General features: G+C 33.3%; 5 protein-coding genes and 2 non-coding genes across 8 annotated transcripts; 3 read left to right on the top strand and 4 right to left on the bottom strand.

The window, feature by feature from the left end:
- Positions 1–9,477: 9,477 nt before the first annotated feature.
- Positions 9,478–13,310, bottom strand: LOC146956828 (uncharacterized). Its single transcript, XM_085731762.1, has 2 exons — positions 13,202–13,310; positions 9,478–11,647 (listed from the first exon to the last, which is right to left on the bottom strand). The coding sequence occupies exon 2, from the start codon at positions 11,619–11,621 to the stop codon at positions 9,669–9,671; it is 1,953 nt and encodes a 650-aa protein (XP_085587888.1). The 5' UTR covers positions 11,622–11,647; positions 13,202–13,310; the 3' UTR covers positions 9,478–9,668.
- Positions 13,311–16,804: 3,494 nt separating this feature from the next.
- On the top strand, positions 16,805–16,890 carry LOC146956827 (small nucleolar RNA Z221/R21b). The gene has a single exon (XR_015025290.1). It is a non-coding gene; the product is annotated as a small nucleolar RNA Z221/R21b (small nucleolar RNA).
- A 4,620-nt stretch (positions 16,891–21,510) lies between these two features.
- Positions 21,511–24,488, bottom strand: LOC146956826 (guanine nucleotide-binding protein subunit gamma 2-like). 2 transcript variants are annotated; one of them, XM_085731713.1, is made up of 4 exons: positions 24,107–24,488; positions 22,027–22,079; positions 21,893–21,937; positions 21,511–21,783 (listed from the first exon to the last, which is right to left on the bottom strand). In XM_085731713.1, exons 1-4 carry the CDS (start codon positions 24,239–24,241, stop codon positions 21,696–21,698), a joined length of 321 nt encoding a protein of 106 aa, XP_085587839.1. In that variant the 5' UTR covers positions 24,242–24,488; the 3' UTR covers positions 21,511–21,695. The 2 variants fall into 2 exon arrangements, with proteins under 2 accessions (XP_085587839.1, XP_085587844.1); XM_085731718.1 differs by having other exon boundaries at positions 21,511–21,778.
- Positions 24,489–32,628: 8,140 nt separating this feature from the next.
- On the top strand, positions 32,629–35,223 carry LOC146956825 (2-methyl-6-phytyl-1,4-hydroquinone methyltransferase, chloroplastic-like). Its single transcript, XM_085731741.1, has 3 exons — positions 32,629–33,323; positions 34,253–34,559; positions 34,647–35,223. Exons 1-3 carry the CDS (start codon positions 32,764–32,766, stop codon positions 34,800–34,802), a joined length of 1,023 nt encoding a protein of 340 aa, XP_085587867.1. The 5' UTR covers positions 32,629–32,763; the 3' UTR covers positions 34,803–35,223.
- Positions 35,224–35,510: 287 nt separating this feature from the next.
- ARFC1 (ADP-ribosylation factor C1) lies at positions 35,511–40,658 on the bottom strand. The gene is made up of 3 exons (XM_085731753.1): positions 40,558–40,658; positions 40,162–40,420; positions 35,511–36,086 (listed from the first exon to the last, which is right to left on the bottom strand). The coding sequence occupies exons 2-3, from the start codon at positions 40,351–40,353 to the stop codon at positions 35,733–35,735; spliced, it is 546 nt and encodes a 181-aa protein (XP_085587879.1). The 5' UTR covers positions 40,354–40,420; positions 40,558–40,658; the 3' UTR covers positions 35,511–35,732.
- A 2,490-nt stretch (positions 40,659–43,148) lies between these two features.
- On the top strand, positions 43,149–51,232 carry PKP-ALPHA (Pyruvate kinase family protein). Its single transcript, XM_085731729.1, has 6 exons — positions 43,149–43,778; positions 43,879–43,975; positions 44,805–44,998; positions 46,803–46,924; positions 49,582–50,060; positions 50,544–51,232. Exons 1-6 carry the CDS (start codon positions 43,269–43,271, stop codon positions 50,843–50,845), a joined length of 1,704 nt encoding a protein of 567 aa, XP_085587855.1. The 5' UTR covers positions 43,149–43,268; the 3' UTR covers positions 50,846–51,232.
- Positions 51,233–59,089: 7,857 nt separating this feature from the next.
- On the bottom strand, positions 59,090–59,197 carry LOC146956822 (small nucleolar RNA R71). The gene has a single exon (XR_015025189.1). It is a non-coding gene; the product is annotated as a small nucleolar RNA R71 (small nucleolar RNA).
- Positions 59,198–72,089: the final 12,892 nt, after the last annotated feature.

Below are 72,089 nucleotides of genomic sequence, written 5' to 3'. Positions count from 1 at the left end.
TTTTAATTCATGTTGTGTTGAAAAATTCTAATTTTTTTGGGAGAGGTTTTTACAATATTCTACACAATTTTGTTAAAAAATACAAATGCTACACATGAATTGACTTAAAAATAGAGACTAAAAGTGGGACTGAGATTCCCTGCTGTAAAAAAACACGTTGTTTTGTATCTCAGCCGTTAATTATAGATCGTATGGTTTAAGTTAACTTAGTTATCAAATCATTCTAAACAATCTTGACCACACGATTTAGATCGGACGGTCCTGAACTGATACAACGTCCTGCTGTAAATACAGGAAATCCAGATCCCTAAAAGTCGAAAGAAATTTTTTAGAAAGACTTAAATGAAAAAGTTAGTATATTTATAGGTACCAAAACATGTTTAACCAAAAAAAAAACATAATGAAAAAAACACGTTAAAAAAACATTTTTAACGTGTAACCAAAAAAAAAAAACATGTTTAACCCTTGAAACTTTTGTTTTAGCATACTAGAAAACACAATTTTAAAATATAAATCTTGCTGCAAAATAAAACAAAGGTTGCTACATCATGAATAACAATATTTTTATTTGATAGTTTCTCAAAAAAATATTTTTTTATTTGTTAATTTAATTTTTTAGAAATTGAGAAAATTTGTTATTTCCTATAAAATTACATGGACATTTACATAATAGAAAACATTGACTTAACATAAGACTTAAACATATCAAGTCATCGTGAGATTAGCTCAGTTGATAGAGACAATACATAATATATGCAAGGTCCGGGGTTCAAACCCCGGCCACCACTGAGAATTTGACTACTGATTTGACTACAACATCAAATAACTTTGTCGTTCTTCATCTTATCAAGTGTCCCAAAATTTCTTCTCAGTTTCAAATCAATACTCATCAATCTAAACAAAAAAAAAAGGTGAGATGTAATATCTCAGTGAGTTCTGAGTTCTTCAACAAACCTTTAGCATACTAACTTCCACTTTCTATATCAATTTCACAATCTCAATATAAAATTCAATCTCAATATAAATAAAATTCACTTGAAGGTCATGACAGTTCAGTTTGAATGTTTTTTTGTGTTCCAATTGTTATTCAACCAAGTATTTATATCATCGTGTTTGACTATCACCAATTCACCATGATAGACATAATTAAAAATGCACTTCAACATCCATGATATTCTCTTTGCTTTCAATTGTTGTTGAATCATAAATCTATACTGTCAGGCTAATAAATCATTGGATCGATGCTATGTAGTGTCCCAACTAACATATCTACACAACACATATGTTTATGCAGGATAACAATGATATGTTCACACAAAATATGTACAATGCATAAAGACATAATTATAATGCGAACAATAGTAGAGAAAAATAAAGACCAACTCGTTTAATATCATAAATTGGATTATTACATTTTTGGAATAGTCTTCCTTCAAATCCAAATGGGTTGTTGTTGTTGTTGTTATTATTATTATTATTATTATTATTATTATTATTATTATTATTATTATTATTATCATCGTAGGAAAACTACAAATTTCTAAGGCCTATACGACAACAGAGGGGCTCTATATTGCAACATCCAAATTTTTGTACATTAAAATCATTAGGATTTGAAGATGGATATTCTGTCCCATCCTTAATCTCTTGCGGGGCTTCAATTCCTTTAGTGTTTCCACCCAAAGCACTCACGATAACAATAAGCAACAATGCCATTTTCAACACCATCTTCAAGGAAGTTGCCATTACAAACCACTTTTTATTTTCAGAGAAAACCTAAGTTGTTAATTTTTATTGTGTATGCATCTATACATGTTTATATATATTGAATAAGATTTACTTTGGTGGTGTATAAAGTTTTATATATTTGTTTGACTGGTCAAACATTAAATTATATTCAACATTAATATTAATTACATTATACTAATTAGTTAATTTTAATATCTTAAAAATTTTAAAAAGTTTATTTGACAAAAAGTTAAAAAAAAATGCTATTTTATCACAATTTAGTCAATATATATAATTACTGGGTAGACCAAACTACATGGATATAAAATAGGCTTTGAATTTTTTTCCTTTATTATATAGTCTATATTTGCTTATAAAAAAAATAAATGAAACGTCACTCCAACTTTAAAATTTATGTTGAATTATTTTCCTTTATTAGTAGAGTATGTAAGACTTGTATATTTTAATGGATGCACGAGAGTGTAATTTACACTAACACTATCGATAAGTACTCCATCTGAACTTAATTATAAGAAGAGAAAAATTTGATTGTTTAATATTTTTTACATAATTAAAAAAAGGGTTAAATATGTTTTTGATCCTTATAAAATTGGGACCTTTTAAGTTTAGTCTTTACTTAATTTTAATAGTTCTTTTTGTCCCTAAAAAAAAATTGCACTCAATATTAGTCCTTACTCAATTCAAATTTGTTTAATTTATGTTTAAACTCTTAAGTTTTGAACTATTTTTTGCAAACGTGTTAAGAACATTACTAAAAGTTCATCCACAAAAAATTATCGCAAAATTTGATTTCTATGTTTAGATTTTGTTACTTTTATCTTTAACTTTTGACGTTTTAAAAAAATCATATTTAATTCGTTTCGCGTTAAAAAATTCTAAATTTTAGTAAATGAACCTTTCATAGTGTTCTAAACTTGTCTCAAAAAAATCGTTCAAAAATTTAAGAGTTTGAGGATAATTAAACAAACATTGTCTTAGCAGGGACTAAAATTATAAGTAACTTTTTTTTGTAAGGACTAAAAAGACTATTAAAATTAAGTAAGGACTAAACTTAGAAGTTCCAAATTTTATAGGGACCAAAAACATATTTAACCCTTAAAAAAATAATTGGAAATCTATCTTAGAATCAACAATAGATTTTGGTAAAAGTGGTAAGGGATTTAGACCCTTTACGCAAGGGTCACGAGTTCAGCATATAACTCTTGAATATGAAAAATAAAATCGATTGAAAGGGGAACATCCATCTTGTATGACCCACATATTCCACCTTCTATTATTTATTTTCACCATAATTTTGTTTCGGTCAAAAAAAAAATTATTTATTTTCACCACCTTTATTTATTGTCTCTTAATTTATTTAAATTTATTTCTAAACACTTTATTTAATTTGATTAATTTTTTAAGTGTTTATTTCATCAAATTTTAAAGAACACATATTCACCTCCCCTTTTATGTTTGGAGTCACTTGTTCAACATGAATAAGTTTTTGTCATCCATAGAGTTTACTTACATCAATAGTTTTCACTCTAGTATTACAATGACACCATATGAAGCTATGTCTGCTAGGAGAAATAAAATTGCTCAATGTTGGTTTTAAATCAGAAATAGTCTTGTATTAAAGATGAATGTGGTTCAACGGATCATTGAGAAAGTTAAGATGATTCAATAAAATATAAAAGCATCTCATAGTAAGAATAAAAGCAACTGTCCATGACCAGAGGAGAAAATACTTGAAATTTGTAAAGGGTGATCATGTGTTTCTAAGAGTCAATTCAACGACTTAGGTTGGGAGAGCATTGAAAATGGGAAACTTAACTCTCATTTTATTGGACCTTTTCAAATCCTAAAACATACCGGTGGTGTAGGCAACCAAGTAATGTTACCACTTTCACTTTCCAACCTTCACAGTGGTTTCCATGTCTCACAAGTTTGGCAAATATGTTCTTGACCCATCGCATGTAGTTGAATTGGATGATGTTTAAGTACATAAAAAATTTACTTTTGAGACTTTGCATGTTTGGATTGAGATATAATTATCAAGAAACTAAATGAAAAAGTCATTACATTGGTAAAAGTTGTATGGAGTGGAGCAGCCGGTGAATATATACAACTTGGGATAGTGAGAGTAAGGCATAATTTGTACTCATAATTGTTTGCTTAGATAGATTGTAGATAAAAAGCTAGAATTTGTGTTTTGAAGAACCTAAAATGAAATATATATTAATTGAAAAAAGAAGCAGTTACATTATGTTGGAACAAAATGAGTTTAAATAATATCTTTTAAGTTTTGATGATAACAAGGTATTAAAAATTCAATTGGATATGTTAATATTTGTTCAAGTGCGCAGGACCATAGACTAAAATTTATTATGTCTTAATCAAAGTATTGGTTCTGAAAGAACAAATTGAAGAGCAAGGATTTTCATGAGAAGCTATGTTGCAAGTCAGAATTTGAAGGAGTCAGACTCTGAAGGTCATTCAGACTTTGGAAGCAGTCAAACTCTGAAGATCTTTCAGACTCTGAAGGTCGGGATCTGGACAAGCTAAAGGACAAAGGAGCTGAAGCTTTGAAGATCAAGTCTGAATTAATCTGGAGATCAAGCACAATGATTCTGAAGATATCAGAAAGTCAATGGATGTCATTTTCAGTGAAGGTACAAAGAAGGCCAACAATGTACGACCACTACTCCACTACGTACCTCCAACACTCCCATGTGCATTATACGAAGTTGTAGTTGTGTCTCCTTTGGAAAATAACGGTTAATTCCTTATGAAGGAAAAGATTCAAATTCATTCCTTCATAGGACATTAATCAAATCAAGCAACAAATCAATGATGAATGATCAAGCTTCTCAAATGACTCTTTGATGCGCTGACACTCTTCAACGTCTCTTTTCAACCTCTATATAAAGGATTGAAGACGTGAAGATATCACAAGACTCTACAATATTTTACAAGTGCTAAAACTCTATCAAATTCATTAACCATCAAACACTTAGATTTTCTTATAAACTTTCATATCTTAGAAATTCTTAAGTCTAGAGTCTTAACTGTTTTGTATTTGTGAACAACTCTGATTGTATATCAAGTGTTCAACCAAACAATATTTCTTTGTAATTTTTGTTTGTTAGAAGTCTCGTGCTTGTGTGCTTGAGCGTAGGAAGTCTCTTGCTAGTGTGCTTGAGCAATTGTAATTTTGTGTGGTTATAGTGAAAAATCTCTTGTAAGTGACAAGGGGACTGTACTATCCCCAGATTGTGGAATGAACCAGGATAAATTGTTTGTGTCTCTTTCTTCTCTATCTCTATCTCTTTTATATATGTGCACTTAACTCTGAACATTGCTTCAGGTTCTGAACTCTCTCTGAAGCTAAACACTGAACTTAGTTGAAAAAAAATTATCACAATTCAACCCCCCATGTGTTTTTCTCACCTTCACATTAAAGGTCCATAAGTTTACACCAAAAAGAACCAAAATACAATCTCTTTAAAAGAACACAACAAAAGAAACTAAATAGTAACACTCAAACACGAAAGAGGGGTAAGTCATCACAAATTGATAGTTAAAAGCAAAATTTGGATGATTTACATTTAGCCATCAGAAAGATTGGAACTTAATTTTCTCAAGAAGATGTCGAAGAGAATCCCCTTTTTGATTAAAAGCTCTTGAATTGCTTTTGAGTCAAATTATCGAGACACTTGAAAGGTAACTTAAAGTAAGACCACATCAAATACTTTTTGAGAAACCACCAATTGATTCAAATTGAAGTAAATGGTCCGAGACATGAGCTAGGTAGATTCTGATTCGTTACTTTTATCTTAAGTTTTTGATATTTAAAAAATTCAGATTTAATTCATCTCATATTAGAAAAAAATATAGAGAAACTTTTTGTAACGTTTTAAACATGTTTGAAAAAAATTCAAATATATATGTCAACTTATTTTTAACAACATAGACAAATTCCATGCAAAATAATTTTGGAGCGACTAAAACCGGTGATTTTTTTAATTGGAACGGCAAATAAAAGAAAATCAGTTTTATAGAAACTAAAAATATGATTTTTCTTTGCTAAAAATTTGATTTTTCTATCTCTCTTTTGTCACACAAGTGTATTATTTTAAATAGAAACTAGGTTGCAAATTTTTTTCCATGTAAATGTTATTTTATCAAGTAATAATTGGTTAGTGGGGTGTCTGAGATTTGAATCTTGATCCCTACATATAATATATTGTTTCTCTACCAATTGAGATAAACTTATATAAACTTTTTTACGTGCAATTTACTATCGATAATTATGTGCCAAAAATAAATAAATAAATATTGACATTTATGAAATCAAAGTTTTTTTTTGAAAGAATTTATGAAATCAAAGTTGAAACATGAATTGTTCCCAAGAATAAAAAATAAAGTAACCACGCCTACTTTTTTGGTCAAAAAATATTTTATACTTCTCACAGCACCTTTACCCATCGAATCTATATGATCAGAATTTTAAATTGTAAATCAATAACCAAGTTACATTTGGGTATGGTATAAAAATTTATCATATGTGTATACTAAATGCCCCCTACAAAACTAGGTATTTATTGTAGTATTTTAAAGATCTCATATATATTTGATCCTCAGTGTCATAGGGACATTACTCGAACGTTTTTACAAGCCAAGGTAAATAAAGTAGTTAAAACAAAGGAGTTTGTTTTAGCTGACTAAAATAATGTTTAAAATTATAAACAAATCAAAATCAAATAAAAGTTCTACAACATGAATAACAATATTTTTACTTGGTAATTTTAAAAGATTATAGTGTGTCCTGACTCTTAACATAGTAAAATCACTTTCAATATTAATTTTACAATTTCAATATAAAATTCACTTTGAGAACCTTGACATGTTAGTTTGAAAGTTTTCATAGGGTCTAATTGTTGAACCAAGAATCTATTTCCTTCGGTCTACAATCACATGGAAGAAGCAAAATTAAGTTAAATATATCAATTTAACTATTCAATATATAATAATAATAATTAAAATTCACTTCAAAATCTATGATATTCTCTTAGGGTTCAATTGGTTTTGAACCATAAAGTTATATGAGTGTAAAATATATTGAATATGGATGGTTATTGACATGTATAAGACTATAACCCACAAGTAGCATGGATTTATTAGTGATATGTTAAAAAGAAAAATGTAAAATGAGTAAAGACCAAATTAAAATGGTAACATTATCAGAGAAATGTATAGAACTTTCCATTTAATCTCGTAAATGGATTTATTTTGGAATATTCTTCCTTCAAATCCAAATGGATTGATTATTACATTAAGAACGACATATTTCTAAGTCCTCAAATTTCTAAGTCCTATACGACAACAAATTGGCTCCCACACACAACATTTAGATGCTTGTACCTCAAAATCAATAGGAGTTGAATATGGATATTTCATTTCATCCTTAACTCCTTGTGCGGTTTCAATTCCTTGGGTGTTCCCCACCAAAGCACCGACAATAACAATAAGCAACAATGCCATTTTCACCACCATTTTTAAGGAAGTTGCCATTACAAACCACTTTTATTTTCAAAGAAAATCTAAGTAGTTAAATTATATTGTGTCTACCTCTTATTCTATCTATCTATTTATATAGATACCTAATAAGATTAATTTTGGTAATAGTAATAAAAGTTATATATTTTTTTTGACTGGTTAAATATATAATCAAACTAAATATTACTGTTATGTTAATTAATTATAATATAATAAAAATAAAATTATTTTATAAAAAAAGTAGTCAATATATAATTGTAGGGTGTATCATTTAACCACCTACCTGGGTTGGGTCTTGTTGAACTTGAAGGGGATACTTTTTTAACGTAATGATATTTGTAGAATTATTTTTTGATAATTTTTATGATAATCTTCTTTTTTTCTCTTTTTATTGATAAAAAATGGTAGAAAGAAAAATGCAAAAAGAGTAAGAACACAATGTGATTATGAGAGAGAAATTTGTCCAAAAATTATCACAAATAATTGTACAAATATCATTTCTCAATTTTCTACAACATGTTGAATGAAGATTTGAATTCTATACAATAGATGTGTCTACATTTTCCTTTTTTTTTTAAAAAAAAAAAAAAGATGTGTCTACTTTTAGTGTCAGAAAATACTACCTCGAATATAATTAACTCCGGTGGAGGGGACACATGTACGTAATTCCAAAAAAGCGAAGAAAAGAATTCAAAAAAATGTTAAAAAGTGGAGTTGGAGCCTACATTAAAGCTTAGAGTGGGTATTACCATTAATCTAGAGTGGGCATTACCATTCTTTTTCAAATAAATTAATATCAACTAAAGTCTTAAGAATTGATGATTCAACCTAGCAAACTAGAATTGGTGATTCTTCCTGTGAGCTTAGCTCAGTTGGTAGGGATGATGCATGTTATATGCAGGGGCCGGGGTTCGAACCCCAGACACCCCACTCCTCCACAGTTAAATTTTGTGAGCTCTAGCCAATAGGCTGCTTGACAAAAAAAAAAAGATTTGGCGATTTTTAAAAACACTATTTATCACAAACAAATTTAAACAACAAAAAATTACTTTTTTACATAAAATTTATGAGTAAACATCAAATTGGTCTATTTTTTGTAAGCTACTTTTAAATTAGTCCTCAATTCTATTAATATTTCAAACTAGTTTCTGTCTTTGTCAAAAGTTTTTCAACTAGGCCACTCGTCATGTGACAAAACATAAAGATAAAAACATAATTGAAAAACTTTTGACAAAGACAGAGACTAATTTAAAATATTAATAGAGTCATAGGCTAACTTGAGAATAGCTTACAAAAGTCGGGATCAATTCGATGGTTTACTCTAAAAGTTAATCGATTATTTTTAATTTTGAATCTTTACCAAGTGTCATATTTGTTATAATTAGAAATAGTAACAGGGTGATTTTCAATTTTAAGGGACTTTTGAAGAAAAACATGGTTGTTACAATCATACATAACAGGTTGCTTTTGAGGTATTTTTTAAGGATTCGTAATGAAGAAATTTTTCTTAAAAAAAATAATCAAAGATTTTGATTTCCAATGTGATAAAGACATACTCCTCCTACTTTAGGTGCTTAAAGAGGGTTCCAAGTTCGTTAGCATTTCCCTTATTGTAATTAGACATGTGATATATTTGAAGAGGCTAAATGACACCACAAATTATTCGCACAAATTTAACGAACTTATAAAACCAAAGGCATTTTGATTTTTCAACCACTTGTAATTATTGTTCTTCAAATGTCAGAATAGCAAATAGAACCGCCGCTTGTGAATTTCTTTTTTTTACATAATTAATTAATTTTTTGACAGATTTTTGACATAATTAATTATTACAAAGACTCTTCATGGTTGCTCTTCAGAATATGAACCGCCTATATTAGTTGAAACAAAACTAAAGAAAAAGACGTAAATAGAGCAAAAATCTTGTAGTCATGTGATAGAGGTTGGTGAGCACCGTCATAGAAGCCACTAGAGTGATAACAATAAAATTGTTTTTCAGAGAAATTGAAATTAAAAGGATAAAAAATAAACCATTCGTGGGATTTGCACGATTATTATTCCATGCACATTATCATTTCTCAGATTTCAGAAGCTTACATTCAGCTCTGATTTTTCACCTGAAACATCTAACTTTCTGAAGTTCACGATAGAATTAGTAGGTCTAACAGGCCAAAATCAAAACCAGCCTTTAATTCAAAACAAACACTTTCAAATAAAGTTTAACTTATTAAATTCCAACATGAAGTTACTACTTAAAAGAACAAGGTTACTACTTAAGATTTCATTACAAAAAAACACCATACTCATCATAGCATAATACATTCTGGTTTAGCAAATTCATTTCATCCTATGAAAAACCACGTTAAAGGTTAGAAACCTCAACAAATCACAGGCTTGTTGTCAAAGGCCTCTCTATCTTTCAACAGGTTAGGGCAGAATCTCTTTGCCAGAACTTCCACCTGCTCAATGAATGACTTGGTTGCATGCTCCCCAATATGGTGGATCATTTGTTCCCATCGTTTCCTGCATACATCACCAGACCTATGCTCAAGTAGATTGTCCCAGTCTACCTCCTCCATGCAGCAAGCATCCAAAGCATATAAAGCGTTTATCAAGCGGAAGTCATCGGTATCACACCAATCACCACTAGCAACCAATGCTGATGTTAATTGCTCGTACCACTTCTTGCAGCAAAATGCACTGTTTCGAGTCTCCAATTTGTGACCAATTGCCTCCCAACAAATATTATCTCGCAACATACCATGTTGTGATTTTTTATAAGGCTCTTTAGCCCTCTCGAGCAGATCTAGGTTTACTAAGTTAAATAAATTTTGATACTCCTCTTGGGACCAATGTCCTTTTTTTGTTTTGGTATATTTTAATCGGCGCCACGCATCTTTTACCTGATCTCGACTTTTACCCAAAGCGTCGGCTACTGCCCTCCAACTAGATCCATGTTGCTCGTAGGTCTTTTCAATAAATTCCAGCTCTTCAGGTGTCCACTTACACCTCCCCTCCCTTTCTAACAAAGCATGAGCACGGTTATACACACTGTAATGAGGCCTCTCAGGTATGCTTTTTGCGATTTCTTTCCAACAGCCTCTAACCTCGGGGTGTAATTTGACATTTAGAACCATATCAAGACCTTCGTCTCCCAAACCATGAGAATCTATATACTCCAAAACAGCTGCTTTGATCTTCTCATCTTCTTCGGGTGTATACCTTTTCCCACGCAATAAGCCGTCACAACATAACTTCTCCTCCACCTCATCAGCCCAAGTTACTTGTTTGCGTTTAGATGTTCCATTATGTGCAGAGTTAGGAGTTTCATTATGTGCACAGTTAGGAGACTCGCTTGTTACTGTCTTTGCTTTCTTTTTTTTCTTCATCTTTTTGCCTTGATCATTAACTTCACTGACGGAGAAACAAGGATCAGCATCACCTTCATTGCTTATAATGTCACTATACTCCTTAAGTTTGGCTTCCTCAATTAGTTTCTTCTTCTTCTTCATTTTCTTTCCTTGGCCATCATCATCTTCACATTCATTTGGTTCAAACTTGCTATACTCCTTATGTTTACTTTCTTCACTTAGTTTCTTCTTCTTTTTCTTCATCTTCTTGTCTTGCTCACCCTCTTCACCTCCATTGCTTCTAAAGTCATTACACTCATTAAGTGTGTTTCCTTTAATTAATTTCTGCTTTTTTTTCGTCTTTTTTCCTTGGTCATCTTCACAATCATTGCTTTTGAACTCACTATACTCCTTATGTGTGCCTTCTTCACTTGGTTTCTTCTTTTTCTTCATCCTTTTCTCTCGCTCACCATCTTCATCATCATTGCTTCTAAAGTCGTTACATTCCTTCAGTGTGCTTCCTTCAATTAGCTTCTTTTTCATCTTCTTTCCTTGGTCGTCAGCTTCACATTTGTTACTTTTGAACTCGTTATACTCCTTATGTTTGCTTTCCTCACTCAATTTTTCCTTTTTCTTTTTCTTCTTTCCCTGCTCGACATTATCACCTTCATTGCTTCTAAAGTTGTTACCCTCCTCAAGTGTGTTTCCTTCAACTAGCTTCCGCTTCTTTTTCATCTTCTTTCCGTGGTCATCATCTTCACATTCATTGCTTTTGAACTCATTATACTTCTTATGATTGCTTTCTTCACTCAGTTTCTTCTTCTTTTTCTTTTTCTTTTTGCCTTGCTCGCCATCTTCACTTTTATTGCTTTTGGTCAAAGGCAGATCAGCTACATTGCTTTCGGACATATATGGATCACCTCCATTGGTTTCACCCTCGTCGTCTTCAGTTCTTTTGTTTTTCTTGCTCGGAGTCTTCATCTTCGTTCTGTGCCCCTCTTCAATGACTGCAAAATAAACCCATTCAATATAGGACATCACATGTTTATAATACATTTCTTTAAAATTAACAAAATAATATCAAAGCATAAAAAAATAGAGAAAATAAATATTTCAAAACTAATTTGAGTTATTATAGATGTCGTAAAATGGTATTATTTATTTAATCATTGTGGCATTCCCGTATATTAATTGGTATAAAGTTATTAAAAAAAAACAATATGTTAGTGTATATGAAGAGTCCAAAAAAATTGTGTCCAGCAAAGCTACTATGTTAAAATCTCCACGAATCATATACTTAAAGTTAAAAATAATTACATACAGGCTGCAACAAAGAAAAAAGAACATTTAAAACAATACCCAGTCTGATATCAAGCTTTGAAAAATCACTTTCGATTACTAGTTCAAGAGAAATATGCATTGTTTCCAATCTTACCAAATCATATCAAATACTCCTCATTACTCACAAATAAAAGTGAAAAGGATCTCAACAAAATGTATGAACAAGTAAACCACTAAACCAAGAGCACCAAGTTGTGATTTCAAATGAATACCAAAAAAAGCCCATTCAGGATAAAATCTATCTTATTCAGAACATTAACACAAACAGATCATTAAGTATCGAAAACATTACACAGTAGTTTGAAACTCTAATAATAAAAAAGATGGCCAGTTTGAAACAGAAAGAAAAATGAAAAAATCAGAATGATATTGTCAGATTGTTACTATATATCCTTACGGTTTGCACGACCTGATTGGATAAAAAAAAAAAAAAAATCCTAAATTTTTAAGCGCAGTTAGGTCAGATTTGCAAGACCCGGTTGGATAAAAAGTGCAGAAAATCCTAAATTTTGAATTGCAGTCTGAATCCTTTCCTTCCTCGAATGGTAGGGCACCTTCGACCTTCAATCCAATGCAGGAAGGTGGCCATCTTACGTGTTACGAACTTGCTACACCCTCTCAGCCTTAGTTAAGATCTCAATCTTGACAGCCTTGATAACAGACAATTGACTACCTCGAAAATATTACAAAACTTTCAATATTCCGATGGACTAGACACTAGATATACTGCGTGTATTCAATAACATTCTTACTAAGTTTCACGATAAGGCTAACCAAAAGTAACAAATGTACCACAACAACCATATGGCCCAGAATTAATTTTTATAACATTTTTCCTAAGATGAATATATAAAAACCAAAGGTAGAGAAAGGGGGTATTAATCCTACAAAGCTCAAAAATGACTACACTTGTAGCATAACACGATCTTCCAAATTAATATCCCAAAATGATGGACTCAATTGTCCCTAGCCAACACAAAAATGACTCAACAACGGTGAAGCCTATTACGAATTGAAATTTATTGCGCTGCAGGTTTTCAGGTCAGATCACTGGCGCCAAGCAACCAATCTAAAATTTCAGTGTTTCTTCGGCCACACAATAAGGATTTATATGTAACCAAAACTTATCCAAATTTTCAAACTTAATAATAAGAAACACTGAAACTCGCAAAGAACTTAGCAATTAAAAAAAAGGAAGAAAGAAAGATCAATTTTCAAACCTTCAATTTCTTATGGATGGACGATGGTGGTGGCTCGGAAGCGGTGGTGGGGGTGGGGCGGTTGTGCTCGTGTGTGTTAGGGTTGCTGCTTGTAGAAACAGAATACAAGAAGAAAGAAGCGATTGTCCATTTTTTTTTCTAAAATACCACCAAAAAATTATAAAAATCAAATAAAATTAAAGCAATTTTTTAGATTTTTCTGAGAATATGAAAAATAAATGAAAAAATGGATCTAAACAATAGATTTTGGATTTTAAGGGGTGGTAAGAAATCTCTTCTAGGAAGTCTTAATTCTTGATTTTTTTTTCTAATTTTCCGAGAAAGTTTCGGAGTAATGTGATCAAGTAGTCCAAAAGTTGGATTTTCGACTGGAAACAACTAACAACGACCTAAAACAGAAGGATGTGAATATGAAATATTAATATGGTCCTTAAATTGGTTATCCATTCCATGTTACAAACATGCTCGCAATTTGTGACGATACAGTTCGGAGTATATAATCTGAACTGTTTTCCCAAATGTAAAGTTGTTTAGCGGTGTTCGGATTATAAAATCCGAATTGGTGAAAAAACTCATTTTTTCCACCCCAAAACAAAGGGGAACTCAAATCGGATTATAGAATCCGAAAATTCCATTGGCATTTTCATAAATAAATAAATAAATAGGGCGCACGAAAAATGGGTAAGGTGAAAAAAGTAATAGCGAAAGAAAATTGCTTTGAACCCAAAATTTGCTTTCAACCACCCTGAAATGACTACTTTACCCTCGGTGATAGTTCACTATCATTGATTGCCTTGCCACTATATGGACGATGAATTTAATTACTGTTCCATGACATGTTTGATATATCAGGCGGAGGCAGCTCACGTAAACTACAATATTCACTCACCAAGTTTCTTCCCTCTTCCGTCCCTAATCCAAAAAGTTAAATTTTTTTTACAATAACTTTGTCTTAAATTATATAAGAAGATTTGACAAAAAGATTGATAAAAGGTTCCTAGTACACTCATTTGACGTCAAAAAACAAGTATTGCATATTTTTACACGTTTTGAATTAAATTAAACGATATAATCCCGAAATTGTCCTTGTTCATAATTATTTTCTTTCTAAAATATACTTTTTGTTATCACTTTAAATCTTCACCTTTCTCACTCAAAAACATTCATGAATGTATAACCAACCTCAATAAAAGATTGAATAACTATGTTAGATTACATACTAGTGTGTATAAATGAATTTCTTCTTTTTCAATTATGAGTTGAGGTTTCATTTTTTTTTCCTCTACGATTTCATTTTTTTATTCGTTTGAGAATCATATGTGAGTTCAATTCACCTACACATTGTTTAATTTATAATTTAAAGGTTCATGTGAATTTCTATTATTTCTATGAGTTTAAGTAGCCTATTGTTCAGAAGAAACATAATAATTTATTTAAGGAGGATAAAGATACTCACAATGGTGGTGGATCCATGAAAGTGGGTGCTCCGATCATTGATGCAGCGCTTTGAAGATATGACAGCCGCAACCCCGTTGAGGAGAAAGGGGTGTTGTACCTACAGGTGCTCCGACACCCAAGCCAATGTATATGAGCAAGAGTGGGGTGAAGCATGGAAAGATACATACCTTATGAGCTTGTCAAGAGCTACTTATATAAGGTCGAAAAAACCGTTATGAAGTAATGAAGGGGGTCCCATATGAGTCGTTGGGTCATTATGTGACTTTATTAAGGCGGAGGGGATCCGAGGTGACAGAGAGGTTATACTCACTTGGGCTTATGTAGAAATGGGTTGTACCGTAATTTGTAGTGGGCTAGGCTTTTGGCTAGTCCTGGACAGCTGTGTTTGCAAGTCTAGAGGGTTAGGGAGGGAAACGCGTTCAAAAAAGGAAGGAGCAAGTGGATTAAATAGATAACTTTGGAAGGGGAGAGTTTTGGATTGTTCATTTTTCTTCGTAATACATAATCCTCCTTATTTGGATAACTTAAGAATTGTATTGGATGCGGGCTTCAAAGGATTTTGTATGAATTCTTCAAATTCAATCAATTTTCTTTTTGAAAAAAAATTCTATCAATATTGTTATAATATTTTTAAAATAAAAAATATATTAGTTCCAAACATTAATTTATCAATAAATAAAAATATACTATTTCAGAAAAATTGGAAAGATTTATTCATTTTCCTATATATTTTTCACCTCCCAGAACTTTCCATTCCTCTCAAAACTCCCAAAAAGTAGTAGTGTTTTAAACCAGTTCATGTATCATACGTAATCATAATTTTTGTATACATTGTACATAAATTCCGTTTGCAAGCATTATGTGACTTTGGATGATAATAGTGTTTAAAACAACTTATGAGATTTTCAATCAATCTAACTACCACACGTTAAAACCAACTCCGACGTGACACAACGTATACGCAAAATCTTTTCATTGGGTATACACAAATTGAGTTTGTGTATGGTACATGAAATGAATTCGCCCTTGCCACTGCCAACCCATAACACCAAAATGTAGAAAATTAAAAAATCACAACTTTTCCTACTCAAAATCGAACTAAGAATCAACATAATCTCAATATTGAATGCGACGACTCAATTGAGTCGCGATAAACTTGTGAATGATAAATTGAATATTTACTCTTTAAATTGTCTTCTCCACTTTAAATTTATGATAATTGACATATATCAATTTATTAATATCGTTATGTTCATTCTTGTGAGAAATGATATTTGAACAACTTTTGTAACAACTTTCTCTCTCATACTCACTTTATACTTTTGCTTTCCCTCTATATTGTTTTGGTTTTCGTGTCAATATCTACTTTTCTTTATAAATTCCAAAAATTGTCACCAAACTGGTTGTTCAAATAACACATATCTTCTTTTATTTATAAATCTCCTTATTTTATATATAATAATATGACATTTATTTGACCGAACTATGACAATTCTTGTAAGACTGATGAATTACATTTACACTTTTAGAAAACAAATGACACAATCAATGAAGCATAGTGAAGGAACGAAGTAGAAAAACACCCAGCCCTTCGAATTAAACCCTAAATCTAATACAAAATCCTCCGTATTTTTTTTAGGGAAAAATCCTCCGTATTTGAAAAACCAAAAAATCGTATTGGACGAAAGTTTTGATGGAATTATATGAATTTTTTAAATTTAATATAGATTATTATAATATTTTTAAATTTAAAAATGTATTAAATACAAACATTAATTTATCCTTGTCTAAAAGTATACTCTTTTAAAAATATGAAAGATTTATCCATTGAAAATTGCTGTTCACACATTTGAAAAGGCTGGGACACACATGTAAAATACAATTTTACCCCCTCGGTAGTTAACTGCCGAGGAATTAAACATCCGGCTGCAGTTAACTGCCGAGGAAAACCTCGGCAGTTAACTACCGAGGAAAAGCAAATTTCAAAAAAAAATCTCCTTCGGCACTTTACTGCCGAGGAGTTGTAAACGCCACACCCTTCTTTCTTCATTGTCTTCTTCACAAATATTTCAATCTCATAGTTTCTTCTCTCCACTTTTCCTTTTTGCAATCTTAATTATTCTTTCTCAATTATAACATAGTATAAAGCTATTAATTTCATAGAGATAGTCATGCACCACTCTGATTTCCTGTGCTGATAACTTTCTCATACCCATTATTTTTCTGAACTTTTTATTCCTTCAATTATCATAGTTCTTTTGAATCAATGCCACACCCTTTTATTTCCTTCATTTTTCTGATGGTTCTCCCATCAGCAATTAACTTGTGTCAATTTTCTGAACAGTTTTCTTCAATTCATTTTCCAATTTATTTGTGTCAATGAATCTAATAGAATTTACAATCTTTAATTTGTGTTGGAGGTGGATTTTGTTGCTCTTCTTCTGTTACCTGTAGCACAGTGTTTGATTTGGAAGAAGATGAAAAGTGAAGTTTGTGGTTGTGAAAGAAAGAAAACAAAAAAAACAATTGAAGTGGAAGAAGAAGAACACGTTTTGCTTTTCCTCGGTAGTTAACTGCCGAGGTTTTCCTCGGCAGTTAACTGCAGCCGGATGTTTAATTCCTCGGCAGTTAACTGCCGAGGGGGCAAAATCGTATTTTACATGTGTGTCCCAGCCTTCTCAAATGTGTGAACAGCAATTTTCTTATCCATTTTCCTCTATATTTTTCATCTCCAAAAACCCTCATCCTCCAAACTCTTAGGGTGTGTTTGGTAGCGAGAAGAAATTGAGAAGAGAGAAAGAGGTGAGAAAGAGTATGAGAAGAGAGAAAGATATGAGAAATAGAGTAGATTTAATGTATTGTTTGGTATAAAAGAAAGAGAAGAGAAATAAGAGAGAGAAATTTGATAAATTTATAAAAAAGACAAAAATATCCTTGTGCTAACAACTTAATATTTTTATTAATATACAATTTTTGTGAAGAAAATTATACACAGTTATATTGTTTATTAGTAAACAATATTTATATAAAAGTAAAGCATGCGAAAGTTTTTTATTTGTCATGATTTATCTTTTTTTTTACTTTACGGTAGAGTTTTTTTATTTAACATTTATTAAAACTAGTCAAATAAATTGTAAAATGCTTTTAATTTGTACTATCTTTTTTTTTTTTTTTTAAGTTATACTATCTTGAAATGGAAAGTGAGCTCACAAAAAGAATGAAGCGGATATGTATTAATCAGTTAAAAATTAATCTTCTAGTTCTAGAATTAATCTTTGTAACATGTAACATGGGAAGGAGAAATGTTTTGTACAAGTGTAAGGGCAAAACTAGAAGATTATAATATTGTTCCATTTCTTCTTTCTTCGCATGCTAGCCGAGAAGAGAAAAAGGTGTAGGTCCCACCCTTTTTTAGTCTCTCTCTCTCCAAGTTCTCCTCATACCAAACAGGAGAAGTATGGTCTTTCTCTCCAACTTCTCTCTCTTAATTTCTCTCTTCTCAATTTCACTCCAACCAAACACAGTGTTAAGGAAAACCATTTTTTTTTTCTTAAACGTGCGTAAACTGAGTTCATGTATGTAAACTGAATTTATGCATACATTGTACATAAATTCCGTTTGCGAGCATTATGTGACTTTGATAACAATAGTTTTTAAAACAAGTTACAAGATCTTTCCAAAAAAATAATAAACAACTTACAAGAATAGGAATTGGATCTTCTCCTGCCTTTTTTTATGCAGCCCCTTTCCCTTCTCTGATCTAATGGTTGATTGGTTCATAGATGACCATTAAAACCAATTTAACAACTCTTTAAAAAAAAAAAAAAATTAACAACTTTACATTAAAACCAACTTCGATAAGACTTATACGCAAACTCAGTCCACGTAGCCATACACAAATTGAGTTTGCATTCCCTTAAAATAATTCTTAATCAAACTTAACCTACCTCATGACCTAACTTCGAATCACTAGAGTTTTTTTCTTTAAGAATCGAATGATTAACATAAAAAAATAACCAACACCAATGTTTTTATATAATCTCTAAAAATAAACATTACCTTAATAAATTTTTGTACGGAAAAATGACTTGTACTAAAGGAAAGAAACGGATCCGTAATAGTATATAGGGTTAATATATGTTTACCCCCTGTAATATTAGTGATTTTCGGTTTACCACCCTGTAAAAAAATTTGTTTAGATTCCAACCTTGTAATTTGAAGGTTATTTGATTTTGGACCTTCATGGCATCAAATTACAAAATTTAAGGTACTTTCGCCCACTGTAATTTGAGAGAATTTTGGTTTACCCCCTGCCATATGATCGATATTTCGGTTTACCCCCTTGCCATATCAACGATTTTGTACATTCAAAATTCATGAAGGTCCAAAACCAAAAATCTTCAAATTACAGGGTTGAAATCTAAACAATTTTTTTACAGAGGGTAAACTGAAAATCGCTAATATTACAGGGAGTAAACATATATTAACCCTAGTATATATGTATCAAACACTAGTAAACATCCCCTCAAAGAAAAAAGTAAACAAACATTTATGTCCCCAAAGTCTAGCAATCTCTAAAAATAAACATTCCAAATTTTAGATTTGATTCTCTCTTGTGCTAATTTTGGTAGACTAGTTTGTCTTCTCAAAAAAATCGAAAATAACAAATTAGATTAATAAATTAAAAATATCAATCAATTTTGTCTTTCTACCCAAATATTTCTTTTAACAATCATGCGTCAAAATTAATAAAATACTTGCATATTAATTTGAATTGACATAAAACAAATAAAGTACGTGTGTGCTTGGATTGACGTTATGCATAACAAACGCAAGTCTGTCATAGTTACCAATGTAATATTTACGATAAAATGTAAAAGCTCCAAATTAGAGGTTTTCGATCTCGTACATTTGGAGGATCTCAAACACATCCTATAATCTTTAGAGTATGTAAGATCAGTTGTGTTGCATTTTCGTGATAAGTTGATCTTAGCAAGACTGATATGTACTTTGAAGTTTGGAGCATTATGATAATCTCTGCACTTCACATGGCTATTTCTAGCACGATCTCCATATCTTATGTCAAGCACCTTGGGCACATCAAACCCTTCAGATACATAATGTGTGTATGAGATAAAGTTGTTTAAAAGTTGTCACAAAATAGTTGTATAAATATTATTTCTCAATTTTTTTCAATAGGTTGAAGGAAGATTTAAATCATATACAAGAGATAAGTCTGCATTCCGTGTCGGATAATACCTCGAATATAATTAGCCAGTTGATTTGCTTCTTTGCATATATGTTGTTTGAGTTAAGATTTGTTTTAGTTGAGTCTGGTCATAGTTGGCCTGCTTATATGTTGTAACAAGGTTCATGCCTTCTCCTGTTTTGCAATTTAAATTTTCTAACTTTGATAAAAAAGGGGGCACATATACCTAATCCCAAAAAGCCAAAGAAAAAAAAATTCAAACGAAAGTGAATATATGAAAGGATAAATTAATACTATCAACTAAAGTCTGAAGAATTGGTGATTCAACCTAGGAAAATGGAGTTGGAGCCTAAACTTATTGTTCTTACGACGTAACTAATGTCAAGACAGGTTCTTACATTCTCGTTTTTTTGTCTTTCTACTACGTTTAACTTATCATATTTGATTATATATTTTTTGAAATATACCACAATCAACAATCTTTTTTTTTTTGATGTATGGGAAAGCAAGAAAAACAAAAACAACAAAAAAAAAAAACAAGTTAAACTCGGAGGAAAGTTGTCCCCATGGAGTCAGCAATAAGAGTAGTCGAAAGAGGAGTTGGACACTGTCTCCAAGCGATCGAGTCTCCTTCTAATCTTGCTCCGTATTTCGCTAACCAATCCGCACAACTATCTAATACACATGTTTAACTTACATTGTTCCTATTTTAGTTGAATTTTTTCTATTATAATGGGATTTAATTGATTTTTTTAATTACAGGTTTAAATAATCACTAAATATAATTGTAATTAGAATAAGTTAAATGAATGATATAATTGGAAGATAAAAAATCTGTCTAAAATCATTTATCCTCTTTATACATAGGTATTGTTCCCTTAAATCTATATACTTTATGTTAAACGCTATGAGTAGCTAATTTTTCTTTTGTTAGGAATGACTATATCCTTACGAGTTATTTAATTGAACATTAACATTGTTTTCAAATAAAGTAAAAAACCAATTATCCTCAATTTAAAATTATCTTTCAAACATTCCATGTATCTCACTTCAAGATATTTCTATTACAAGTATTAGAAAGTCACATTTAAGGATTATTATAGAGGCCAAAAGAAATTGTTAAAAAAATTTATATGCCAAAAATACAATTATCATTATCTTTACTAAAAAAACATGACAGCAAAGATGCTATTGCTCCTGCTGAGACTACTGATGCAGTGTCTCTTTACAGCATCAATGATCATGAATGGCATTTACAAGCACACAGTGCCCTCTAGAAGACCTGCATGATGATCTTGGATGGATTGCCGGTGAGTAACCGGTAAAGGACCGGCATGAGGTCAGGTTGCTCAAAAGTAAGGACGACATTTATTTTTATGTGTTGAATTTATCTTGGATGGATTGCCGGTGAGTAACCGGTAAAGGACCGGCATGAGGTCAGGTTGCTCAAAAGTAAGGACGACATTTATTTTTATGTGTTGAATTTATGTGATGAGTGTAATAATGTAGACGTGTTAGTATATTAGATGTTATATTCATATTTTCTCTTCTATCAGGTTTAAACCACGATCCTTTAGTTCATCCAACTCCTTCAACCCTTAACTATTTCAAACCAGTTGAGATACTCACCCCTCCATTTACATTTCTTAAATGATCATCGACTGGAATTATCATACGAGCAATTAAGTTCTTATCTGAAATATAAAAACTATGTATTTGCTGTAATTAATATATACACACGAAGAATTCATGAAAAAAATAAACTCACAAAATTTCAGGACCAAACTCGAATTAAAGGGAAAAAAACGTAGAATTTGGCAATTATCTTCAGAGAATCCAACATCTGCAGCAGCCTTTGGAATCTTGGGGTCCTTCAAACCATCTATCCCATATAGGATTTAAGGGACCAACTGTTCTGTCAAAGCAGAAAAAATAATATATCTCATGTTACAAAAGTAATTTATCAAAGGTAATGTGTTTATTGTTTAGCATTAAACACTAGAAGTTGGCATAAGAGATTTTACAATGGAAGTAATGGGTCAGGCCTTTTCTCGACATTGCCAAGCATCCTGGCAAAACAAACACCAGAGAAATTCAAACTTAATCGAAATCAAATTTGATCAGACATTATGGAAATATTTTGCGCTTATTAGCTTACTCTTTACACGATGCAGATGCTTTGTCCATCCTCTCAAGCTTTTCCAGCTCTTCCTACATTGAATTTATAGTGAATATTAAAATAAGCAAAGTTCTTAAGCGAAAGAATTAAACAAGTCATCGAAAGAGATGCTAAGAACCACAATCATCTTTTCTGTAAAAAGTGGTTGGAGGCCGCTGGAAAAACAACCTATATATCTCAGAAATGAATGATTGCTTCATTCTATCCTCCACAGATAATTAGTGCTCATGATGGATACAAAATAATCTTAACTAGTTAAGGACTTGATAACATACTTCAGAACACGAAATTGTTGTCCAACGACTGATATAAGCCAGTTACCTAAAATTGGCCACCTTATCAATCAACTTCAGACATTGCTGGCAAATTACGAATTAATCAAGGGAGGAGGGAACTGAAAAATTATGGCAACATTATTTGCATACTGTGTCCATTGGTGTTTAAGTCAATTGCACAGGGGATTTGAGAAACATCAATGGTGATCACTTAGTTGCATACCCTTAACCGAGCAGAACAAGAACTCAAAAAAGGTGTTGGCAGGAACATTTTAGTTTGATAAAACCTTAAATATTCCAACGCAGGTAATGTCACATCATTCTAGATGACATGTTCTGTTTGGATAGACATTTATCAGTAATGGCAACCAACACTAATTTATCAAGACCCTGAATCTTTAATAAGATCAAGCTGATTAAAATTTTGTTGTGTTTGTTGGACCCTGAATCTTTCATAAGACCCTGGAAACAACCTCTTGTGTAGAAAATATGGTAAGGTTGCGTACAAAAGACCAAATGGTGAGACCCCTTCCTGGACCCTGCGTATGCGGGAGCATTAGTGCAACGGGCTGCCCATTTTTTTGTTTGATGGCACATCCAATGTGCATACAAACATGTGCTTAGTCTCTTTTGCTCACTCTATAGGTAACTTCCAAATAAGCATAACGCAACTACCAAGTCTCAGCAAAACTCATCCTCAAATTGTTCAAAAGTCAGGATGAAGTTTTCCAAACGTCAAACATCAAGTCTCAACAGTAATAAGAAAGAAAGACGAAAATTAAGGCGAAAAATGGAACATGTGTTTAGTTATATCATTTAAATCATCAACCTTATGTTGCTGTTATTACAAATTGACAATGCAAGTTGACAGATTAATCAACATAATAACAGAAATCATAGTAAAATGTAGCTTCCTAAGTGAAGACCCCTGAACCAGAGACAAAGTCTCTCATAGCAATGGGGTGGCCTTGGCTACCCCAAAAAGAAAAGTTCTTTTTTTAATAATTGGGTATATTTTCATATTTAACTACTCTAATAGTGTATCTTGTCAAAAAAAAAAAAAAACCTACTCTAATAGTGTGTGTTTAGCTACTCTAAATGTAAAAGTTAGTACAAACATGAAAGTAAAAAATTTATCACTTGAATGACTGATTTTATTCGTCTTGTTCTAACATTTTGGATCTCTACAACAAGTATAGAAACAACTTCATTAGCAATACAAATTATCAATACAAGAATCAAAAATGAAATAGATGTTGAGTTTCTTCCATAACATAGTCACTAAAAATTCAAGTACTAAACAATATGAGTAGAACAAATATTCAAGGACAAAACATTTGCAACATGAGGAGCAACAAACTTAGCAGATTTAATAAAAACACAAGTACCCTTTTAACTATCAAAAGTTGACCTTAAACTTGAAGTACATGGAAGATGGACCCCAATTACAAGTACCTCTCCTATCACAACAACATAATTCCCCAAATTGTCATTACTTTTCAGTTTTCACTTCACAGAAACCAAACTAAAAACAAAAAATTCAGCTCCCAGAAGAGTATCCCAAGAAATCAATTAAAGCTAAATTTTAAGGAAAAAGTTAAAAACTTTCATGACCCATTTTACTATTACTCGTTAACACATCAAAAAGAAAACGACACAAAAGACAGAACAAACAAAAAGAACAAAACTCCAAAACATGGTAAAGATGAAGAAGAAGAAGAAGAAGAAGAAGAAGAAGAAGAAGAAGAAGAAGAAGAAGAAGAAGAAGAAGAAGAAGTACCAACCTCTAAGTATCTTGTTTCTTGTTCCAACCGTTTAAGTTCAGCATGTATCCTATGTTTCCCTCTTGTATCTGAAAAAGACTGAGACTGAACAAAGTGGGTCGTCGGGTTATCGGATTCAGACCCATCCGATTGCATTTTCTGAGGCTAAGATTGTTTGTAGCAATGGAAAAAGAAGAAGAAAATAGCTTGATGAAGCTAAAGGGCTATGAAATTGAGTAGAAAGATTCGATTTTTGAAGTGAAAAAATATGACCGGGGAATGTGAATGGGTCCCACCCATTAAGTGTTGACCATGTAATGAAAGAAACAACAGAGCGGGATCTATGGTGGTTTGGAGAAGACAGAGAAAGAGACAGTTTTGGTTAGAAGTGCGTTTGTTTGGTGAAGAAAGTGAGCGGGTTTGAGGGATTTGTAGTGTAGAATGTGGGGGGTGAAAAGGAAAACTTTTTTTCGATTTTTATCTGTTGATATTGATGTTGTCGTTTTCTTTGTTGTGTTGGAAGAAAGCTGGTTTTCTTTTTAGGCGAAATACCACTTCCAGTCATTTTAGTTTGACAAAATTATTAAGTTAATCCTTTTAAGTTTCGAACAGATCCTTTTAGTTTGACAGAATTTCCAAGTTAGTCATTTAAGTTTCAAATAGGGTCCTTTCAGTTGATAAACTATTTCAACGTTACTTATGCTGTCAGTCTCCGTTTAACTGATGTTGATGTAGCTGTTAAGTTGTTGACTTGGATCAAAATGCTGCCTTTTAAAAGCTCGAGTGTCACAAATGATCATTTATAGTGCGAGAAAGACACCTATTTACAACAACAAAAGCCTTTCTAGCACTATTAAACGACATTTAGAGTGCAAGAATGATAATTTGTTACGATTAAACATAACGTTTTGACACCCTGGAGCTTTTAAAAGAAAGTGTTTTGATCCAAGTCAACAACTTAACGGCTATATCAGCATCAGTTAATTATTAACTGACATCATGGGTAACAGTGAAATTGTTTATCAACTAAAATGACATATTTGAAACTTTTGAAACTTAAAGGATTAACTTGATATTTCTGTCAAACTAATTGGACTTAATTGAAACTTTCAAAACTTAAAGAACTAACATGTGAATTCTGTCAAACTAAAAGGACCAAACATGCCTTCTTTTTATTACGAGCTAATAGTCATTTTAATTCTAAAAGTATAATATTTGTTGATGATTATGTAATTTGTTAATCAAAATGGTTTCTGATGTTAAAATAACATAAGTGTTGACAATAATTTTATTTTTATAAGAACTACTATGATAATAAATAAATATTTATAAAGATTGATATTTACTACCCAAAAAAAAAGATTGATATTTGTAAGATCATCTTTAAGGGTGAGGTCTTCACCATTTAAGACTCGGTACCTAATAGGTACCCCATTAGGGAATATTTTTTTTTTTTTGTAGAGTCTTCTAAGACTCAGGGTCTCACTTTAGACTTCATTATTAAGTGGACCCCACACTAATTATTATTAAAATAATTATTGTATTGTTTTTTTTAGGGAAGGATCATTGTACTGATAGAATGTAAATGATGAAGAGTTAGTGGTGGGATCGATTTAGACATTTTGTCAAAAGGTCTCTATTGGAGTGAACGAGTGCTTAGTAAGCACTGTTATTAAAAAATTATAAAAAACGATGTATACATGTGAGATCTGTTTAAGAACTCCAGATTGAAAATCTCCATTGTGAATGCTCCAGGACCATTTTTTTTTTTTTAACATGTAAGACCATTTGAGATTAGGGGAAGTACTTTTTATTTGTATCCTTGTCTCTATCTATCGTACTTGTGTGTTTGTTTCTCCTTTTCTTTCAAACTTTGAGACTTTGCTTGTTTGAGCAGCTACTACCGTTCACTGCGATGCGGGGCACTTGGCCAAATATAAAAATGGTTTTGCATCCTCTCTCATTAGGATAGATAGAGACATAAACCTAAAAAAAAAAAAAAAAAAAAAACTCGCATTCACACATTTAGGAAGATTTAAAGTGGTTTGTTTTGATTTTTATATTTTCACTCCTTTTATTTGCATCACCCACTCTTGATCTATCGGTCTTTGATGTATGTGATTGTGTAAATGTGTGTTTTTATGACAGCAGAGAATCAAAGGATTATTTGTGTTGTGTGTAATCACAATTCTGTGATCACATTTAATTAACTATATTTGATAGTCGTTTGATTAATATTAGACAATTTAGATTTTAAACTCGTATTTTATTTTTTAAAAATGTAAAATTACATTAAAATTCGGATAGATTTCGATTGAACAACGATTAATATAGTTGATACAATTGATAACAACGTGACTCGTATTCTTAAAACCAGAATCGGCATAAGACCCATTCTAAAGTATTTAAGTACATAAATAAAAAATCACACAAGTATATAAAGATACATTAATTAACATAATTAAAATATTGTGCATATCAAAAGTAAGAAAGGTTTTGTCAAAAAAAAGAGAGTAAGAAAGGTAAAATTTAAATATAATTACAATGAAATATTATGCACCGAATCTCATCAGAACTCTGCAGTTAAGCGTGCTTGGGCGAGAGTAGTATTAGGATGGATGACCTCTTGTGAAGTCCTTGTGTTGCACCTCTTTAAGAGTAACCAAAAAAAAACAATGAAATATTATTATTGCTACTATCAATATTTTGTTATTGACTTTTTTTAGAATTCTCTTTTGACCTAAGTAAGTGTTTGATCAACCTTACTTGAGGAAATTTTTTTTGAAGAGGAATCTTGAGGAATTTGTTACTAGTATTTTATTTTATTTTTTATGAATTTTTTTAGGGTGAGGGAGCAGCTTCCTACTTCAAGATCGAAAAGATCTTAGGGTTCAAATTTTAAGCTTGAGGTTTGATATAGTTCTAATGAATATGGATAAATCAATACTACTATTATTATTGTGAACAAAGGTTGGTCCTTTCAAAAAGAAGTTGACTCATATCCTGCAAGAACATTTAGGGACGGCCCCAAGTAGGTGCTTGTGAGTGTCATGACCCTCATTTCCTTTAAAAGAAAATAATTTGATATTTCTAAAAATCAAATTAGGAGAATAAAATTTGACTAAATATAAGGTCCTCCATAAATTTAATCCATTATGTTTTACATTTTACTTATGTTTTTATTAGTTTAGTAGCTCAAAAAAAAATCAACTGCGTACTTAACATCTTTATAGAAGTTAAAGATCTTATAACCGAAGAACATAATTTTTTCCTCAACATAATCGTTGGAAGTACAAAGAAAATTGCTGTTAAAAGTTATTAGCTGAACCCTTGCTCTCTCCTAAGTTTGACAGCATATCCTAAGGTTATACTCATACTCCACTGCTTGAATTATAAGGTTTGTTCTTCAGATACACATAAATCAAACACTTTATCCAACACCGCATAAAATATAAAGCATGTGGTGACCATGTCAAAATCAACAAGATAGAAAAACAACATATAAGTTAGAAACCATTGATATCAAAAATTTTGTACCATAAACATTTCTGTTGGATTATATACTACATACTTCAACAAGTGTATGATATTTTACCCATCCTTTCATCTAAAGTACAAACAACCAATCACCTCCCTTCCCTTTTTGTCACCTTTCCCTTCTTTTATTTTTCTACACTCTTTTGTCTTCACTAGCTTTTCCCATTCCGTCGGTGGTGGAAAAGTAAACAACAATTCAAGACAATGAAATTCCGACACTTAACCTTATAATATTCCTACCTGGTCTCTCTTTATGTTATTAAGAGAAACATATATTCATGTCTTAGCTTTTCCATGTATAAAATCATAGTTTGTTGAAAAATTTGTTGTTAAAACAAATTTGCTATGTTAAATTTTAAGAAACTGTTGCATCTTTATCATTAAGCACTACATAGAACAGCATCTGATTGACATCCTTTCAAACCTCCTCATCATAAGCTAATTTGTTTTAGGGTGTAAATAATTATTTTGGTTTGAATGTTTGAGGTGCTATCATTATAGTCTTCGAATGTATCGACATTGAAAACATATCCATAAATGTTTTTTTTATTATTTATTTTGGCCATCAAATATGTTTTTTGTTGGTTAATTTAGCCCATAAAATTATTAACAAAAGATACAATAAGGATGCGTTTGCAATTTCAATACATATAAAGACTACAGTGACAACATTTCGCTTATTTAGATATGAAAATGGTTGTTTACTCATTGTACTATCTCTAATATGCTCTTTGTCGTTTGTTGATATTACCATCTTGCCCACATTCTAATTTTGCACTCATGCATGGACTGATAATAAACACTTTTCCACTATTATTTTCCTAGCTCCTAATTATTCTCACGTTTGACTAAATTGAGTAGTGAGTACTGAGTACTCTCTCTGTTGGGATTCAATGTATATTCATGCATGCTTGATTTTGTCATATTCGTAATGCTAAATATAAATATTTTTTATATCGTCGTTGCCCTTATCAATCAGGCATATTTTGATACTAGAGCCAAGGCCATGCTCATGTAAAATAATACAGAATCGAGGAAAAAAAATCAGCAGCATATTGAAACCATACTCTCCGTCTCTGTTACCCTTCATGTAGTTGAAGAAACAAATAATCTTATTCAACATCAAATTGGTGCTATTTCTAATTGTTGGTATTGTGGTGAATTTCAAATTGGTGATATAGAGTGTAGCTTTTACATGAGCTCATTTCCTTAGGCAGTTTGGAGAGAAGAGAGTGCTTTGGGGTGGAAAATATAGAGTAACATGGATAAATTTTTCACATTTTTTGAAAAAATATTTTTTTAAAAGAATGATAAATTAATGTTTATGATTAATATATTTTTAAATTTTAAGAATATTTTAACATATAGATTGAATCTGAAGAATTTATATAACACCTCTCAGAAACACTCATCTAATATAATGAGTTCCTCCAAATGAAGGGGTTTTGTATAATCAAGAAAGGAAAATGTTTGATGTAGCGAAAACTTTTTCTCAAAAGAGTCATGAATGATGCCGCAACAGACAAAAACGCTTTTTACTCAATATTTTTGCTTTTCTCTTGATCCTTTCCAATATGAAAACACATACAAGCGAAAGACCATTACATTATGAGATCAATGGTCCATCCATCTCATTTTGCCATCAACCTACTCTTCATTCATTACATTGTTTTATTGGCACTCCATGTCTATTTTATTTTTAAATTTATTGTACTAAAAATTGATTTCACAGCATGCTTTCTTTAGTTTAGTTCATGCTGCAACCTATTATTCTTTGTCCACACAATATGTTTCACCTTCACTTTTTTAGTATAACCTTTTTATGAGTTTGATTATGCTACACAATTACATTGTTATTACTACATCCCTTTTATTTAATTCGGAAGTAGGGTTTGTAATTGTAAACACACATTAATTGTGTGTGAAGTGAGAGAGACAGACTGGTCTAGTTTTTGGGGTGAAAAATGTGTAACAGGACCAAATGACATTCTTAGTAAGGGTGTGGAGATCGGTGGTGGTGGGGTTTAGAAGTTGCGGTGGTTCGATGCTGTTTTTTCCATGGTTTTGGTGGTGAGGTGGTGGTGGTGATGCGCGGTGATGTGGTGGTGGTGGTGTGATGATGGTGGTGCCTTTTCCTTGTCACCGACGACCGCGTTTATAGGATCTGGGTTGCGTTTTCCATTTCAAACCGGTGTCGCTGCCCGTGTTTTGTTGTTGGTTTTCGTCTTCCTCTAGATCTGTGTTTGCGTAGCGGTCTGTTTCTTGGTGAGGCGGTTTGGCAGGTTAGTTTTTGTGGTGGTGATAGGGAGGAGTGGTAGTGGTGTTGTTGTTGAGTGGTGATGGTGGTGATTCATTTTGAGGTGGTGGTAGTCGTGGTGGCAATGATGTGTGGCTGTGGGGTGTTTCGATTTGTATGGGTGTTCGTGGGGGCTGTCTTGGTGTGGCTTTGATGGATGTTAACGGATCTGGTGTCGAAACGCTTTGTGGACGGGAGCTTTTTCAGGGGGTGGTTACGAGGTGGGTGTTTTTGTGGTGGTGGTGGTTGTGGGTGATTCATTGTGGAAGCCGCCTTTGTTTTTCGGGTCCATATATGTTGTCGCTTACTCTGGTTTGTGTTTAGGGTGCTTTGAAGATGGGTGTCCTTCGAGCTGAGAAGCTTCCTTTTTTTGATTTGATTGACGTTTTGCACAACCGTAAATCATGCCGTTTGTATTACCATTTGTGTATTGGATGCTGGTGGGCCGGTTATTTTGCTTCGAGATCGGGAGCTGGTGTCCTTCTGCAATCTTGTTTTGACGGGCTTGGTGTTTCTCTGGTGGACCGGGGGTTAAGGTGGCCTGCTAATTTGGTCCTGAAGTATGGTGGGCCGATCACTTTTGATTCGAGATCGAGAGTCAGTACTTTGGTTCAAGTTTGATTTTGGGCATTGTTAGGTGTTCTTTCGGTGGACCGGAGGTTGCGCGGTGGTGGAGGCTGATTGATCTTTAGAAAAGGTGGATGTGGCTCAGTTTGGGTGATGAGGACTGGGTTTCTGTGACAAGGGTGTTCTTTTGGGGGCGAGTAGTAACGATGGGTGTTATGGATGTCGTTTTGCAGTGGTCGATTGAATAAGAGTCTATTTTACGTGGGGTTTTTTTATTTTTGGTGGGTGATGTTCTTTTGGGTGTTGATCGCAGGGGCGTCTTTGTTGGGGGGTTTGTTTTCAGGTGTTCCGCCTATATACGGCGTCTTTTGTTTGTACTTCATCGGTCTTTGTTCGTCTTGTGCAGGGATCGGGTTTAATAAAATTTTGTTGATTAAAAAAAAAAAGTAAGGGTGTGGAGATGAAGCCTACCACAATTGCATATATTTTGGAGCTTCTCGTATATGTGCTTGACAGTGAATTGTTCAAAGTGTTTTGGGAGACAAAAGGATAGATAGTAGGCATGATATGTTTAGGTTTAGTGGGCAACATGTGGTGCGGCAAGCAGTTTGTAGTTATCCAATACTCCCTCCATTTTAAAATGAGTGTCGCTTTAACAAAAATAATTTGTTTCAAAAGGAATGTCATTCTCACTTTTCAATGTACTATTAATTACTTTTTTCCAATAGTACCCTTAATTATTATTATCCGCACAACTTCCAAAGTATCATTTTGTACTTTAATTTATAATGATGACAAATGCACCAATAGCTAACGAGGTTATTTTAGTAAAAATATCATATCTTTAGACAACAATATTTCATTCCTTAATTTGTGTGCAATTGGCTAAAGCGACACTCATTTTGAAATAGAGGGAGTACTATATTTTATTCTAGGAAAATGCTAAAGAGTGTCATTGGAGCATTGGTTAAGAGGATACAAATAAAAATAGGGAAATGTTAACTTGTGCCCTTAAGACACAAGTTAATGAATCAAAAGTAGAAATTGTTTATTGGAATGTGTGAATTTCATTTAATCTTTGACTTTTTAATGAATTGAATGCACACAATTTTAGAGAATATTTCCTATTTTGGTTTTCTTAACATGTGCCCTAAGGGCACAAGTTAACACCACCCATAAAAATATTATGTTGGGAAATTGTGAAATATGATAAATTTAACTTTTTAAAAGTCAAAATATTGTTGAATCCAATATAAACATACTAATTTTGGTTTCTTTAACAAGTGCCCTAAGTAAGAAGAACTAGAAAGGTTTCACATAAATTAATTAAGTATTTTCTTAAGTTGGTCGTGAAGAACTAGAAAGGTTTCACATAAATTAATTAAGTATTTTCTTAAGTTGGTCGTGATGTTTTCGTGAGATTTTCCGTCGCGATATATAGTAATACCTATCAAGAAAATCTTACCTCTCAAAGCCCTCCCTTTTAAAGTCTTCTATTTCTTCCACTTCCTCCTTTTTTTCAAAATCCCTTCCTTCACCTACTCGCAATCAAAGTGTTAGGCATTCACTATTGAGGCGTCAGGCTATTTTTTTTTTTTTTTTTTAAAAAGTTAGATAGGGGGTAGAAATTGAAAAAGAGAATGGAAGGAATAACAAAACCCAAAGTTATTTTGTAAATAGATATGGTCTGCTTGGGAATGGGTGATATGGTCTACACCCACCAATAATTAATTAAATGGAAGAAAAAAAAGTAGGAAATATTTTGTTTGTGACATTCATCATTTATAAGATACCACCTATATTAAAATTTCATTTAAAATTATTTGTCTTTATTATATTAGATTTTTTTTTCTAGTAACACTCCAAAATAATTTGTGACAATCAAAGTGTTCTGCATGTATCACTCAAAATTTGTGAAGATATGTCTGGTGTGTCCCATATTCCACAACTCCTTAGCTGTGCCTCTAATAAAATGTACCAAAAAATAGAAAAATCCAATACACTATGCTTTTCATGTGATAGCAATACCTCAGTGGTGAATGGAACAACAGAGTCACAAGCATAATCCAATCAGCACCACTCACATGTATTATGTGGTGCATATCCACTTAGTTATATTGCAGCATAATCCATAACATTATGTACCTTACCATTTTCCATTTCAGTTGCAAATTCCAAACCATCCATGTCTCATTTCTATGATATAAACTGTCATAAATTATATATATAAAAGTGTTAATTTCCTTGGAAGAATCTTAGTATTAAGTTCTACAACTCCATGGCCTCCTTAATGCTTAGTGGTGCTGAAAATACAAAGCTTATTAATAGCATAGTTCCATCTGGATTAGGTTCTGTGAGTCTTAACTTTCACAAGAAGTGTTTCATCAGAAATAATGTAGTTTCATATGGTAACAAATACGGTGCTAGAAACTTGACAGCGCGATGCAGCATCTCATCCGCAAGGCCTTCTTCTCAGCCTAGATTCATCCAACACAAGAAAGAAGCATTTTGGTTTTACAGGTTTTTGTCTATTGTGTATGATCATATAATAAATCCAGGTCACTGGACTGAAGACATGAGAGATGATGCACTTGAGCCTGCTGATTTGTATGACCGGAGAATGCGAGTTGTGGATGTTGGAGGAGGAACTGGATTCACTACTCTTGGTATAGTGAAGCATGTTGATGCTAAAAATGTTACAATTCTTGATCAGTCTCCTCATCAGCTGGCTAAGGCTAAGAAGAAGGAAGCATTGAAAGAATGTAAGATAATTGAAGGTGATGCAGAAGATCTTCCATTTCCAACTGATTATGCGGACCGATATGTTTCTGCTGGAAGGTATTGTGTTGTCACAGTTCTTTCTTCTCAATAACTTTACAGCCTTCATTGTATATACTGCAAGATTTATGGTTAATTGAATTAGTCTTATTTTAAGTTAAAAGACTAGGTATGTGTTACATGGCACGGTTTGGACTCAAAATTAAGGCATGGTTGGAGAATAACTGATAGCTGATGCCCATTTGAGCTTTACAAAATATTTACAAAATGAAAAGACATCTTTTATGGTAACTAAATCTTTTTGTTTTACTTAATAGGAAAATTGGTTCTCGAAATTGTAAGCATCGATCAAAATAGTCCATCAATTTTGCGAATTGGCAAATATATCATTGAAATTATAAAATGTCATTCAAAATGGTCACTTTTGTAACTTCTACTGCTAGAGACTATGACGTGGCCATGATATGTCATTCAAAATTGGATGTATCATATTGCATGTTGATCCCACATCAATGTCAACTCACTAAGGACTAATTTGTCTATGAAATTTAGGTCAACTAAAGAAAAAAATGGTTAGCAACTGCAATTGTGCATGAACTAATTATTGACAAATTAGTCTTTAGTGTGGTGGCCAATGGCCATGATATGGAATCAAGGTGGAGGACAGGAGGAGCCACATATTTGGTGGAGGTGTCATATCATAGTCTCTAGCTGTAAAAGCTAACATATGGACTATTTTGACCGTCACTTAACAATTTTAGGGATGTATTCGTCATTTTACAAAAAATTGAGACTATTTTGATAGACATTTTCAATTTTGATGACCAATTTGTCTATTTACTCATTTTCTAGAGGAAAATGGTAAATTGATTTTTAAACTTATGATTATTAGTCAAAAAAGCAAAAATATAACAACACTGTTTATGATGATATGTTAGCATCTGTCTCACCTTATGTATCAATGTAACATAAGATTATATGTTGTTCAGTATTGAATACTGGCCTGATCCACAGCGTGGCATTAAAGAAGCATATAGAGTTCTGAAAATAGGAGGCAAAGCGTGCATTATAGGTCCTGTATACCCAACATTTTGGTTGTCTCAATTCTTTGCAGACATGTGGATGCTCTTCCCTAAGGAGGAAGAGTATATTGAATGGTTTAAAAAGGCTGGTTTCAAAGATGTCAAGCTGAAAAGAATAGGTCCAAAATGGTATCGCGGTGTGCGGCGGCACGGCCTCATCATGGGTTGTTCTGTCACTGGTGTCAAACCTTTATCAGGCGACTCTCCCCTTCAGGTACTATAGAATACACCTTCTAAAGTTCTTTAAATATTAAAATTGATCAAGCATTAAGTTCTTCTTTATATGCATGTCTTTATGTAGCTTGGTCCTAAGGTAGAGGATGTACAGAAGCCTGTAAATCCATTGGTGTTTCTCTCAAGGCTCATTCTTGGTACAATTGCAGCCACTTACTATGTACTAGTTCCAATTTACATGTGGCTTAAAGACCAAATTGTTCCAAAGGGCAGGCGTATTTAATCGAAGATTGGAGAATCAAGTAAAGTTGGGGTAGGAAATAGTGATCAAGTTCTGATGATTGATGTTCTCAAGGATTTACTTTTCAAAATTAATGGCCATGAACTTTGCCTTCCATAATGTTAATTTGTTGACATGTTTTGGCATAGTCAACTGCCTCTTAAATTTTACTACGATTCTGAAATGGATATTTTACTTTGAACATTGTTTATTTGGAGGTTAGTCAGGAAATGTTCCTGCAGCATATAAGCCAAGTTTATTAGATAGGTATAAAACATGTGCTGGCTCTCCTGATTTCTGATTTCATGTCTGGAAGAATCAGCTAAGTATTGTTTGTGCTTCTGTGATGTTTGGCTTGACAGTACAAGACAAAATGACCATGAGTCAATGTTTGACCACATCTAAATACGACTGTATTAACTAATATATGTGACCATGTGAGTTTTTTTCAGGTACAAGATGCGATGATTATTCTAATTACTTAAATTTAAGTGTTACGGCTTATTTTCTTTTCTAACCATCGTCAGGAAGATTTAATTGTACATAATTATGAGGATCATTCCTGGACAAAGAGATGCTCTCTATTAATTATTTCTTCGGATATAAAAATTTCAAACCGATTCGCTATGATATAAAGCCAACAAGGCAAGGAAACCCAGCCATACAGATAGGCTAATTGATGAGAGGATGCAGCAAACAGATAAAAGGAAGTGACCAAGGTGCATGCAATGCAGAGGCTTCTTTCTATAACAATTTGGTAAAATGTGTGTGACTTAATAGATTACTGAATAATCTTTTTCTGCACAGCAATTCATACACGCACTAGCCTGGCTTGATTCTTTGAAATATAAATGATACATATATTTTTGTCAGTTGTCACAACAATACAATTCATTAAAATAAATGTCATCCTTAGTTTCCAGCAAACCCACATCATGCTTTGCCGGTTACTCGCCCGGCAATCCATCCAAGACCATCATAAAGGCCGTCTCCTGAGAGGGCGCTGCAAGCTTGTATATGCCAATCATGATCCTTGATGCTGTGAAGTGACAGAGCATCAGTGATTTCAGCAGGAGTCATAGCATCCTTGATATCTTGTTTATTAGCAAAGACAAGGATGACTGAATGTTGTAAATCTTCATGACCCAGCAACCTGAAAAGTTCATCCTTCATTAAAGAGATCCTGGCTCTATCACTGCTGTCAATCACTGCAATTACAGCATGAGTTCCTCGGTAATATGTTGCCCATGATGTCCGGAGTCTTTCTTGTCCGCCAAGATCCCAGACCTGAAATGAATGACAAATTCAAGTGAGTAAAATCTTATTGTGCACAATAGTAAAGCTAGGAAATATTCCGCGCCAAATGTATTTTAAAAACACATGCATACATGGATTATTATCAAAAGAATCAAAACTGAGTATTAAACTAGAAAAAACTTGGGTTGAAAAAAAATGGTTTCTAAATTAAAATTATAATCGTGCTCCTCAATTTTGTTGGCTGCACATGCACTGTGTTTTTTTGGGGTAAAAACAAACAAGCACTAAGAATGCCTGCCTTCTTCAAAACAAGACTCAAATGACACTCTCGTGCTAAAAAAAGAAACATTTCTTAGCCCTAAGAAAATTTAAATGGTACCCTTGTTCATTTAGAAACACCCAAGCAGGCAAGATCGAATGCCAAAATCGTGGTGAGTGGTAGTGAATAAAGGATAGCCTGTAGCCAAGCTTCTTACAAGAGAAGTAGAAATTAATGCTTGAAAATCGGACCGGAGATCAAACCACTGAAGCATCTGGATCGTGATTTAATGGGTTCAACGGATAATAAATAAACATAAAAGTTCATCATAATTCATACGACTTATTTGTATTTTTATATTTTTCCTTGCGCTTTTTCAGCTTGGCCCCACTAAAGAATGACCACCAAATGTTTGGGCTCATAAACCTGCTAGACTGCTGCTATCATAAGAAAATCTTGCAGCACAAAACAACAAAATTGCGCCGCAAAACAAAATACCCCCTAAACCAATCCCAACAATGCCATCCAACAAATTCTACTCACTTTAAATCACAGCCAACACCAACAATGATTCAACTCAATTAATTGGGGGTTTCCCTTGATCTTAATTTCTTTAGTAAACTTGAGTTTTTCCTACATGCATTCCAGCCGTAGCAAAATTTAACAGTGATTGTGACTTAGTTTGTTCAACCTGGGCAGAATGGCATCATGGTGTGAAAACTGTGGATGACGATGACATGCTGAGGGAGTGGAAGAACCAAGATTTGTGGCATGGAACAGTGGAAGAAGAATCATGAAGATAAACAGCAGACAGAACAGCGTAGAGGAAGGGGAACGACAGTGAGCAAGGCAGTGTGAGGAAGAAAACAATTGAGAGAGGGACATAGGGTCTCAGTCTCTGACGTAATTTTGTTAGGAAAAAAAATGTGGAAAAAAAAAAAGAACATTTTAATTATGTTTTCCAAAACTGGTACAGGTTCTGCAGTTTTTCTGACTAGCTGGCCTGACTGGCTTGGAACCAAGTTCGGTTCCTGGTTCTACCAGTCAGTCTGATTATGAAAACATTGGTAAAAATTGTCCAGTACAAAGTTGCGTCAGGTCCTAGAATCTGAACATTGCTAATTTACTATAGTAGTAAAATGGCAATCTAAATATGATTCAGGGAGAAGTATTTATACAGAGCTGAAGCTGGTAGAAATAGATCAGTTACTTCCATATTATGAATCATGAATAACTAAACTAATAATTGTTTTAACTACAGAGTGTAAAGACCTAAATTGCGCAATAAAAGACCAGAATGGTTACTTCTGTGGGGAAATATGCACTTGATATTTTGGAGGAAACAGAGATTTATACTGTAAGCTCATTGGTTCACATACGGGTCCTAATACTAAAATCATGACATATCCTTTTCAGACCATAGTAGATGGTGAAGATTGGTTGGAAAGTAATCTATCTTACTGTGACTAGACCTGACATACCCTTTGTCATCATTGTTATGAACCAAATACTCAATTCTCTTTGTGATGGTCATTGGAATGCAATAGCTTGAATCCTGAGGTATATCAAAGGGTCTCAAAGGGAAAGGATCAGCCTATGAGAGAAGAGGCCACACTTATAATGTTGCATATTTAAATGCAGATTGTGCTAGACCTAGATGTCCTAATAATCGATGGTCAGCTGGTTATTATGTTCTTGTCGGAGAGAATCTAAGTTCGTGGGAAAATAAAAGCACGATGTTATTGCTAGATTTAGTGAAACCGGGCTATGGCTCTTACTACATCTGAACTTATTTGGTTGAGAAAACTCATCTGTAAGTTAGAAATTATGTCAATTAGAGCCAACATGTCTCTTTTGAGATGACCAGTAGCCTTACATTTACATATTGCATCCAATACGGTCTTCAATGACCAGAGTTTGTTTTATGATTTTTCCTCGCAAGGCAACTATGATAAGACTAAGAGAAAGTAAAGGGGGCAACCTTTGTTTGAGCTGCCCTGTTTTTGGTTCAGATCAATACTATCTTTATCCCAACGTGGACATACGGACTACACACACAGATTCATTGTCGTTTTATCCATGAGAAGATTATCTATGAGGATATTGTTATTTGTTACGTCTTATGTAAATTCTAATGATCAAATTATAAATGTTTTCACCAAGTCTCTAAGGCCCGAGGGTATCTTATATTTGTACCAAGCTTGATGAGTGTGACATTTACACCAGCTTGGATGAGAGTGTTGAGATATGTTGAAAAAATATACGAGTTAATGTTGCACTTTCCAAGTAGCGTAGAATAGATTAATTGGGTGGAGATAGAAATAGTTCAGAGAATCACACAGTTCAAAGAATCACACAGAATAAAGTTATCTTAATTAGTTACATTGTAAATTGTACTTAGAATTTATAGGCTTCTATATTTCTGATGGATATACATATCATACGGCAAGGGAGTTGGATGTAAAATGTGGTTTTAATCGAGAATATTTCAGTCCCATTTAATCTTCTATTCTCTTAATTTCAAATGATCCAATTATCATAATTGCTCAAGATCCATGTCAATGGAACTCCAAATGAAGAGCAAATTTGAGTTTGTTGATGGTACCATCAAGAAACCATCTTTGATTGCTAATCCACTGAGTCGCGAGGCATGCCTGGAAACACTGTCATACACTTGTCTTATCTTGGCTGAACTTAAACCATTCAATGTCACAAGAGATTGCTACCAACATCGTTTGCATCAGAAGTTTGGCATTACCTCAAGAAAATATTCTCCAAGGTGGCTGATAATATCTCAAATTCATGTTAGTTTGTAAGCAGTGTTTCAATCATGACTTATACTCTACAAAATTAAAGATACTGTGGGACGAACATTGCAATTTGTGGCCTCTGCCAAAATGCACATCTCCATATCAGGGATCGCGTTTGTCCCAAATCCTGCTGATGGACCCCTTAACCTCTATCAATAAGGTGTTCTCAATGGTCACCCACAAAGAAAGACAACTTTAGATTGGAACATTTACAAATCCAACTATTCTAGCAATCAATTTCCAAACTAGCTTTTACCCCAGCAACTCAAGGTATAGGTCGTTCATCTCATGGTAGTCCAAAACAGTTCAATGGTCAAAATACCTCTCAAAAGCAATGTACACATTGTGACAAATATAATCACATTGTGGACACTTTCTTTTTGAAGAACGGATTTCCCTCTAGATGTAAGTCCTTAAAGACGGCCAATCAGGTTGCAACTATAGCAGCAATGAAGATTGGCCACACAACTTCTATACAAAGTTCAACTAATAAGAAAATTCCAGCTCTACTTGCATTGCTCCCCACGATCAAACCCTATAGCCACTGCTCATGATTCTAATCATGCTAGTTCTCACAACATCACCATGTCACCCTGACAACAAAGTAAAACCAACAAACCATAGATCTTACACTCAAGTGTTACAAATGCCATAGTTTCCTCCTTGTCTTTGTCACCGCCTATAACACTATTTATCCTATACCAATTCTTCTCCCTGATGGTTAACAAACCACAACAACCAAATATAAAGGAACAATCTTTTCGATCAACACATGAGTTCCTTATAATTATCTTGTATATTCCAATTTTTCTTTTAACTTATGTCACAACTTGTTACAAAACTAACAGAATAACAACCAAATATGAACGCTAATATTTGCTTGAGGGTGTTTGTGATAAATATTTTATCAATCCAATGAAAAATTTGATCAACAATAAAGATAACATTAATTAATTAAACCCTAGAAGCAAGCAAGATCAACAAAAACAAAATATATAGTATAGTAAAATGATGATAAACTGGTAAGGGAGCTGACCTCGAATCGAATGTTTTTGTAGACGAGCTCTTCGACGTTGCTACCAACAGTAGGGTTAGTAGTAACAACCTCACCAAGATGCAATTTATAAAGAGTGGTAGTTTTACCAGCGTTATCCAATCCAACAACAACAATCTTATACTCTTTAGCAGGGAATAACATGAACCAGAATCTAGACATCATTGCCCCCATCCTCCCTTTTAATCAACTACAACTATCTACTTCCCAAATTAATTAATAATTAATTAATTAATTACACCTGAAGCGAATAATCACATAATCAAATGAATTAATCGGAAAAGTAAGCGAATATATGAATTTGAAAATGAATAAAGCGTTTATTGCGTTGGATTGATTTGATGATTACAGATCGATAGAGAAAGAAAAGGATCGAACCTGGGAGGTAGCGTTGTCTGTGTTGCGATTGCGAAGAGAATTGGAATGAACACCGATTTGATTTGGCGATTTGGGAACGAATTTTTCAATTTTGATCGTCCGAAGAAAAGAAGAACTATCTACGTCATATACGAATATATATTGAATAGTAGCCACCCCCAATTTTTATTATTATCATCTTTCTCCTTTCTAGCTCCTTGTAATAGAGTTTTTTCCTTTTATTTATCATAATAAAAAAAGTTTAATTTACATAAAGCGTCATTGTAAAAAAAATTACAAAGTGTTTTTTTTGAGGGATCAAAAAAAAATTACAAAGATGTGTTATTAGTATGACAAATTATGAATCAAGAATTTGGCTCAAAAAGTTAATAAGCTCTATTAAAAATGAATTGTTCAAGATAATTTAAGTTTGATTTTTTTTATGGAACAAAAATAAATCTTTTGTTTTTAATTCATTAAATAATGTGACAATGATGTGATAACACATCATTTGACATGTGTGTAAAACTTTTTTACATTAATAATGTATATAAATTAAACTCTACAATGTTAGTGTTTTATCAAAATAAATAAATAATCAACAATGAATTAATTCAATTGTTGTAAAAAAAACAATAAATTTGTTCAAATGAAAGAAATCGATCCATAAACAAATGGTCATGAAAAATTAAATAAATAAATTACCAAATATTTATAACAAAAAAATGCAAAACTTTAAAAGTTTGGTCTAATCTGAAAGAGATTAAATTTGTTCTATAAATAAATTTTGCACTAATGCATCATTTCCTTATGATAAATTTGTTCTATAAATATTATTTTTTTGTAAGTTTAAATATTTTAAATTTCAATCAGTAAAATATCAGATTTTGCATTGTTGGTTTTTTATGGACAAGATATCAACATACAAGTACAACCACAACTGAGTCTTATCCTATTAGATGGGTCGATTAAATGGATCAAATTATATCATGATATTATCTTATGTTTCATATTTCAATCTAACTCATTAATTTATAGATTTTTTTAATAGTTTCTCTTATAGTTTGTTAAGCTTGTATATACCTCTGGTGATATGATCATCTTTCATTTGATCTACTTTTTTCTTACTACAACATCTACACGTCTTCATGTTCGAACCACGTAAGTCTAGTTTCTACCATATGTTGTATTATATGTGTTCCCCAACTCTCTTTTTAATATTGTTATTTTTAGTTATATTGTGTCTAGTTTTATCAATATCCAACACAACATCATCTTCGCTACACGTATCTGACTCTTATGTTGGTTTTTCATCATCAAACAATGTGTTCCATGCAACATTGTTGGTTTTACCGTTGTTTGATGAATTTTTCCCTTCAACGTACCTTTAGTGGCACTTTAGTATCACATAAAACATCTGAGACTCTTCTTCGTTTCAACCGCAAGTTTGAATTCGATGATTTACATCTAGTCGTATGTCTATGTTATTTTATACTTTAGATCCAAGTCATTTAAACTATGTAACTTGTACTATGATATGATCTCTAACTTTCACCTTTTAAGGCAGAACTACTTCACATTTTACTGAAATTACATTTCACGTACCGTCTTACTTTTACTTAGACGGAAGAAATACGCTTAAAAGACTTTGTTTGATAAAAAATAGTGAATAGTTGATAAACTAACTAATAGCGAATGAACTTATAATGATTATCTGATAACATACAAGTTAGCAGATTAAATTTGTAGGGTTTGGTAAAGTTAGCTCTTGAACTAGCTTATCGATATGAAATGACATAAAAAGATATATTTAATTAATATTTTTTTCAACTAAGGCTACAAGAGTATAATTGAAATATAAAATGATAAACTACAAGTTACTTGAATTAGCTTATAAAAAAATATTATAAGCTGGCAAAAACATGTCATAAGCTTGTGAGAAGGTGATCATTATCAAACAAGATTTTTTTTTTAGACAAATGAATTTACAAGACATAAGCTATAAGCTCAAATATTTGGTTTGTCAATCTCCTATTCGATTCCTCCCTTGACTCTCCTAACATGATTAAATCATTTGTAAAAAGTGTACATCTTGGGGTATTTTTTTTTGACGTTATCTTAGTGCTAGTTCTTGGATGTGTTTCATAATTACATCTAAACCTAAGTTAAAATAATATAGGCTTAAGGTTGATCTCTTGGTGCAATCATATTGTCATGGAAAAATCGTTGGTGACTCCATCCTACGTCCTCATAATAGTTGAAGTCCCCTTGTATATATCCTTGATAAGTCGAATATAAGTAATCCTAACTCTTTTCTTCTATAGTGTTTTCTACAAAATCTCTTTAGATACTCGATGATATGACTTCTCTAGTGTTTTCTACAAAATCTCTTTTGATAGCTTCTATAGTCGACGTTCCAAACATGAATCCAAATTGGTTATGAGTAAATAAAACCGACTATGTACCAAAAAAATAAAATAAAAAATAAAACCGATTAAATTAATGAATTATTGTAAATTCGGCAATGGCAAGTTAGTTGAAAAAATGTAACACCTCGTGGATTCCGCAATCTAGTGACAAGTACTAATAACGTCAAATCACATCTCCAACTCAACTCCCATGTTCTGTTCGCCCTTGTTATCTCCGTCTCCCAAAATCACAACACAGTAAGTATCACAACACATTACAACCTCACTTCCACCATCAACTCTCTTCATTCTCCATCCTTCACCATGTCAGCTATTCGCACCCTCCATTTCCAACTCTTTACCCCCCCAACCTCAAACTTCCACTCCCACACCCCCCACTTCCCATCTCCCACCCTCTCCTTCCCCCTCCGCCGCTTTCCCACACTCCGCGCCTCAACCTCCCACTTAACAATCCCCGACAACAACGGCGCCACACCACCACCACCCTCAGATCCAAACACAATCGAAGTCGACGCCGTCACCGAAACAGAGCTCAAAGAAAACGGTTTCCGCAGTACAAGAAGAACCAAACTTGTCTGCACTATTGGTCCCGCCACATGCGGCTTCGACCAGCTCGAAGCTCTTGCTGTTGGTGGAATGAACGTTGCTAGAATCAACATGTGTCATGGTACACGAGAATGGCATAAAACTGTTATCGATAATGTTCGTAGACTTAACCATCAAAAAGGATTTGCGGTTGCGATTATGATGGATACTGAAGGAAGTGAGATTCATATGGGTGATCTTGCTGGTGCTTCTTCTGCTAAAGCTGAAGTATGTATGCATTTTTTCTTATTGAATTTTATTACTTGTTTTGAAAATTTGGTTTTTGTTGTTTTCGTTATGATGAATTTTGTTGTGTATTGTTGTTTAGGATGGTGAGATCTGGACTTTTAGTGTTAGAGCATTTGATTCGACTCTTCCAACTCCGGAACGTACCATTAATGTCAATTATGAAGGTTTTGCTGAAGGTTAGTTTCATTTTTTTTTTTTTTGTCTTACAAATGTTATTTGAGCATCAATTTAGGATAACAAAATTCGACAAGTTTTTAAATGGTTGACGCAGATTTAATACGGTTAAATTGTTAAAGTTGTATTGGAGTCCCACATTGTAAATGTTTCTGAGCTGTTGGATACTTTTGTGCGTGTGTGTGTGTGGTTGGCCACCCTTATACTTTGAGCTGACTTTTGGGAATGAGATCAAAGTTGATTTAACATGGCATCAAAGCTGTTTTAAGGACCACAATGTGGGGATTAGAGTCAGAATCCACTCTAGGTGTGAGAGTAAGTATTGAAGATGTGTTGGAGTCCCACATTGTCAAGGTTCCCGGACAGTTGGATGTATGTATGTTGTTGGACACTGTCATCCTTTAAGTTGGCTTTTGGGAGTGAGATTGAAATCCATGACATAAACTTGTTGTTAATATAGTTAAATAGATAGATGATTAATAAGTTGCGATACCTAATATAATTATTAACCAAATCTAACACTTCATTAACATTAACCACATGTGTGATCTGCATTAACCATTTTAAAAGTTGTTGAATTTTCTTGTTCCAAATTGATGTTCAAATAACATACTCCCTCCGGTCACTATTATAAGCAAAAATCAACTTTTTAGATTCATTCATTAAATGATGTATTTGGTCCACATTATTGATCAAATACATCATTTAATGAATGAACCTAAAAAGTGGAATTTTGCTTATAATAGTGACCGGAGGGAGTATATGTTTCATTAATCTGAAGTATATATTTTTGCCTGATTTTGTTTCTAATTGCTGTGTTGTTGCTAATAGATGTAAAGGTTGGGGATGATCTTTTGGTTGATGGAGGAATGGTTAGGTTTGAGGTCATTGAAAAGATTGGTCCAGATGTGAAGTGTCTTTGCACTGATCCCGGATTGTTGCTACCAAGAGCAAATCTCACTTTCTGGAGGAATGGTAGTTTAGTCCGAGAGAGGAATGCGATGCTTCCTACAATCTCCTCAAAGGTTTCCAACTCCTTTCCCTCTTTTTTATAATTATTTTGTTTGGATTAGTGTAGTGTTAGCTTTTCGGGTGGAAAATTACACTGTTGATGGAGTGCAATATCTGTTTTTGTCATGAACGTTTCCCAGAGCTAAGATTAAGAACCAAAATTTGCTAATGTTGTTGTGTTATTAAATCCATGGCCACGGTTGGGAACAGCCGGTGCACATAGGCTTCTACGACCCCTAAAACTGAGAGTTTCGGGTGGATGGTTGGTTGTTATCACACATAATGTAATTCTTTTGGGCTAACTCCTTAATCATGACGTTTTTGAGTTGTTTACCAACATTAGTGTTTTTTGAAACGATTTATTATAATTATTGTGGACTAAATTTGGGCCCACTATAGGGATCAGTTGCAATTGGAGCTCCATATAAAAGCTAAAATTTCGATAAGACCGTTTGAGCACGGCCCCTTTTAATTGTACCATATTCAGTTTTAATAAAAAAAAATTCATGCAATTCTTTGATGGTCTTTGAAGTTGTGATCAAACAATCTTAGGAAAGTGTCCATTGTTTTCTCATCAATAAGTTCTAGTGTGTTACTTTCACTCCTCAACATTCATTGCCAGCGAGCAACATTGGTCTCTGCTTGTTTCTTCATAGTATTTTTTCTTTTGTTTAATATTCACTTTCTAATCATGAGTTATAACTATATCATTTCTGCATTTGGTCAACCCAGCTTGCGTCTTATGCGTGACTTGACATCCCCATCACTTTATATATGCAACTCACAGTGTGCCATGTTTCCTGATTTTTACCTCTTCAGGAAGTTACAACAGTTCAGTAGTTAGTCCTATTCTCTAAATAACTCCTGTATCTTTTAAGATTCAGAATGAATAATATTTAGAATTTTTCTTCGGTTTCTCTAAATTCTATGAACTCAGAATTCTAAAAACTTCAAACGCTCACACAAACAAAATAGCACAAACGATTCATGAGCAATAAAATAAGACTAAGGAAGGATACAAACCTTTGTTCTACTGAAAAGACTTGTGCAAAACCTGAAAGAAGAGTAGAAGATGTGCAAATAATGATGAACGAATTTACTAAATAGAGTACATGGAGAACAGAGTAGTGGGTTTGCCTATATTTGGCTAGAAACAATGCTAACGAACAGTAGGTTGGTGGTTTGCATGAAAACGAAAAGAGAGTGCAGTCGGTATTGCATGAATAAAGCCTTTGGCAAGGCTTCAGTATATGGACCGCAACATCCAGGAATTACTGTGTTAGTGTGTTTGCAGTGTCATCATGACCTACTGATAACTTTGCTGCAAATGACATCCCATAGGTCATTTGTCTGCAATTGTTTCCTCTTTTACTATTAAAATTTTGCTGGAGACTAAAAATTTAGAATATATGTTATCATGTAGAGCCTACGGCCTAGCAATGAAGGTACCTATTGGTTGTGATGATTCTAAAGCGTATCACGGAAAAATTGCCCAATTTTGAACTACTATTTCTTACTCCGCGTGGGCCTCAGAAACCATGTTGGCTATGAATAGATTGATTTTGGTTTAAATTGATGAGAGGCAATGTTCAAAGTCTCGAAAACTTTGGAGTTTGAACCTTTATAAGATGGCAAATGATTTACCATGGTGCATCATGGATCTGTCATGAATTCTGTTATCATGAAAGCTTTGGGGTTTTGTGCTTTTATTATTTGTGTTGGATTTATAATGCTTCATACATTGGTGCTAAGTTTCCATTAGTAAAAATACTATCCATCCTAAATGATTTTTTTTTCTATCTCATTTTCTATATCCAGGATTGGTTAGACATTGATTTTGGTATTGCTGAGGGTGTTGATTTTATTGCTATTTCATTTGTCAAATCTGCTGAAGTTATTACTCATCTTAAAAGCTATATTGCTGCACGATCTCGTGATAGGTATGTAACGAGAACTCTTTATTGTTTGAGAGTATCGTCATATGATTGCTATTATTAGACCTCTATTTTTCTTAACATCATTTTTTTCCTCTCATCCAAATCTGTCCCTCCCTCTTCCAATATTTGAAAGTGACTTGATATTTGATCTTTTTATGTAAACCTTCATGTTGAGTTAGCCTTTTTGTTTTGATTAACAAAAGAATTTTAGTGAGGTACTAAAGATAAGTGGCTCGTCTGAACCAAAAAAGCACTGAAGGTGCTGTAGATGTGTGCTTGGTTTGAGTGCTTTTCTCCAACACCGGAGACTTGCCGTAGAGGCAGAGTACCATATGCATATACCTTTTTGGAACCTTTAACTGCACTTTCTTTCTGGCTTGAAATTCTATGTAAATTTTAGCACGGAGTTAGTGGCTATCACCTTGTCAGAACCGGAAAAGCACTGTAAGGTACTGGAGAAGTGCAACCAATTGAAGGGGTCTCTCTTTATACACATATGAAAGGAAAAAGACCCTCCGAAAACGCTATGAGCAGGACACCGAAGGATGGCTAAAAAATAGCACTGTCCCAGTGAAGTCTAGATCCAAACAAGCATCCTTAAAAGTTCCAGCATTCCTCTTTGGGTCTTCGGCCGTAAACATCAATAAACTGGGGAGGAAGAACTAGGCCACAAAATTTTAGGCTCTTTGCACAAGCTAAAACCTACAAAATTATTCGAGGGAGGACAGACCCAATATTCTCTAAAAATACTGAGCAGCTTATTCCAAAGAAATGCATGGGCCGGAAAGAGTCCAAAGAGATTAACGCCGGTTTCCAGTATATAACTGCATGTAAGCTTGGGGACCAAGCAGCGACAGGTCTGCATTTCTGTAATATGTGAGAAGTTTTAATCCTGTTAGATTAGCAGTTGTATCACTTTTGGATTTATATGATAGTTACCACTCCCGTGTATAATATACAAGTAGAGCGATGCTAGCATCAGTCGCTGAAACACTTGCCTTCAATCACTCGCTCAAATATGATGCCATGTCACTATATTCACTAAACCATGTAACTGGCAACCGGTACAACTGGTTTTAAAATTCCAACACCCACATCTCGTTTTCTCTCTCTCAAACAACCAGCCACACCATCCTTAATCTTGCCGGCGAAGCATCCCAAGACACCGACCGTTCATCCACAACCGTAAAACACCCCCTCATCTCATTATTACTATGTCTTGCTCTGTCAATGGATGATTTAATTTAAGAACTGGTTTTGACGATTAAAAAACAACCAACCAAAGATGGAGAAGTTAATCAGTATGTCGTCAAACCAATCCTAACACACTAGAACAATTTAAATAAAAAATCTCACAAAGGACACAGATTTGGTCTCTGATGGTTGTGGCGGTGAAAAGCTATAAGAAAGTAACAATTTTTAGGGAGAGGGAAAGTGATTCTCACCATCTATTATTGATTAAGTTGAGTATGTGTTGAAAGAAGTATGAAAGATGGTGGAGATTGATGCTGAATGGTTGGGTTTCATGGAGGTAGCTTTGGTGGGTTGCACTACTGAATAATTCGAAGAAGAAAGAGACAAAAAAGGTTAACACATTTATTTATTTTTTTTGAAAAAAATAAAAGAAAAGAAAAGAAAACATGTTGTACTGGTTCACAGGTAAGTTAATAAATAAAGAGGATTACGTGGCATCTTATATGTGGGTGTGTTTAAGAGAGAGTGCATAAGCGGTTGTTGCTAGCACCCCTCTATATTACTCATATAAATACTTCAATGTTAAAAGTATGCTCATAATTAGAATCGTAATGTATGAATCAATAGGGAAACACGTATGTTACCCCTTGATACACATCCAATGAGTATCCTCCAAAAACTTTTCTTAAAGAGGGACATGGTTGTGAGTAATTTAGCGGGATGTACATGATCCCATATGATGATGGTGGTGAGTGACTTCTTGAATTGGAAGATTTGTCTCTTGGTGAACTAAACTTAGAAGTTAGAAACTATGCTTTTTTGGATGATGAGAATGGGGAGTTGAATATGATACAATTAGTGTCAAACAATAAATTGCTGGCAATTGAATAGAGTATATCATACTTCTTTTACATAGGGCTGGCGATACTTTTTGGGACATCTTGACATTGGTTAGAGAGAAAAAAAATACATTTTGTGATATATTTACTAGGAAAGAACATATTTTAAAAATGGTTTAGAGAAAGATAAGCCTAAGAACAAACAGCATGAAGAACAGAGCATAGTTACAAGGCATTGCTGGAAAAGGCCGATGTTTGTCTAGAATGATACTGGTGAGCACTGTGTTGGAGGATTTTCATCTAAAGAGAAGGGAAGAGATGTGTATTTCAGTAGCTGAGCAAGGTTTTTGATTTCAGAACCATTTTTCCGAACATTGAATGGTGAAATGCCATTTTTATCCCTTAAAAAATGGCTCTGGTATTGCTCCATCCAATCGCACTGCGATTTCGGTTGCCATAAATGGCACTGAAACACAATGCATTAAAAAGCAGCCAGAGGGCACTATGTGACGCTCCGCTACTGCTACAGTACCACAATAGTGCATTGTTAATAACTATTCCTTGTATTTGAAAAAGTTAATACTGATGGTCAAGCTGAACTGTAATGTGATGAATGTGGTGATACAGTGATATTTCAGTCATTGCAAAGATTGAGAGTATTGATTCGCTGAAGAACTTGGAGGAGATCATTCAAGCATCAGACGGAGCTATGGTAGCACGTGGAGACTTGGGAGCTCAGATACCCTTGGAACAGGTTCCAGCTGCTCAACAACGGATTGTTCAAGTTTGCAGGCAAATGAATAAACCTGTCATTGTGGCCTCTCAGCTACTTGAGTCCATGATTGAGTATCCTACACCTACAAGAGCTGAAGTAGCAGATGTTTCTGAAGCAGTCAGGCAGCGCGCCGATGCTTTGATGCTTTCTGGTGAGTCAGCAATGGGCCAGTTCCCTGATAAAGCCTTAACTGTATTAAGGAGTGTCAGTTTGAGAATCGAGAGGTGGTGGAGGGAAGAGAAACGTTATGAAGCTATGCAACTCCCATCTGTTGGGAGTTATTTTTCAGAAAAAATATCTGAAGAAATATGCAATTCAGCTGCAAAGATGGGTAAGCAGTCTTAAATTATTGCTTTCTCTAGTTTCGTTTTTTTTTTTTTTTTTCTTGCTGTTTATACTGTTATTGCAAGTTATATTATCTATCGAGATATATACTTTAAAAGTTAATAGTTAAATATAGGATGTTGCCCTGCTTTCTAATTCTGTTTGATAATCACGGTAATTAATGTCTGTGTTTAAAGAAACTTATATGTTGAAAGACTTCATTTGATAATTCAGCATTGTTGTCTTTTACTTTCATACTATAATATAGAAGCTTGCTGTGTCATTGACATTATTCGATAAGGAATCATGGTTTTCATATTTGAAACACTATCGTAATGATTGATGACTGATTAACACACTTAACTCTTGTATAAATTTCAATCTGTTTTCATGTTTAAGTGAAAGAAAAAGCTATTTTTTTGTTTGTGTTAGGTTTTGTTTGATTTGCAGTTGTTTAGGGGTGTAACTTTATGAGTTTAAACTTTTGCAGCCAATAATTTAGAAGTGGATGCACTTTTTGTTTACACAAAGACCGGGCACATGGCATCTCTATTGTCACGTTGCCGTCCTGACTGTCCAATATTTGCTTTTACTACCACTCCGTCTGTGCGTAGACGTCTGAACCTCCAGTGGGGCTTGATACCTTTCCGTCTGAGCTTCTCTGATGATATGGAGAGCAATCTCAATAAAACCTTCGCATTGCTTAAGGCCAGAAATCTGATCAAATCTGGTGACCTTGTAATTGCTGTCTCAGATATGTTTCAGTCAATACAAGTGATGAACGTTCCTTAAGAACATGTTCCAAGGGTTCCAGGTTATGTTGTCTTCTTGCTGTTTGTTCAAAACTTGGGATGCAGCTAGAGTGCGAAAATGGAGCAGAGAGACTACATGAGCGAATTGTGGTTCTTTCGTTTTAAATCTGAAGGATGCAACTTGAGTTTGCGAGAATTTATGTTTATGTTACTGGAGTTCTTTATTGTAGAATTTGTAGTGAGTGCATACACCTTGAAGCCATTCATATATAGATATATTTTAAGCTGGTGAAGCAATATAGTGCAGAATTCAGCCCTTTTAAGATGTAAGGCACAATTGCATTTTCTGTTAGATTGTATCATTGTATTAGCTTTCAAGCCATGTTGAGTATAATGTGAAATTTCAATAAGATTACATGTTTAGTTACTTGCCAGTGTGAGGCCATGTAACATATGCTCTATGTATGCATGTTGCACATTTAATTTGTTTCTTTATTTTGTGTAAATCATATATCTCTGGGCACAACCGAGAAATTAGTTTCTCGAGTAGGTAGGCTTATATGGACAACAAAATTCTCTTTTTAAGAGTTTTAATGTTGCTTCATTTTGAAGACTCCAATTCAAATTTGCGATTGTGACCACTGTCCACTGGTGTACCATCTTATAAAGTGTTTTAGGATATGTTGCAAATTTTCCGTATGTGCCTTATTGCATGCAACCGGACAGTATTAGAATTTGAGATATTCCTATTGTTATATATCAGAACTTATTATATTCCTATTATGATTGACCAATGTAAATGTAGGTCCTGCAGTTGATTATGGAATGGAAATAAATTACCTTGCCAAAGCAATAGGAGAGCTAATTTACCCCCACTATTTTTTTTAAACTACATTCCTTCGGATTTTTCGATCTACACAAGGAAAAAACACTGTTTTCCTTGCGTTCGGATGGTAAATCTGGACAAACGGTGTTTTTCTCAGTTTGGATGGAAGTGGAAGGGTGCATTTGGATGAAATGGTTTTTTCAGAATCACGGGGGTGGGAAAAGAAAAAGAAGCATGTTGGTAAGTTTTTCTTTGGGCCCTTTTCTTTTCATTTGGTTCCCGGTGGGCAAAAGCTTGTGAAGATTTCTTATTACATCCTCCTCATATCTCTTTAGGCCTCCTAAATTTACGAAATTGCCCTTAATAACACGTCTTGTAGATAACTACTAGATGTTCATTTTAAAAAAAAATCCATTTTATACATCCGGTAGATAACTACCGGATGTTTATTTAAAAAATTTCCATTTTCTACCTCCGGTAGATAATATTATCAGATGTTCCATATAAAAATTCTATTTTGTAATTATGGTAGATTACATGATTATTGCTCATTTAACCTTTTTATTACATAACAAACATACACCACCCAAATTTTCTCTCTCATGTTCTCGCATCTCTCCACCAGCTCACTTCCTCCACCATTTCAATCTGATTACCTAACTCAATTCATACCTAATCGAACCATCAATCTCAAACCACTCACCTCACACGAATGCCGAATCCTCACCGTCCAATTATCCACCATCATCAAAATCCACCAAACATGTTAATTGATCGCAATTGAGTAAAGGTTGACGCTATTTGTTCTATTGATTGTGATGAAAACGAAAAATAATCACAAGGTTTAGAAGCATATTCAAGTTGAGCGCAAAATAGAAAATGTCTGCTTAAAAAATGCAATCTGGTTTATATAATGAGTATTTCGGTAGTTATCTACCAGAGGTACAAAATCAAAAATTTAAAATGAACATCTGGTAGTTATCTACCAGAAGTGTAAAATGGAAATTTTTAAAATGAACATCCGATAGATGTACTGAATGGAAATTTTAAAATGAACATCCAGTAGTTATCTACCAGTTGTACAAAATTAAAAAATTTAAATAAACATCCAGTAGTTATCACAGTACGTGTTACTAAGGGAAATTTCGTAATTTTACGGGGTCTAAATAGATATGAAGGGGGCCTAAAAATAAGTCTTCAAAGCTTGCAGAATGCACGCTACAAAGTCACTCAATCAATGAATGATTAAATCCTAAACATAGACTTTAAATTTGTATCCTTGAAGCATTATGTCATTCTCAATTAAACTTCTCTAAGATTCACAAATTTATGCTTGCAAGAAACTGGTTAGACATTATCCTTACTTTCACAATGCAATGCTTGCTTTAGAACATTCTTTGCTTGTCAAAATTAAGTAGTTTTCCTTATAATTATGCATAATATGGGATTAGAAGAATAGTATTATTCGATGTTTATTTTTCATGTACCTGGTCACAACTTAAGGAAAAAGAAAAATCATAAAATTGATGAAAAAATTGTACTATAAAAGTTGTACCCAAAAAAAAATTGTGCTATCAATCAAAGAGCACATTGTAAATGCACCATGATATCGTTTCTAACAGAACTTATTTTCTCTTTTTCTTTTTTCAGATTCGTGAGTGGAAATCTGAAATGTGAGGCAAGGTTTTAAGCTTTCTTCACATGGAAGTTTAAAAAGCAAAAAAGTATCCGCATAAATAACTAACATTGACTTTGATGGGAAGTTGCTATCATGAAACTAAAACTATTGAATGAATAAAGTGATTTTCATTGATCATAATAGTTGGTTACACACTTATTTATATGTATACGAGAGCATACAATAAGAAAGCTATACATGCTGTAGAGTATTGAAGCTAAACCCTAAGCTAACTAGGTAACTTGCTGCGCAAGTTATCTTCTTCTTCCTTATTATGTAATAGCCCCCCACAAGCTGGAGGTTGATAAATGTCAATCAAACCTAGCTTGGACAGTAATGTAGCAAAAGGTTGAGGAAGGAGAGGTTTAGTAAAGAAATCAGCCAACTGATCTTGGGAAGAGACAGGAAGAAGCTTCAGAATTCCTGCATGAAGTTTTTCCCTGACTATGTGGCAATCAATGTCCAAATGTTTAGTTCTCTCATGGAAAACTGGATTTGCTGCTATGTGTAAAGCACTTTGGTTGTCACAAAACAACACAGGAAGCTTGGTACATTGAACATGTAAATCTCTGAGTAAATAGAGGAGCCACTGAAGTTCACAAGTGGCTGAAGCCAATGCCCTATACTCAGCCTCAGAAGAAGATCTAGATACAGTCAATTGCTTCTTTGTTCTCCAGGAAATTAATGAATTGCCAAGGAAGAAGCATTGTCCACTAATGGATCTTCTGGAGTCAATACAGCCTGCCCAGTCAGCATCAGAGAAGCCTTGCAAATATAAAGAAGAACTTCTGGGAAAATGAAGACCCTTGCCAGGACAACCCTTAAGCTACTTGAGAACTCTGAGAGCAGCTTGATGATGAGTCTGAGTAGGTTTAGAAAGAAATTGGCTCAGTTGCTGTGTAACAAAAGTGATATCAGGTCTTGTAGTAGTGAGATACAAAAGCCTGCCCACCAATCTTCTGTAGGAAGAAATATCTTCATAAGGAGGGGAAGCATCATTGTGAAGTTTGATGGAGGGATCTGATGGAGTGGAAACAGGTTTGGAACCAATGGAGCCTGAATCAGAGAAAAGGTCTAAGCAGTATTTTCTTTGACACAATGAAATACCAAGCTTAGAGTGAGCAACTTCAAGGCCAAGAAAATATTTAAGTTGACCTAAATCCTTGATTTTGAATGAAGCATGCAGTATGGATTTGATATGATCAAATTCTGATAAAGTGTCTCCAGCTAGTATGATATCATCAACATATACTAGCAACACAGTAAAAGATGATGCAGTTTGCTTAATGAATAAAGAATGGTCAGATGTGGCCTGAATATAATGTTCTTGAAGCAAGACAGAAGTTAACTTCTCATACCATTTTCTGCTTGCCTGTTTGAGGCCATAAAGGGATTTAAGTAGCTTGCATACTTGATTTGGTTTAGAGGATGAAACACCAGGAGGTAATGTCATGTAAACATCCTCTTGCAATTCACCATGAAGAAAGGCATTGTTGACATCAAGTTGATGCAAATGCCAAGAATGAATAGAGGCAAGAGCAAGAACCAATCTGACTGTTGTCATTTTAGCCACTGGTGAGTATGTATCAAAGAAGTCAAGCCCTTCAATCTGGTTATATCCCTTAGCAACCAATCTTGCCTTATATCTTTCAATGGACCCATCTGCATGATATTTAACCCTATATATCCATCTGCAACCAATAGGTTTCACATGCTCTGGTAAATCAACCAACTTCCAAGTACCAGTTGACTCAAGGGCTGAAAGCTCAACTTGCATAGCTTGTCTCCAACACTCAAATTTGTTTGCCTCAGTAAAAGATGTAGGTTCAGGATTTGAATGTATGGAAAAAATGAAAGAAGAGTGTTGGTTAGACAGATTATGATGAGAAACATAGTTAGAAATATGATAAGAAGATGCATGAATATTATTACACACATAATCTTGAAGATAAGAGGGAGTGGTTAAATTTCTGGTTGATTTTCTAAGTGGAACAGACTCAGATGGGGTAGGTGAAGGAATATCAGAAGTGTCATGAAAAGAAAGAGGAGGGTCATCAATAATGGGAGGAGGGATGGGAACAACATCTGGTAATGTGGAAATAGGTTTACTAGGAGTAGAAGAAAAATATTCCCATTGGGAAGTAATAGAGTCTGGATTGGTAGGGTAGGGAAGGATATGTTCATGGAAAATGACATGTCTTGACACAAACACTTCCCTAGAGTGTATGTCTAACAAAGTAAAACCTTTATAACCTGATGTGTAGCCTAGAAAGATGGATTTTCTGGCTCTAGACTGAAGCTTAGTTCTATGTGCATGTAGAGATGAAGCAAAACATAAACAACCAAACACTTTGAAAGATGAAATATCAGGTAATTGATTGTATAAAATTTGAAAAGGAGATTTATGCTGAAGAACAGGAGTAGTGATTCTATTAATGAGGAAAACAGCATAAATAACAGCATAAGACCAGTATGAAGATGGTAATTTGGATTGAAAAAGGAGTGCCCTCCCAACATTAAGAATATGTTGATGTTTTCTCTCAACTCTAGCATTTTGCTGAGGAGTTTCAACACAAGACTTTTGGTGTAAGATGCCATGAGAAGCATAGAAATCATTAATCATGAATTCAGGACCATTATCAGTTCTCACAAATTTAGGGGTAACATGAAAGTGGTTTTGGATCATGGTTATAAAAGACTTGACATGATGAGAAACTTCTGATTTGGATTTCAGTAAAATGATCCACAAAAACCTACTATGATCATCAACAATAGTTAAAAAAATATTTATGACCATGTATGGAAGAAACTGATAGAGGACCCCATATATCAAGATGTAATAGTTCAAAATTGCAAGAAGCATGAGACATACTAGGAGTAAAAGGAATGTGCTTTTGTTTTGCAAAGTGACAAATATCACATGTTGCTTTATTATCATTAGTAATAGAAGGATACAAAGATGACATTTTATCCATTCTTTGATGAGATAAATGTCCCAATCTAAAATGCCAAAGGGCTTTAACAGGAATACAATGACTTGAATTACAAGAAATTGAAGAAACAGATGCACTAGGTGCATTGATTGTACTAGAAATAGAAGAAACAGAAGATAAACTGGAACTGTGAAATTTGTAGAGGCCATCATGTTGACTAGCCAAACCAATCATCTTCAGGGATTTCTTGTCCTGTATAATGCATTGATTAGCAGAGAAATGAAACACACAAGATAAAGCATGACACACTTTAGCTACAGAGATAAGGTTTAAAGTAAAAGTGGGAGAATATAAGACATTTGTGAGATAAAACTGAGGACTGAAAATAATAGTGCCAGCTTGAGTAAGAGTAACATTGGAACCATTAGGTAAAGTGACATAAACAGGTTTAATGGTGTAAATGGAGTCAAAAAGAGACAATGTGGTGCAAATGTGTTCATTAGCACCTGAATCAAGTAACCAAAGTGAAGTATTAGGTAAAGAGCAGGAATTGACATTGAATATACCTGCAGAAGAAGTGGAAGCAATGTGACTGGAATGAATTTGAGGAGAGGCACTTATATGATTGGTGGTAGGGCCAGGAGAAGGATTGGGAGCTGAGGCAAACAAATTTGCTTGTTGAAGCAATAACACAAGTTGATCAATCTTATCCTGAGCCAAACCAGTACCACCAGAAGCATTACTAGCATCAGAAGTCTCTGCTGAAGCAACATTTGCCTGAGATTGAGCAGGAGCTTGATTTTTGTTAGGGAAACCATGTTTTTGGTAACAAAACTCAATTGTGTGATTGTATCTATTACAGAAAGTGCAATATCTGGAAGAAGGCTTATTGAAAGAGCCTCTACCAAGACCTTGAGGTCTTCTTGCATCTGATGCATTAACCAAAGCAGAACCATATTCAATAGAAGGAAGAGAAGGAATCAACACATTGTTACTTGATGAGTCATAGAATAGTCTATTTTATTGCATTATTTAGTATCGTTTTATTTAGATTTGGTTTTATTTTATTTTAATATTATTTCCTTTTTGAATCTTTTACTTCAAATTGCATTTTATTATATTTTAGGAACGAATATATGGTGGAAGGTGTCTTGGAGCAAAAGAAAGAGGACTGGAGCAAATACAATACAAGAATACGAAGATACGAGACAAAAATATGTCTCTACCAAGTCAGAAGCTTGGCACGGCCCGTGCCAACATGTGGCACGGCCGTGCCACCCTCCAGGACCACTTTTGCTGCTTTCCTTCAAGCCCAAGTTACTCCGTTGCAGCTTTACTGTTTTGCCCTTATAGTAGCTTAGTTTCTAAGTCAATTGTAAAGCTATAAATAGAGTAGCACTCCATCATAAACAGTCATCTTTTGTTCTTGGAATAAAAGTTCACTTTTATATTATTGCTCTTTTATATTACTGTTTTCTCTCTTCTTCCCCCTTGTCTACAATGAACGTTAGTGAGTAGACTTCTTCGTCTTAGGATTATTGGGGAGTCTAATGACTCAATCCTAAACAAAACAAGCCTAAACCCTAATTTCTATGTAACCCTAATTTCTAATCTAGATTCACCGTCTTAACGTGGATTAACAATTATCAAACTGTGGAAGCGAAAGCGGAGGGTTTGATAATCGTTAATCCATCATCCCAAACATCAATTCATAAAGCGAGAGCGGAGTCTTGATGTTGGAACAAGTGAATCTAGACAATAATTGCAAAACAGTGAAATAGTCTTTGCAATTATTGAGACAAAGAGTAGTTTCAATCCTCTATGCATCTTCTAGTAATCATGTCAGCGAAATAGGCTTGATTGCTAGAAGTAAACTCTCACCGGACTTTCATCGGAAAGGTGAGGGGCTAAGGGAAACCGGTCTTTAAAAATTAGTGTGTAAACCATGAAATTAGATGTTTAGGTCTTGTCTAGTGAAGGGTTTGTTGTTATGATAAACCAATAATCCCAAGGCTCTTTTATTATTATTGTTATTTATCTTCAGCAATTAACCCCCTATTTCATAATCTTTCTTCTCTTCTAATCATTCTCTAAAAGCTAATTGGATTCACAACTCCCTAGCGGAACGATACTCTTCTTACTACTATTACTTCGATAGGCCGTGCGCTTGCGGTTTGGCTCTATCAAGTTTTTGGCGCCGTTGCCGGGGAGTTGTTGAAATTTGATTAACTTTTTTAATAGTGATTAGACTATAAAAAAAAAAAAAAATCTTTTTCGTTGTTTTATTTTATTTTATTTTATTGTTTCTATATTTCCTTCTAAAAAAAAAATAAAAAATCTTTATTTGATTCTATTTTATTTTATTTACTTAATATAAAAAAAAAAAAAATCTTTCTCTTTATTTTATTTTATTTTATATAAAAAAAAAAAAAATCTTTTTCTATTTCTTCTTTTGCCTTTAACTTCTTGGGAAGATAATAACGATATGGCTAAGGAATGCACTCTCATAGAGTATGCAATCCCATCTTCAAATGAGTCATACGATGCTATTGTGTACCCAACGGTTGATGACAATTTTGAAATAGAACCTGAACTTATTGAGTTAGTTCAGCAAAATCAATTTTTCGGATCAACCACTGAGGATCCGAATTTTCATATTTCAACTTTTTTAAGACTCAGTGGAACCGTGAATGCAAACCAAGAGGTCGTAAGGCTGCACTACTTTCCTTTTTCCTTAGGGGGAAGAGCTAGTGCTTGGTTTAATTCATTAAAACTTGGTTCTATCACTTCATGGCAACAAATGAGGCAAACTTTTCTTGCCCAATTCTTTCCTCATTCTAAAATTGTTCACTTAAGAAAACAAATCATACAATTCACTCAAAAAGATGGAGAATCTCTTTACGATGCGTGGGAGCGTTTCAAAGAAATGCTTAGACTTTGTCCCCATCATGGTTTAGAGAATTGGCTTATTATTCACACTTTTTATAATGGCCTTTTGTATCCCACAAAAATTTATGTTGATGCAGCTGCAGGTGGAGCTCTGATGAACAAAACATACACAGAAGCATATGCTTTGATCGAGGACATGACACAAAACCACTATCAGTGGACCTACGGAAGGGACACCACTAATGTTGCTCCTTCACCCTCTCAGAAAGAGGTAGGTATGTATGAAAACTCTTCCCTTGATCATCTAGCTGCTAAAGTTGACGCACTCACACAAAAATTTGATAAAATAAATACTAGTGCTGTCACACCTCCCCCTGTATCACCTCTTTGTGAAGTTTGTGGTGTATTTGGCCATATTGGCATTGATTGCCAACTAGGTAGTGTTGTTAGAAGTCCTGAGCAAGTAAACTATGCTCAATATAATCAAGGGTTTAAAAATAACCAAATTTTTTTTCAAACCCCTCAAAATCTTTTTGGACAACAAACAACACCACCCAGTTATGCAAACAACCAAAGAGTCCCTCAAAAATCCAGCTTGGAACTTTTTTTAGAAAATTTTTGTATAAATCAATCCGAGCAGCTCCAAGAGCTTGAAAATCAAACTGAATTTTTGAAGGACTCTATTGCCAAACTTACATCAACAGAAGACTCCATAGTTACTCACAGTAAGATGCATGAGACTCAGACTTCTCAAGTACCCCAACAGGTGGCTACTTCCTCACAATCCTCCGAAGTCCTTCTAGACCAAACCGAAACCAACCCCAAAAACCATATAAGTGCTATTACTCTTAGGGATGGTAAACAATTAGAGGACCCCGTTGTGAAAATTAAGAACAATGAAGGAGAGATAGGGAGTGATGAGCCTCAAAGTGAGAAAGCCATAGGAGAGAATGAAAAGCCATTCGTTTCACCATCTCATGAGCATGAAATTCCATTAACACAAGGGTTTGATGAGTCCAAGTTAGATGAGCAGTTTATGAATATTATTGAAATACTTCCAAACAAATTGCCACCTAAACTTAAGAATCTAGGAAGCCTTTCCCTACCTTGTGTCATAGGATCTGAAACTATAGACAAAGCCATGTGTGATTTGGGAGAGAATGTTAGTTTGATGCCATTGTCCCTTTCTGAAAGATTGGGTATAGGATAGATAAACCACTTTCTAACCGTCAAGCTAATGACTCTAAACGAGCGCTTCGTGGGAGGCAACCCATGAATTTTATTGCTTTTATTTTTGTTTTGTGTTATTTTAATTTGTTTTGTAGGTATTTGTCCAAATATGATGTAAAAAAGGGAAAGAAAGTTGAAGCCATTGACCAGAAACCAAACCAAAAAAAAAAAAAAAAAAATTCTCAAAAAAAAAAAAAAAAAAAAATTTCTTCCCTCTTTTTACAGAAGCTTGGCACGGCCCGTGCTAATGTTGGCACGGCCGTGCCAACCTTTCACCCAAAAAAAAAAAAAATTATTTTTTTTATTTTATTTATTTTTTTATGTTATTCAAAACAACCTCTTTCATTCTACCTCCATAACTCTCTTCAAACTTCACCAAACCATAATCTCTCCACCAATCTTCATCAATAAACTCAAAAACCTTATTTAAACCCCAACCCCATCACTAAACCAACCTTTCGCACACAAAACCCTAACCTTCACCCAAAATCCACACCAAATCAACTAAGGTCAATTGGAATCAAAGAAGAAAGGTAAGTAGACTGAAGACTTCAGAAGTGGTGCAACCAAGAAGCAATCAACAACTCATAATCATGGGATCCAAATCAAGGATTCCAAGCAAAGAAATAGGTACAATTCTCTAATCTCTAGAACTATCTATGCTTGCAGGTACCCTGATGATTAATGTTATGGATAGACTAGGAATGGATGAACATATGATTAGGTTGTTGAATAACACAACCCTGTGCTTAGGTACCTTCAAAGGGTTATGGCTTGCACCATATAAAGTAGGAAATAGGTAGGAATGAAGAGGATTGATGAGCTGTTGTTGTGGGCTATGCTTTATAACCATTCTATTAACATTTGCTATTATTTGCATGATTATATTGTTTCAATTGTTAAAAAGAAACAGGATGATTAGAGTGATATAATGGTAGGTGGAATCATCACTTTTATTGCTAGGAAGTTTGGGGTGAGTATGAATTAAAGGATCAAGAGGATAGAGGGGAACTATTATCTAGACTTATATACTACTTTGTCCTTCCTTAGAACTCATGACCACAATTACCAATATGAATGGAAAATTATTAGAGCTTATTGTTTGATTATTCTATCTAATCTGGACTTAAATAATTCGGAGGTGGTGGAAAATTTGCTTTATGTTGGTACTAACCCACAGGTACATAATGATGGTGATGATGGTGGTGATAAAGCGGAGGTAGGTGCAAACTTGCACCATGAACAAGAAGCCGGTGGAAGCTATAATGATGAACGGCGGGCATGGATGCAAACCAAAGTTCACAGAATAAAGCACCGAGCAACAAAGACAAGGTGTTGAAAGAACCAATGTCCAAAGGAGCAATCAAATAAATGAAGAAAACAATCAAATGCTCCGAAACATGATGCAACACCTTCACCTCCAAAGTCCACTATGGACCTCAATAAAATTGTGAGCTTTCCTCTTCCTCTACTCTTCTCTATTCTAATTCTTCTTCTTCTTCTTCTTCTTCTTCTTCTTCTTCATCTTCTTCTTCTTCTTCTTCTTCTCTTTTCTTTACTTTTGAATCATTGAGGACAATGCTTCTCCTAAGTGTGGGGGGGGGCCTAATAAAGTGTCTAGAGTCGTAGTGTTCCCAAACTCCCTTGAACTTTATTCTTTTGTTTTGTTTTTATAGCAAGAGGCATGATTAGTAGCTTGTTTTTAATATAAAATATGGCATAAAAATTTTTGTTTTGTCTCTTCTTTAAAAGTTGTTTCTTGTACATGAAAGTAGTTTCTTGTGTTTCTTGTGTTCTTGCTATACCCACATCTTGTTTTATTGTGAAAAATCTCCAATGAGAAAAGCACCCGGTTGCAATCCTTGAGTAAATGTATGAATAGGTATTTTAAGGAACATGTTCTATCTTTAGTGTTAACTTAGACCCTTTAAAGTCTTAAGAGTAAAAGTAGTATAAGTTTGTGTGGGAAAATTAATCAATTGTGCCTTATTGTTATATTCTAAATTGTTAAAGTTATAATGGGGCGGGAGAATGGCACCAACATGTGGGGGAAAGGACAATCCCTAACTTCCTAATTGTGGTGGTGACTCCCTAATTTGAACTTAATGTGAAACAAATCCATCAATGCTAGGGGGAAAGGACAATTACATCCAAAAAGACTTCCTACGCGGAGATGAAACAAATAATAATTTTGCAGCACTGCTTAGGGTGATTTTGAATCTAGGAGGAAAGGACAATTACATCCGAGAAGACTTCCTACGAGGATAGATAACCCCTAAGCATCTGCAGCCCCTTGTGCTTAATCGTTAAATTAATTCAATCTTAACTTTAATTCCCATCACTCTTATATGAAATGAAGAAAGGACTTTTCTCGGTTACTTTAGCACTAAGGATAGAACCTATTCCTCATAATATCTGTCTTATACAGGAGCAAGAAAAGGGTTGGACTGCACACACACACTCACTTGAGACTTGATGTTGGGTAGAATAGGTTCATGAGGAATGTTTGAAATTGTAATTAGTGTACTTGGAACAAAACCTTTCTTTGAGACTTATGTTCTTAATATTGCCATAATAATCTTTTAGTTGCTGCTATGTCCATTGCCTTTTGCTTGAGGACAAGCAAAGATTCAAGTGTGGGGGAGTTTGATGAGTCATAGAATAGTCTATTTTATTGCATTATTTAGTATCGTTTTATTTAGATTTGGTTTTATTTTATTTTAATATTATTTCCTTTTTGAATCTTTTACTTCAAATTGCATTTTATTATATTTTAGGAACGAATATATGGTGGAAGGTGTCTTGGAGCAAAAGAAAGAGGACTGGAGCAAATACAATACAAGAATACGAAGATACGAGACAAAAATATGTCTCTACCAAGTCAGAAGCTTGGCACGGCCCGTGCCAACATGTGGCACGGCCGTGCCACCCTCCAGGACCACTTTTGCTGCTTTTCTTCAAGCCCAAGTTACTCCGTTGCAGCTTTACTGTTTTGCCCTTATAGTAGCTTAGTTTCTAAGTCAATTGTAAAGCTATAAATAGAGTAGCACTCCATCATAAACAGTCATCTTTTGTTCTTGGAATAAAAGTTCACTTTTATATTATTGCTCTTTTATATTACTGTTTTCTCTCTTCTTCCCCCTTGTCTACAATGAACGTTAGTGAGTAGACTTCTTCGTCTTAGGATTATTGGGGAGTCTAATGACTCAATCCTAAACAAAACAAGCCTAAACCCTAATTTCTATGTAACCCTAATTTCTAATCTAGATTCACCGTCTTAACGTGGATTAACAATTATCAAACTGTGGAAGCGAAAGCGGAGGGTTTGATAATCGTTAATCCATCATCCCAAACATCAATTCATAAAGCGAGAGCGGAGTCTTGATGTTGGAACAAGTGAATCTAGACAATAATTGCAAAACAGTGAAATAGTCTTTGCAATTATTGAGACAAAGAGTAGTTTCAATCCTCTATGCATCTTCTAGTAATCATGTCAGCGAAATAGGCTTGATTGCTAGAAGTAAACTCTCACCGGACTTTCATCGGAAAGGTGAGGGGCTAAGGGAAACCGGTCTTTAGAAATTAGTGTGTAAACCATGAAATTAGATGTTTAGGTCTTGTCTAGTGAAGGGTTTGTTGTTATGATAAACCAATAATCTCAAGGCTCTTTTATTATTATTGTTATTTATCTTCAGCAATTAACCCCCTATTTCATAATCTTTCTTCTCTTCTAATCATTCTCTAAAAGCTAATTGGATTCACAACTCCCTAGCGAAACGATACTCTTCTTACTACTATTACTTCGATAGGCCGTGCGCTTGCGGTTTGGCTCTATCAATACTCTCTTCTTGAACAACTAAAGAGAAAACCTTGTTCAAAGATGGTAAAGGATCAAGTAAAAGAACTTGAGTTTTCACAACTGAAAACTGATCATTGAGTCCAGTGAGGAACTGAATGATTTGATCCTCCACTCTGTAATTCTTGTTAGCACGCATTGCAGCACAACTACATTGAACAGGGCAAGTGCAACTGAGAAAAGGACGATGAGAATGCAACTCTTCCCATAAAGCTTTCAATTCAGTGAAGTATTCCAAAACAGACTTTGATCCTTGTCTAAGGTTGTTAATGGAGGAACGAAGATTGGCAATTCGAATACGATCAACTTTGGAAAAACGTTCCTTGAGATCTTGCCAAACTTCCAAAGCAGTGTCATGGAAAACAACCGTTTGAGCAATGGAATCAGAAACAGAGGCTATAAGCCATGACTGAACGAGATGATTACAACGTTCCCATGCGTTTTTGTTGAGATCATCATCATCAGGAACAGGAAGAGTTCCATTGATGAATGCAAGTTTGTTCTTAGCACCAAGAGCACGTTGAATTGACCGGCTCCATGCAAGATAATTGGAACCGTCAAATTTAGGAGAAATCAACACAGAGTGAGGTCCTTCACTCGGATGAACGTAATAGGGAGATTCAGTATCTTGACTAGCTTGTTGATTGCGAACCATGGCGAATCAATGCAAAAACGAGAAATGAAAAGGAGAAAAATTGCAACGAATCACGCACAGAAAGAGAAGAAAGAAATCTCAATGAAGAAAATGAGATCAAGAACAAGAAGATTCGTGCAAAACAGAGACGAATCAGAGTGAAAATAGAGAAGAAAAGAAGAAAAGAGAAAGCTTGAGCTTCAAGCTTCAATGGCGGAAACGGTTAGGAATCAGAAAATGGATCGTAACAAACTCTCTAAGGAGAGAGAAACTGATACCATATCATGAAACTAAAACTATTGAATGAATAAAGTGATTTTCATTGATCATAATAGTTGGTTACACACTTATTTATATGTATACGAGAGCATACAATAAGAAAGCTATACATGCTGTAGAGTATTGAAGCTAAACCCTAAGCTAACTAGGTAACTTGCTGCGCAAGTTATCTTCTTCTTCCTTATTATGTAATAGTTGCATTACCATGCTTTATAATAAGGATTTCATTAGGGTGCATTACTATGTGCAGTAATAGTAAAAAAATGTGATAATATTTATGACTTTTTATTGAAGATAGCTATCAACATTTTGAGTTTTGATATTAACTTTTTTTTATAAATACTTTGGTAAGCATACATTTTTTTATTTTATTTTCATTCATAATCTCAAAAAGATGACCCGTCAATAAAATTTGAATTTTGTTTTTATTTTCATATCACAACTGAGTAGTATTTTAAAATAAAAATATTTTTTGTCAAAAAAGTAAAAATAAATAATTTTCATGCACTATTATTGTTATCATGTGTGTTACTTTAGAAAATAATTATGATAAAAGTTAACCGTTTCTAATGATCTGACGATTGTAATTGACCGATTATAAATGAACTAAATCCTTAAAAATATGCAAAGTTGTACATTGAAATTTTGAATATGAGGTACTATTCTTTATAATTGCACGCTGTAGTAGAGTCCTATAATATAAATGAACTTATTGATTTAAATAATTAAATGTCATCTGCCTTGTAAATGAACTTAATTGCGGTCAGTAGTTAACTAGTAAAATTTTGACTGGATCTTGTAAATATATTTCTATACAACCCTTTGCTCTTTGGAACAGGTACCTTCCTTGGCTCTTTAGTCTTCTAGGCCAACCCTAACCAAAAAAGAGTAAAGTACCAAAAAGGAAGAGAGAAATAAAGACGTTGAACTTGGATATGTTAATCAGTTAGTGACCTTAAATGACCAAAGAGCTTTGAGTCTTTTAGAACTTCATTGATATAAGTCATGTATATATATATATGTGTCTGTATGTATGTGGAGTATGTTAAGTCTTTTAACATTCTGAAAAGTAATGAGTCCTCAAGAAGATGCATAGTTCTTTAACTTTTACAATTAAAATTCGAATAACGGGTACAATGCTTTTTTTGTTCTTTTGTCTTTAACTTAAACCAAAAAAGAACATAAAGATACACATAAAACAAATGAAAGAAGAAAAGAAATAAATGAAAAAGACCCCACCATTTAATTTACCAAAAAAAATGAAAGGAGAAAAGATTCTTATCTGTACATTAATTTGACATGTTACCTATATATGTCACTCAAGTTAAAGACATAACATATGATATGAGGTACCTTACACTATGCTCATATAATTTTTTTAGTCAAATTATTTACATAATTAGATAAATTAAACTTATACTAGATTTATGTGATGCACACCAGCTAATATGCATTAATTGGGTTTGTTAGTGTGTGAGAGTGAAAAGTATACAAGTGCAATCACTTGAAACCACACAAGGCCAATAGATTATTGAGCTCAAAAATTATGAAAACTCAACTCTATAATTTAATGGACCCACATTTGCAATTGCAAGTTGGGGAAAAAGATATGAATGTGACATTTTTATTTTTTTTTAATCATCTATATGAAGGTGACATGAAAACTTGAAGGCACCATAAACAACACCTGCTACACCACCAATTATTTTGGTCACTGACATATGCCATAAAATATTCCTAGCTTATTTATACTCTTGAAGTTAATCCCTATGGTTGGGTTTGATTAGTAAATATGTACACAAAGATCATCCAAATAGAATAGTTGATCGTCACACGTGTGAAGATATTCTTTGGGGAGGTTACAATCACTTGATTTAAATCATCATCAAAGGAAAAAAAAAATGTTCATGATGGATCATAATGTTGTGGAATTTCTTGCTATCATCAATATGAAAGGGTCCCATTGGTAAAATAAAACAATTGAGTGGCTTATAGACTCATCATCAGCCATGACTCTTTCAGCCCATGTGTATCAACTCATCATATAATATAGGGGTTTTACTTTCAAACCGATTCAGATAAAAAAAAATACTATTGAAAAACAAAAACAAAAAAATGCCTTTGTTATTTTAGTAGAAAAACCTATACCACAAATTAAATAAAGGGTACAATACAACGTTAATAAGAGGCCTAGTTTTTGGTTTCTGACATGGGAAAATCAGATAACCGAAACATGAATCCCAAAGGTGGTTTTAGTGACTGAGGCATCATGTCTTTGTATGGCCTACTCTTATCATACACTTTGTGTCCTTATCAGTCATCATCTCACATTTTATTTTATATGTATTAATAACCAATATTGTTGAGACACAAACTTTTGTTGCAATTGATACATACAAATACTAACTTCTCTATAGTTTGAACAACTCATGATGAATCCCATTTATCATGATTATAGTAAGTACACAGTGCACTCATTTGAATGTGGTGTGAGTTGATCACTTGATCATATATTATTCACAACATATACATTTCAAAAAAAAATAATTAATTTTATGAACACATCAAATAAATAAATAAAAAATCTTCAATTTGATTTGATTCAATATGGAAATTCAACGCAAGATAGAATTCAAAATCATGTAAGAAGACTGAGCAAGCTAACATAATGATTGCATTAGAATTATTATATAATATGTACCTATAATATTCACAAATTTATATCAGCAAGGCACTGCGATAACATTATATTATATAAATAATAATACTGATAAGAAAGAGGGACTTAATTTAATTAATAAATAGTCTTTTGGACAATAGTTGCTATATCCATATCAATTAGTGGAATTAACAAGGTCAAACAAAGCCTACTTTATTTTATTATACACCTATGAACAAATCAAGTATTTACAATCAAAAAATGTGGGACCAATTTCATGTGACATGTAATATCAAATGATATAAACATGACACTGGTGATAGTTTTTCTTAGGTGAGCAAGATATACACACTTGACTTGGTATACATGCAATTGCAAATACTAAATGGTTTTGTGGTAGGCCAACAATTGAGATACTTTGGGGGAATATGGACAGTGACAAAAAACTGTGTCTGACAATGTCCTCTCTACTTAGCTAAGTGGTTAAATGGTGGATGATTGGCTCTTGTTTGTTTAGTTTTGGGTTGCTTCTGTGGTGTGGTCACCTACTTCTTTTACTATCTACATGGCCATGTTTTTTAATTAATCACTACTTATTTGTAATGTATTGTTTAAGTTTGATGACTTTATAATATGATTGGTTAGCTAAATCAAAGAAAAGGACGAGATTGTGCTGTCTAAGGATAAGATTGTATATGATATGATACATATAAAAATAAAATAAAAAGACATATTCATATTTTTCTAAATTTGAGTGATGTTGAATATAGTTTTTTATCATAACCCTTTCATATTAAGGAGATCGGGAGCATTGGTAATTTTGAACTTGATTGGAAGTTAAATAAAGTCTAGTTAAAAATTATTTTAGTCGGGATTGAAATTCAACTTCTCTTAAACGATTTGACCTTAACTAAAGTTTATTATAGGCTTAATAGCACTTTTGGCCCCCTATGTTTGAAAAAATTGCGATTTTGGCCCCCTATGTTTAAAAAATACAAAACCGCCCCTTATGTTTCGGTTTCGTTGCACTTTTGGCCCCCAGGGTCAATTTTGACCTGGTCCACGCTGACATGGCATCCATATCACTTATGTGGGGGGGCAAAATCGCAACTTTTGCAAACATAGGGGGCCAAAAGTGCTATTAAGCCTATTTTTTATTTTTTTAATTCATTTTCTTTTTTTTCCATTTTTGAGTTTTGAAAAAATTAAAAAAAAAGAGGGAAATTAATAAAAATCGAAAATAATGAAAAAAATTTAAAAAAATTGGGAAAATTAAATGAAAACAAAAATCTGGAAAAAAAAAATTTCCCATTACATGTGTGTATATACATACCACATCATTAAATCATTTTAATAATAAAAAAACATTAAAAACTGAAAATCTTTTAAAAATAACAAAAAATTAGATTATTTTTTTTAAAAAATGAAAGATTGATTTTTTAAAAAAATTTTAAAAATAACAAAAAATCAGATTATTTTTTTCGAAAAATAAAAGAAAAAAACAGAAAAGACATTTAGATTTTTTTTCGAAATTTAAAAAATTAGAAAAAGTTCGGATTTTTTCGAAATTTAGAAGATATTTAAAAATACTAGAATTTAATTTTCAAAATAAAAAAGTTTAGATTTTTTTGCAAAATAAAAAACTGGAAAATATTTAAACTTTTAAAAATCTGGATATATATTTTTTAAAATCCAATTACAATATGAAAATTAAATTTTGAAAATCATATAATGTGAAGAAAAAAAAATCAATTTTAGTTCAAAAGAGATTGGAAGAGCAACTTGAGGTACTCACTTTTTAAATTTTAATGTCTCCTAAATAAGACACTTTTTAAAATTTTACACGCATTAATAATTTTTTTTACAAAAATATTCCTATGTAATTCAAGCTTCTCAGATTTTTTTCCTAAATTTTTAATTAAACTGAAATCAATTTTTTTCTTCAGATTATATGATTTTTAAAATTTAATTTTTCTATTGTAATTGGATTTTAAAAAAATATATATCCAGATTTTTAAAATTTTAAATATTTTCCAGTTTTTTATTACGCAAAACAATCTAAACTTTTTTTATTTTGAAAATTAAATTCCAGTACTTTTAAATATCTTCTAAATTTTGAAAAAAATCAGAACTTTTTTCTAATTTTTTAAATTTCAAAAAAAAATCTAAATGTCTTTTCTGCTTTTTTCTTTTATTTTTCGAAAAAAATAATCTGATTTTTTGTTATTTTTAAAATTTTAAAAAAAAATCAATCTTTTATTTTTTTTAAAAAATAATCTGATTTTTTGTTATTTTTAAAAGATTTTCAGCTTTTAATGTTTTTTTATTATTAAAATGATTTAATGATGTGGTATGTATATACACACATGTCATGCGAAATTTTCTTTTCCAAATTTTTGTTTTCATTCTTATTAATTTTTCCAAATTTTTTTTAATTTTTTAATTTTTTTTTATTTTTATTAATTTTCCCTCTTTTTTTAAATTTTTTCAAAACAAAAAAAATGGAAATAAAAAGAAAATGAATTAAAAAAAATAAAAAATAGGCTTAATAGCACTTTTGGCCCCCTATGTTTGCAAAAGTTGCGATTTTGGCCCCCCACATAAGTGATGTGGGTGCCATGTCAGCGTGGACCAGGTCAAAATTGACTGGGGCCAAAAGTGCAACGAAACCGAAACATAAGGGGCGGTTTTGTAGTTTTTAAACATAGGGGGCCAAAATCGCAATTTTTTCAAACATAGGGGATCAAAAGTGCTATTAAGCCTTTATTATATTTGCATCTTTCACGCATTAATTGTTTTTGGGTGAGAGTCTAGTAATATTTTTTTTAGTTTAAAAAACTTAGTTTCAAAACTCACACACGTTAGATGTAGAGATAAAGGATATCGTGAGTTTGAATCTGCATCCAAGCAAATAAAATGTCATCGTAATTTTTTACCAATTGAGTTACTCTTAAATGACTAATTTTTTTCATTGGATAAAAACTTAGGTCATTTTAGTCTCAAAAGACTCACATGTATTGAGTGAAAACCTAAAAGAGCATTTACATATATACATATTATATTATTCATAAAGGAGATTTTTACAACGGTAGTGAGTCCTTATAAGATATGAGTCCAATATTTGCGAAGTTGGCAATATCCGGTTTACCTGCAAGAAAATGTCAACTTATTCATATTTAAGAGGTGAAAAGATTTCAAATAATTGTGACACGAGTGCTTGTTTAGGTGTTGATTGGAAGATGATGAGTGACATGGATGCTTGTCAAAAATGTTACTTCTACTTCCTGTGAAACTTGATAAATTTGAGAAAACGCCAAATAAGTTTAATCTGCATACTAAATTGGAAGACAAGCAAAAACAAGGTAGCTAGTTTACTTTGATTGATCTGGATTATTGACCTTCCATGGAAAATATGACATAAGATCTTCCTACACAAAAAGTTAAGACTATTTCAATAAAGAGAAAATTGAAGGAAACGAATATAGTAAGTATATGAAAACTAACTCAAACCCACTTGTGGTTAGTAAATTGAAAATGAAACAAGAGGTCATGAAAGAAGTTGATGACTGAAAATTACTGTTCTCATATTATATACCCATCTGAAAGGGGCAGCACTTCCATGACTTTATGGCGGGAAAGGCACGTAACTTTCAACAAATCGTGTTCGTTGAAATTTTTGGACGGACCAGATTGTGTCATATAGTACTTAACCTTTTAAATCGGTTATTTAAAAAAGTGATTTTAAAAAGTTTTTGTCTTTTTTGAAAATAAGATATTTTTACTTTTATCTTTATTTTCATTTTTACCCCTTAGGATTGTATTACTGGCTCTGATACCAGGTTGTTGTCAGAATCGCCAGCGGAATTTTCTCGAACTTGATTTAACATTTGTTCGATTTTAATTAAACCTTGAAATGGTTTTAAGAGTGTTTTAGCTCTTTCTCTTTGTGTATTAGTAAGATTTTCTAAATCTTCTATTTCCCTTAGGAAGTCTTCAATATATTCTATATGGTGCTGTACGAATTCTTTAGAATGAAAAAGAATTTGTCTTAGGACAATTCTTCTATGATAAAATTCTATATCAGAGACTATGTTCTCTAATCTTTCTTTAAAGAGTTCTAATTCTGTTATAAGACCTAAACCAGACATTATATGTTTGAGGAACTTCCTATAATTTTTTCTAAAGATTGCTCAAATTCAAATAGTTTTTGAGATGGCCATAACAGGGTTGTGGCTCTTTCTTTTTGTATAATAGAAACATTTTCTGTTCCTTCTAATTCTTCTATTATTTCATCTATATA

The sequence above is a fragment of the Medicago sativa genome, chromosome 1 (assembly GCF_051527215.1).
Source record: "Medicago sativa cultivar Bolivia chromosome 1, Bolivia_mono, whole genome shotgun sequence".
NCBI lineage: Eukaryota > Viridiplantae > Streptophyta > Magnoliopsida > Fabales > Fabaceae > Medicago > Medicago sativa.
This window is presented reverse-complemented; position numbering and strand designations above follow the sequence as displayed.

Excerpts from the sequence above, each read along its gene's own strand:
- LOC146956826 (XM_085731713.1), bottom strand. The coding sequence starts at position 24,241 with ATGCAATCGGATGGGTCTGAATCCGATAACCCGACGACCCACTTTGTT. Across the intron at positions 22,080-24,106 it reads AAGAAACAAGATACTTAGAG|GAAGAGCTGGAAAAGCTTGA; the intron begins GTTGGTACTTCT and ends AATTCAATGTAG. Across the intron at positions 21,784-21,892 it reads CCTGACCCATTACTTCCATT|AACAGTTGGTCCCTTAAATC; the intron begins GTAAAATCTCTT and ends CTGCTTTGACAG.
- LOC146956828 (XM_085731762.1), bottom strand. The coding sequence starts at position 11,621 with ATGAAGACTCCGAGCAAGAAAAACAAAAGAACTGAAGACGACGAGGGT.
- PKP-ALPHA (XM_085731729.1), top strand. The coding sequence starts at position 43,269 with ATGTCAGCTATTCGCACCCTCCATTTCCAACTCTTTACCCCCCCAACC. Across the intron at positions 44,999-46,802 it reads TTCCTACAATCTCCTCAAAG|GATTGGTTAGACATTGATTT; the intron begins GTTTCCAACTCC and ends TTCTATATCCAG. Across the intron at positions 50,061-50,543 it reads CAATTCAGCTGCAAAGATGG|CCAATAATTTAGAAGTGGAT; the intron begins GTAAGCAGTCTT and ends AAACTTTTGCAG.
- LOC146956825 (XM_085731741.1), top strand. The coding sequence starts at position 32,764 with ATGGCCTCCTTAATGCTTAGTGGTGCTGAAAATACAAAGCTTATTAAT. Across the intron at positions 33,324-34,252 it reads CGATATGTTTCTGCTGGAAG|TATTGAATACTGGCCTGATC; the intron begins GTATTGTGTTGT and ends TATGTTGTTCAG. Across the intron at positions 34,560-34,646 it reads CAGGCGACTCTCCCCTTCAG|CTTGGTCCTAAGGTAGAGGA; the intron begins GTACTATAGAAT and ends GTCTTTATGTAG.
- ARFC1 (XM_085731753.1), bottom strand. The coding sequence starts at position 40,353 with ATGGGGGCAATGATGTCTAGATTCTGGTTCATGTTATTCCCTGCTAAA. Across the intron at positions 36,087-40,161 it reads ACAAAAACATTCGATTCGAG|GTCTGGGATCTTGGCGGACA; the intron begins GTCAGCTCCCTT and ends CATTCATTTCAG.